Genomic DNA, 72,089 nt, shown 5'->3' with positions numbered 1-72,089 from the left:
CACTGGAATTGTGATACAGTGAATTATAAGTGAAATAATCTGTCTGTAAACAATTGTTGGAAAAATTACTTGTGTCATGCACAAAGTAGATGTCCTAACAGACTTGCCAAAACTATAGTTTGTTAACAAGAAACTTGTGGACTGGTTGAAAAATGAGTTTTAATGACTCCAACCTAAGTGTATGTAAACTTCCGACTTCAACTGTACCTTAATAGAAAATGACTTAAGTAGAGTGAAAGTCGCCCAGTAGAATACTACTTGAGTAAAAGTCTAAAAGTGTCTGGTTTTAAATGTACTTAAGTATCAAACGTAAAAGTAAATGCTATAAATCAAATTCCTTATATTAAGCAAACCAGATTGTCACACCCTGGCTCTGGGGACTCTATATGTTGAACCAGGGTGTGTAAATTCTATGTGTTTATGTTCTATGTTGTAGTTTCTAGTTGTTCTATTTCTATGTTGGCCAGTGTGGTTCTCAATCAGAGGCAACGAGTGTCAGCTGTGGCTGGTTGTCTCTGATTGGGAACCACATTTAGACAGGCTGTTTTCCCACAGTAGTTGTGGGATCTTGTTCCGTGTTGGTTGTGTTTAGACCTAGGACGTCACGTTATCGTTTATTGTTTTGTTTATCGTGTGATACTTAATAAAGTAAAGTATGTTCGCTCATCACGCTGCGCCTTGGTCCTCATCCTTCGACGTTCGTGACACAGATGGCACAATTTTCTTGTTTTGTTATTTACTCCAACACTCAACATCATTTACACACCCAGTATTTGTGTTTAGTGAGTCTGCAAGATCAGAGGCAAAATGGATGGCCGCATGAATTCGACCATTTTGCTGTCCGGCCTGAGCATTTTGGTTTTATTTATTTTCACCTAAGAAGACAAGTGAAAGACAAAACAGTACAGATTAAAAACAAGATTTTAAAAAAGTGTGCAGGTGAGGTTGGAAACCCAAAATGGCTTATATGAAAACATATAAGCCCATTTGAAATGTAACAATGATTTTGGGTGTTAGGGAAAATGTATGGAAGTAAAAAGTACATATTTTCTTTCGGAATGTAGTGGAGTAAAAGTAAAAGTAGTCAAAAATATAAATACTCAAGTAAAGTAGATATCCCAAAAAATGACTAATTAGTACTTCAAAGTATTTTTATTTAGTTAATTTACCCCACTGAAGCCACAGGAGGTTGTAGGGCTGACTGGACAGCACCACAGGCAATAACTCACACACCAACGCACATACGCATGCATGCACGTACATGCACACGTCCGAGCGCACACACACATTTGCTGAATAACCCCTGCTGTTGACATGTTGGCTGATATGGTGCTTAGATTATTTTTTTTACATCCACTTTAAGATGGAATCCATAGTTATGAAACTGCCACGTCCATTTGCAATATTACAACAAAAAATATGTTACTTCAAACAATCCTTACACATCATTGCACGCGTGATAGAACAGCAGAGTATGTACTACGATTTTAAAAAAACATGATGCTGGTGCCTCATTTCCTCAAAACAAAAACAATAACAAGTGTTTCGCCTATCTCAATTTTACAAATTCACTAGATTGCCATATTGTAACTTTCACAATAAGACCTTCATGTCTAATCTCACTTTAATAGTACAACTTCAACGGTAAAACATTTGCAAGAAGCATGATCCGAACCCGCGCCTCCATTCATTTACATTACATTTACATTTACGTCATTTAGCAGACGCTCTTATCCAGAGCGACTTACAAATTGGTGCATTCACTCGTTTGGGTGTAGGGACTGATCAGAGCCTGAAGGTACGGAGGTGCCGTTCCGCTCACAGCTCCGTAGGCAAGCATCATGGTCTTGTAGCAGATGCGAGCTTAAACTGGAAGCCAGTGGAGTGTGCGGAGGAGCGGGGTGACGTGAGAGAACTTGGGAAGGTTGAACACCAGACGGGCTGCAGCATTCTGGATGAGTTGTAGGGGTTTAATGGCACAGGCAGGGAGCCCAGCCAACAGCGAGTTGCAGTAATCCAGACGGGAGATGACAAGTGCCTGGATTAGGACCTGTGCCGCTTCCTGTGTAAGGCAGGGTCGTACTCTCCGAATGTTGTAGAGCATGAACCTACAGGATCGGGTCACCGCCTTGATGTTAGCGGAGAACGACAGGGTGTTGTCCAGGGTCACGCCAAGGCTCTTCGCACTCTGGGAGGAGGACACAACGGAGTTGTCAACCGTGATGGCGAGATCATGGAACGGGCAGTCCTTCCCCGGGAGGAAGAGCAGCTCCGTCTTGCCAAGGTTCAGCTTGAGGTGGTGATCCGTCATCCATACTGATATGTCTGCCAGACATGCAGAGATGCGATTCGCCACCTGGTTATCAGAAGGAGGAAAGGAGAAGATTAGTTGTGTGTCGTCTGCGTAGCAATGATAGGAGAGGCCATGTGAGGATATGACAGAGCCAAGTGACTTGGTGTATAGCGAGAATAGGAGAGGGCCTAGAACTGAGCCCTGGGGAACACCAGTGGTGAGAGCACGTGGTGCGGAGACAGCTTCTCGCCACGCCACTTGGTAGGAGCGACCGGTCAGGTAGGACGCAATCCAAGAGTGAGCCGCGCCGGAGATGCCCAGCTCGGAGAGGGTGGAGAGGAGGATCTGATGGTTCACAGTATCAAAGGCAGCAGACATGTCTAGAAGGACAAGAGCAGAGGAGAGAGAGTTAGCTTTAGCAGTGCGGAGAGCCTCCGTGACACAGAGAAGAGCAGTCTCAGTTGAATGACCAGTCTTGAAACCTGACTGGTTTGGATCAAGAAGGTCATTCTGAGAGAGATAGCAAGAGAGTTGGCTAAAGACGGTACGCTCAATAGTTTTGGAGAGAAAAGAAAGAAGGGATACTGGTCTGTAGTTGTTGACATCAGAGGGATCGAGTGTTGGTTTTTTGAGAAGGGGTGCAACTCTCGCTCTCTTGAAGACGGAAGGAACATAGCCAGCGGTCAAGGATGAGTTGATCAGCGAGGTGAGGTAAGGGAGAAGGTCACCGGAGATGGTCTGGAGAAGAGAGGTGGGGATAGGATCAAGCGGGCAGGTTGTTGGGCGGCCGGCCATCACAAGTCGCAAGATTTTATCTGGAGAGAGAGGGGAGAAAGAAGTCAAAGCATAGGGTAGGGCAGTGTGAGCAGGACCAGCAGTGTCATTTGACTTAACAAATGAGGATCGGATGTCGTCAACCTTCTTTTCAAAATGGTTGACGAAGTCATCCACAGAGAGGGAGGAGGGGGGAGGGGGAGGAGGATTCATCAGGGAGGAGAAGGTGGCAAAAAGCTTCCTAGAGTTAGCGGCAGATGCTTGGAATTTAGAGTGGTAGAAAGTGGTCTTACCAGCAGAAACAGATGAAGAAAATGTAGAGAGGAGGGAGTGAAAAGATGCCAGGTCCGCAGGGAGTCTAGTTTTCCTCCATTTCCGCTCGGCTGCCCGGAGCCCTGTTCTGTGAGCTCGCAATGAGTCATCAAGCCACAGAGCTGGAGGGGAGGACCGAGCCGGCCGGGAGACCAGAGACCAGGAAAGATTTTCTCCTTAAGTCTGGCACCTTAGACAGCTCGGCCATCCAGACATTTGAGCAGAGACATAAGTGTGACTTACTTGTGAGAAAGTTGTGTTGATTAGGAGATTGTACAGTCGTGGTCAAAAGTTTTGAGAATGACACAAGTATTGGTCTTCACAAAGTTCGCTGCTTCAGTGTTATGATATATTTTTCTCAGATGTTACTATGGTATACTGAAGTATAATTACAAGCATTCCATAAGTGTCAAAGGCTTTTATTGACAATTACATTAAGTTTATGCAAAGAGTCAATATTTGCAGTGTTGACCCTTCTTTTTCAAGACCTCTGCAATCCGCCCTGGCATGCTGTCAATTAACTTCTGGGCCACATCCTGACTGATGGCAGCCCATTCTTGCATAATCAATGCTTGGAGTTTGTCCGAATTTTTGGGTTTTTGTTTGTCCACCCGCCTCTTGAGGATCGACCACAAGTTCTCAATGGGATTAAGGTCTGGGGAGTTTCCTGGCCATGGACCCAACATTTCAATGTTTTGTTCCCCGAGCCACTTAGTTATCACTTTTGCCTTATGGCCAGGTGCTCCATCATGCTGGAAAAGGCATTGGTCGTCACCAAACTGTTATTGGATGGTTGGGAGAAGTTGCTTATTCATAAAGGGGTTCTTAGGCAAAATTGTGAGTGAGTCCACTCCCTTGGCTGAGAAGCAACCCCACACATGAATGGTCTCAGGATGCTTTACTGTTGGCATGACACAGAACTGATGGTAGCGCTCACCTTGTCTTCTCCGGACAAGGTGTTTTCCGGATGCCCCAAACAATCGGAAAGGGGATTCATCAGAGAAAATGACTTTACCCCAGTCCTCAGCAGTCCAATCCCTTTTGCAGAATATCAGTCTGTCCCTGATGTTTTTCCTGGAGAGAAGTGGCTTCTTTGCTGCCCTTCTTGACACCAGGCCATCCTCCAAAAGCATTCGCCTCACTGTGCATGCAGATGCACTCACACCTGCCTGCTGCCATTCCTGAGCAAGCTCTGCACTGGTGGTGCCCTGATCCCGCAGCTGAATCAACTTTAGGAGACGGTCCTGGCGCTTGCTGGACTTTCTTGGGTGCCCTGATGCCGCCTTCACAACAATTGAACCTCTCTCCTTGAAGTTCTTGATAATCCGATAAATGGTTGATTTAGGTGCAATCTTACTAGCAGCAATATCCTTGCCTGTGAAGCCCTTTTTGTGCAAAGCAATGATGACGGCACGTGTTTCCTTGCAGGTAACCATGGTTAACAGAGGAAGAACAATGATTTCAAGCACCACCCTCCTTTTAAAGCTTCCAGTCTGTTATTCTAACTCAATCAGCATGACAGAGTGATCTCCAGCCTTGTCCTCGTCAACACTCTCACCTGTGTTAACGAGAGAATCACTGACATGATGGCAGCTGGTCATTTTGTGGCAGGGCTGAAATGCAGTGAAAATGTTTTTTGGGGGGATTAAGTTCATTTTCATGGCAAAGAGGGACTTTGCAATTAATTGCAATTCATCTGATCACTCTTCATGACATTCTGGAGTATATGCAAATTGCCATCATCAAAACTGAGGCAGCAGACTTTGTGAAAATTAGTATTTGTGTCATTCTCAAAACTTTTGACCACTACTGTATATTCTGGATATGTCAAGGCTTTACTCATACTACTTGAGGAATAACTCCCCCTACTGACTGATTTAGTACCTACAACTTTAGTTCCTGTGTGGCTCAGTTGGCAAGAACATAGCACTCCCAGGATCATGGGTTAAATTCCCTCTGGGGCTGTATATTAAAATGTATCCAGTCACTGTACTGTTGTGGATAAAACCATCTGCTAAATGGCATGTATTATATACATGAACCCACTTGTTACTAATGCTACACACCCTGAATTACAGCTCACAGCCATTTCTACAGCCACACAGACAACAGATAACATTACTCCTGTCTGATGAGCCCTTGATTTATTCTCTCAATTAAGGTGTTATGTTATCTTTCAAAATGTTCAGAGAAATAAGAACCCCCTTACACATTACAAAGTAGTCACATTATTCCTTCTCCAAATGCCAGGGTTATTTCTTTACAACAAAACAACAGACTGTATGCAGAGTAGAGTTAGAAGGACTGCAGAATTAACTAAGCTATAGTCCATTTCCCCTGATCAGTGTGACAAGATCCCATCAGTATACTGACAGCTCCTACATCACTGTTGGGAATGCTTGCCACTGTGACAAACATACACGTCGATTCCCTTTCTCCCAGGACAGAGTGGGTGTTCTTTTCTTTTATGCTCTCTCTCTCTCTCGCTCCTTTCTTCCAGCTAGCCAATTAACCAGGGAGCAGTCGCCTAATGAGTTGTCTCTGGTGGTGAGACGGACTGCGGGTTGACAAGAGAAGGGGGGGATCAGATAGTGAATAGGGAGAAGAGAAGGGAGAATTGAGGGGTGGAAAAAGAGGAGAGAGGGGTGAGGCAATGGGGAAAGGGGTGAAGGAGGATGAAGGGAGAGGAGGGGCAAGAGAGGTGAGTGAAGCCATAGAAGAGGAGAGGGGTGGGGTGGGGAGAATGAGGAGAGAGGGCAGGAGAGAGAGGTGAGAGGAGAGGACACAGGGACGAGAGAGGGGTAAGTGGTGAGGGGATAGGGTGAGGGACAGAGGCAGAGGAAGGAGGAGAAGAAAAACAACCATCCCGTCCGGTCTCTCAGCACCTTTCACCAGGACATTGTCAGGCCAGACAAAGGGCTTATCAGCCTCCCATTCACTACAGTCTGATGAACTGGGAGGATGGAGGGAATGGGAGGAAGAGTGGGGGTGATGGGGTGATAGAGAATGAAAAGGAGGGGGAGGGGAAGGGCATGTCCTTCCACTGGCCCACTAAATGTCAGCAACTGGGCCAGGGGACCAGTGGTAGCCTTATAGATTACTGACATATAACAATGGGAAAATGCAAGGACTAAAACTCACTTTTGGGTTCCAAAAGGATTCTTCGGCTGTACACATAGGAGAATCCTTTTGGGTTCCATGTAGAACCCTCTGTGAAAATGATTATACATGGAACACAAAAGGGTTCTACCTGGAACCAAAAAGGGTTCTCCAAAGGGTTCTCCTATGGGGACAGCCGAATAACCGTTTTAGATAGCAACTTTTTTTCTGAGTGTAGGAGTTCACAGGAGTTGGGTACATAGGATAAAGCGACAGTAAATCATAAATACATGTTAAGAGTATCTTGCAGACCAGATTAAAAGTAAATAAATAACCAGGTAAATCATTTTAAAAACAAAAATTCCTGGCAAACTGAATCCGATACATCTCATTACTCCCGGCACATTCTCCGGCCAATTCAAAAGGAGGGTGTTTTTAAAGCAATGCTTGAGGTAACAAGTGGTAATTTTCTTCTTTCCTCCCTCCCTCATTCTTTTCTTTTCAGAAGAAAGGATGCAGTAATTAGAGGGTGGGCCTGGTGGATGGATGTAGACAACTCAAGAGCCCAACTCTACCTCACCTCCCCCCTACTGAGAGAGAGAGAGAGAGAGAGAGAGAGAGAGAGAGAGAGAGAGAGAGAGAGAGAGAGAGAGGGAGAGAGAGGGAAGGAAGGAAGGAAGGAAGGAAGGAAGGAAGGAAGGAAGGAAGGAAGGAAGGAAGGAAGGAAGGAAGGAAGGGAGGGAGGGAGGGAGGGAGGGAGGGAGGAGAGAGAGAGAGAGAGAGAGAGAGAGAGAGAGAGGGAGAGAAAAGGGGGGCCAAGGGTTACAGTAAAATAAAATGTGTTGTTTAGACAGAAACGTGGGGGGGACTGTTAAATGAGGTGAGGGTCATAGGAGGCGGGGGTGGATGCCCACTGTGAAACAAATGAGGGTCTCCAGGTGGAGGGGCCACCCACAGAACGACAAGCCCAACAAAGATGCTTCTGTCTGGGCTTCCCTTTCCCAGAGACCTCCTTGAGAGGCTGGGGGTCCATTAGCAAGCTGCAAGGCCCAGGGTCTATTCAAGCGCGCACACACACACACAGGCATGCATGTACGCACACATACAGATATGGACACACATGCACACACACATACAGCACCGTTAATTAATCCTCAGATTACCCAGCCAATTATTACCACACTTGTACTAATTAGAAATTATTTAAAGCATTTCCCAATTAGGGTTTACATGCTCATCCTGATAGGAGCCTGCCTCGTTAAACCAACTGGTTTACAGCAGAAGAGGACACAAACACACACACCTCTAGATCCAACTGAAGTAGTCAGGCAGTCTAAGAGTGTCCCTGACAGGAGTAAAGGATGAGAAAAGTAAAGAGGGAGAAAAAAAAGGAGTAGACAAGAGCAACAAAGCTGACAGTCCTCCAGTGCAGTATGGTGGGTCAGTGTTATTAGGCCAGGTAGTGGACTGGACGTTGATTAGGATAGACCATAATAAAACCAGCCTGGAAACACATGCCAATTAGGTTACCATAAGAACCAGGGGCCCTCATCGCTATGGAAACCCCCACCCTTCTTTTTGAACTCTCTATGACATGTCTCCCTCTCTTCCTATTAATTCTCTCCCTCTCCCCCTCCCCCTCTCCCCTTCCTCCCCTCCCTCTCCCTCTCCCTCTTTTCTCCCCCTCCCTCCTTCCCTCCCTCCCTCCCTCCCTCCCTCACTCACTCCCTCACTCCCTCCCTCTCTCTCTCTCTCTCTGTGTTTGTGTGCTGTCAGTGACAGGGATGAGGAGATGATGGAGTGAGTGTGAGAGAGAAGAGGTGTGTAAACAGATAGATGTTCTGTGTGATGGGCTTACGGTTAAATAAACACATCAAAGTGCCAGTATCACTTTAATGTGTGTAAGTGCTTGTATGGTTGTGATCGTTCACATGTGTGGGGGCATGTGTGTGTGAGTGAACGTGTGTGAGTGAACATGTGTGTTCATGTGTGTGTGTGTGGATGTGTGTGTGTGGGTGAATGTGTGCATGTGAGTGAACGTGTGTGTTCAGAAATGTGTTTGTGTGTGTGTGTGCGTGCATGTGAGTGAACATGTGTGTTCAGGTATGTGTTTGTGTGTGTGTGTGTTGGAGGGTTCAGACCCAGGGGAGAGTCATTAGAAGACTATTACAGGTTCATCCATGGGTGAAATGTAAGCTGTAACACTCAGCATCACAGCTATTTGCTCTCTCTCCCTGCAGCTGTTATCAGGGATAAATATATCAACATCCTCATTACTGTACTTTACAGCAACCATAACAACAACAGCAATGACAACAGACTCTGTGTAGAGGCGTTAATGCAGACACACACGTGTCAAAGTATGAATGTCATCAGAAAACGTCTTCCTCTCTCTCCTCTTGTCCCCTGGTCTCATTCAACCGCCTCTCTTACTCCCCCCTTTTTTCCTCCTCCTTCTCCTCCTCCTCCTCGAATCCCTTTACCCATCTAGCCATCCTCCTCTCCCTTCCCCTACCTACCCTTTACTCTCCCCTGTCTCTACTTCCTCCTCTCCTCTCCCCTCCCCTCTCTCTCCCCCTCCACCTCTCTCCTCCCCTTACTCTCCACCTCCTCCTCAGGGATCCATGTCATCATTTTAATTAATTTCTAATCAGGCGAGAGTAAACTAATCAGGGGAGGCTTTAAACAATGACGGCTCTGTCTGACTGCTCTGTCTGCTTCGCCAACACTGGGACACACACACACACACACACACACACAAACACACACACACACACACAATGGGAAACAAACTAACACTTTTACTGGCTTGATTCTCACAAAATGTGTCCTTGTGTGAGTCGTCTGCTTACGGTAAACACCGTGCTAATGTATATAATGTTTAAGATTGAAATGAATAAATGGGTTAGTGAATAAAGAAGCTAGCTAAATATGAGTGGATGAATGTGATGTATAGATAAACAGGTAATGAATAAATGTGGCTAACCCAGGGTGAATGGTGTGTATCAGCAGCACTAAGCGCTGTCAGAATGGAACACACAAAGGCAGTAGTTATCTGTAGGCGGCCAGATCCATTCTGCCAAGGCTAAGGCATTGTGACAAGCAGACACAGAGCGATGGAGGGAGAGAGAGAGAGAGAGGGAAGGAGAGGAATGGAGGGGGGGAAGAGAGAAGAGAGAGAGGAGTGAAATGGAGGGAGGAAGAGAAACAACATGAGTAATAACAGTAAGATGAGGTTACAAGACAGCCTTGATTAACCTTTGCTACACACACACAAACACGCACACGCACACACACACAGGGGCGTGACACAGTTAACCTGTAAGCTCCATGGGGGATATGAGGATCTGTCATTAAAGGTCAGGCCTGTGAGTGAATCAGTACTGAGAGAGAGAACAAGTGTGTGTGTGTGTAGGTTCTTTCATGTCTGTCTCTCCTCAGGTGTGTAACCGTACCTGCCTCCCTCCATGCTGGCGCCATGGTAACCAGACTCCCAGGTGTCCCCTAAAGTGACAGTTGACCTGGAGACCACAGCCTGCCACCAGATCACATGACAGCATCACACGCATGCACAAGCACACAAACACACACGCACGCACACACACACGTGTAAATACACTATACTGTATATACAAAAGTATGTGGATACCCCTTCAAATTAGTGGATTTGGCTATTTCAGCCACACCCATTGCTGACAGGTGTATTAATTTGAGCACACAGCCATGAAATCTCCATAGACAAACATTGGCAGTTGAATGGCCTTACTGAAGAGCTCAGTGACTTTCAACGTGGCACCGTCATACCTTTCCAACAAGTCAGTATGTCAAATTTCTGCCCTGCTAGAGCTTCCCCAGTCAACTGTAAGTGCTGTTATTGTGAAGTGGAAACGTCTAGGAGCAACAACGGCTCAGCCGCGAAGTGGTAGGCCACACAAGCTCACAGAACGGGACCGCCGAGTGCTGAAGTGCGTAGCTCGTAAAAATCGTCTGTCCTCGGTTGCAACACTCACTACCGAGTTCCAAACTGCCTCTAGAAGCAAAGTCAGCAATGTTTCAATATCTAGTGGAAAGACCTGCCAGAAGAGTGGAGGCTGTTATAGCAGCAAAGGGGGGATCAACTCCATATTAATGCCCATAATTCTGGAATGAGATGTTCGACAAGCAGGTGTCCACATACTTTTGGTCATATACTGTATCAGGGTTGGGGTCAATTCCATCACAATTCCAGTCAATTCAGGAAGTACACTGAATTTTCTTCAGTGTTTTTCAATGAGAAAAATATGGAAATGGAATTGGGTTTACTTTCTGGTAAATATGTGTATAGTTATGTGTAAATTAGATACAATGACATGTAATCTGCTTTGTATCAGAAAAGTGGAGGAAGTGAGAGCGGAAGAAAGAGAAACAGAAAGTAGAAGTAGACAAACTGAGCGTATGAGAGGAGCGATACAGAGAGGGAGATGGACAAATAGAGCGAGTCTTCCTTTCCTTCCTTATTGCCCTCTGTGCCAAGTATTAACAGCCCATGCCAGCCGCATCCCTGGGATGGAATTAGGAATCCGGAGGAGGGAATCTGAAACGCTTCCATAATGTGTCAAACAACACTGGGATCCAAAAAGAGAGAAGGAGAGAGCGATGGAGAGAGGGAGAGAGAGATTTTAGCAGGAGAAAGAAACTGTCACATCATCAGAATGGTTGTCTAAACGGGGAGATGTGGGTTGGAGTGGGGGGAGAGGGGGAAGATATGGTGGCGGAATCTGGCAGCTATGTTCGAGGTTGCAGTATTTCAAAAAAAATAAGCAGCCCCCAGGCAATGGAAGAGAGAGAGAGAGAAAGGTTAGATTGTAGGGGTGGGAGAGGGAGAGGGGTAGTGGGAGACAGAGGGAGGGAGAGAGAGAGACGGGGAAAACAAGAGAGAGAGAACATTTTATCTGGGAAGCTGACCAAGGATTTCCTGCTCCTCAGATATGCAGCTGTGGAATTAGAACTCGTTTTAAAAACAGGAGAACAAAAATAAACTTCACACTTCACAAGCCTATTTGTGGAGGATGGGGGTAGGAGGGTGGTCTATGCTGGCACCAAAACCTCAGGCCCAACAGGCAGACATCTATTCAGCTTGTTTCTCCTCCATCTTTAGTTGAAGGTGATCAGTGAGGGGGGCGAGTGAGCTGCCTTTGGGTTCCCAGCGGGTTACAAGGTGAGCTCACATAGAAACGTAACACAACATGCCACAATTTCTACAGTCTGTCCCCACTAGCACAGTGCTCTGAACAGAGACACATTGATTAATGATCAAACAAGCATGATCATCACTCATATTGTAAATATACAGTAGTGTGGCATCTCTCCTCTCCAGGCCAGGATTAGGTCTTTCTCTCTCCATAGGGGAGTGATGATGCACCGTGGTGGAAGTGAACAAAGTCATAAACAGCCATGACAACACCATAGTGTACAACAAATCAATTACTCCTCAATGTGGCAAATTAAATATATTAACGGCAACTTCGGTGAACACTGTGACTGGAAATGACATTGTTTTTGATGACTGTAATACGGCTGGTTTATTACTAAGTTTACAATATTTTTTGGGGGGGTGTACAGTGTGCATTGGTTGGCTCACACATGCATACACATAGGCCTAGAATACACACACACACACAATTTATAAATCATTACTCAAATATTGTCATCTTTATTTTTCAGATAAAATACCTCCTTAATTCAATATTCCCCTTAATAAAGCAGCAGATAATGGAAAACTGAATCGAAGGGAATAGCAGACGGTTTAAATAGGTCTGTGTGGTACAGAGATTGGATTAAGATCAGACCTTGGTGCAGTGTTGAAGCAACACAATGCTCACCCCTAACCCTCTACAGTGACAATCGAAGAATAGAGTGTGTTCTTGGTCATCCATTACAGTTGATGATAAGTTTAGGAGGAGAAATCAAATCAAACTATTCAATATCTGAAAAATGAAGATGACAATATTTGAATAATGATTGCAGATTGTGTGTGTGTGTTTACTCAGTTCATAACAGTTGATGCAGCAGGGAGAGAGAGAAATGGTTTCTTATCCAGTTAGCAGAGCTTGTTTGTGGCTTTCATTTCAGTTCTATAGCTAGAATTCTCTCTCTGACATCACACCTCTGGCTGAGAAGGTCTCTCCAGAAACAGAGACAGGCTACAGAGCTTACAGTCACAGACAGTTAGCAGGATTAGGGTAAGGAATATCATCCCATTTAAATGTGATCCTCTCCTCCTTTACTCCGTGGCCCACACAAGGACAGTAACAGGGAATATTATGGCAGGAGCACCCATCCGCCTGTCACTCACACAAACACAAACACAAACACGCACACAAAAACACACACACACCGCTCCTGCCGCCGCTGCCGGAGCTGCTAAATTGCAGTTTGAGAGACGACAGGGGAGGAAGGGGGGCCGTGGGCTCGAGGGACAACATACAATGGAGCGTGCGGCTGACCAGCGTTCAGGTGAAATTGAATTGGAAATCTTCCATGGCTGGTTAGCATAACAAAGGGGCCTGTGGCTTTAGACAAAGGCTGCTTCTCTAATGCCCAAAATCAATCTCTCCCTGGGCCCGCCGCCATTGTTTCCCTCCACCATACAGGTGTTCCTTCAATGGTCCTTAATCAAAAGTGTCAAAACAAAGTTAGGACTTATCTCTGCTCCTCCACAGCTGGAAAAGAGAGAGAGGGAAGAGGTAGAGTGGAGAGAGAGAGAGAGAGAGTGAGAGAGAGAGAGCGGGAGAGGGAAGAGAGAGGGAGAGAGAGAGAGAGGGAGAGAGAGAGAGAGAGAGAGAGAGCGAGAGAGGAGAGAGAGAGAGAGAGCGGGAGAGGGAAGAGAGAGGGAGAGAGAGAGAGAGGAGAGAGAGAGAGAGAGAGAGAGAGAGAGAGAGAGAGAGAGAGAGAGAGAGAGAGAGAGAGAGAGAGAGAGAGCGAGAGAGGAGAGAGAGAGAGAGAGAGAGCGGGAGAGGGAAGAGAGAGGGAGACTTGAGTGGCTTGTGGGTATTGGTTTGTGTGTGCTATACTGTTCTGTGGACCTACTGTACTGTATCTATAGTGTAAATGCCTGTGCAAATCCTTCCTTCCTTCCAAATGTGTATATATGTGTATATGTGTGTGTGTGTGTGTGTGTGTGTGTGTGACCTCTTCTTAGAGAGGCTGCTCTTAAAGGAGAAGTTTACCCAATATCCAGAAACTCCGAAGTGATTCCATACATTGAACCTAGTTCAGTGGAGTTTGCCCTCTCCCCCGCTCTCTCCCTGTAGTGCTGTACTGAAAGAGTTGCAAAAATGGGTCACGTGACTCGTGATGTTGCTGGATGCAGGCCTCGCTCTGCTCTGTTGCCAGTGAATTCATGATTCAGAAATCAGCGAAGTGTGGACAAATTCCTTGTTTTATTGAAAGCGTACGGCTGAATGAGCTATTTTTGTCAAAAGTACTATTGGCCTTGAGTCAGGAAATGTGTACTTTTCCACCTAAAACATTTGCAATTATTTGATATCATTATTTGTAGCCGACTGCCACAGTAGCAGTAGAGATGGGTAACAACTGCGCATGTGCGCTCTCGGGGGAATCCACGCAACGTAGAAACTGCACATTATGCCCTTATTCACAGATGCAAGTTGTATTCGGTGGAGAAGTGAAGACAGCGTTACACATTAGTTATACAAAGTAAACAACAACCTACAAACATGTCTGACGATGAAATACTTGCGAGTGATGAAGAGAACTACTGGAGGGGCGCCGATGGGGTTGTCGAACTGAATTCATTTGAGCCTGAGTATTCGGACGAAGAATTTAGGCAAATTGAGCTTCAGATGGCCACCGCCACTCTAGCCACGGAAGCTGCAGCAGTAGCTGGACCACAGCCCCAACCCATTCCCAGCATCAATACAGACTGGTGGTGCAGTTGTGGCAATTGCGCTCCAATGCCGCCAATGGGGAATGTTTGTGCTGCAGAGAATTTGAATACGTCATTAAAATTCTTACAGAAATGGAGGAACGTAATGATGATGAGGAGCAGTTAGTTTCCTTTTGCGACCAAGCAGATTTTTCTGCCCACATAAAGTCTGGTGTCCTGGAAATGTTTTTATTTTATTCCAAAAACTAATTGGAGACACGACCCTGTTCTAGCTGGGGTAAATTGACAGTTATCTAACAAGTAAGTAGTTAAACTTTACTTAATTGAATGATCACTTATCATAAACCTCTATGAGTGGGACCGTTAGTGGGTTTATGTTTTCACATTAGCCCAAACCACTATATAGCCTATGTTTATTTATCACAATGTTTTTGGGATATTCCATTCTGCAATGTAAGGTGACACAATGTTTATTGTCTCTCAACCCCCCTGTCATAAATACATAGGGCACATATGCTAACCTGTAGAGCACCTAGGCCATCATGTCTTCATGATATGGTGCAATGGTAATAACGCAATTAACACCTCAAACTTCTAGAATCAGGCTAGGCTACATACCTCTGCACGCTTGCTTTGTCGCTTTCTCTTCTCAAACTCACCTTTGTATTCTGGCACTGCGCCAGATCCAGTCCATGGAAATACAGTAGCAACAGCTGTATCTTTTAGTATCCTTCTGTTTTCTGTCCCCATAATTCCAGATTGCATATCTCGTTCATGTGCATCGTCGCTGAAGTGCTTGCTACACACACTCAGTGATGCAAAGTTGGCTGCAGGTCTATTTACATTGTATTTACTATTTTGAATTGCTACTAACCATCTTCTGTATCTCCGTTTCTTTTATCGGAAAACAGTGACATTTGGTGCCTTTTTTTCTTGATTTCCTGTATAAAGTGAAGCCAGGGACCAATCACCAGCTTGCTCTTACTGCCATCTCTTTTTCCACTGTGTAACTAACTTTACCTGCAAAATACCTACATCTATTAACTTTCGCTCAGCTCCCCCACCCCCCAAAAAAAACTTGAATCTGTGACATCAAGCTTCATATAAGGGCATATCGTGACATTTCTACGTAGCATGGTCTCCCCCCACGAGGGTGCAAATGCGCAGTTGTTACACATCTCCGCTGTTGTGGCAGTCAGCTACATAAAATAACTATATAAAATAATCGCAAATGTTTTAGGTGGAAAAGTACACATTTCCTGACTCAATACCGATAGTACTTTTGACAAAAATAGCTCATTCGGCTGTACGCTTTCAATAAAACAACACATTGGCCACACATCGCGGATTTGTGAATCATGAATTGACTGGCATCGGAGCAGAGCGAGGCCTGCATCCAGCAACGTCACGAGTCACGTGACCCGTTTTTGCAGCTGTTTCAGTACAGCACTACAGGGAGAGAGAGGGGGAGGGCAAACTCCACTGAACTAGGTTCAATGTACGGAATCACTTGGGAGTTTCTGGATATTGGATCAACTTCTCCTTAAAGGTGTTTGTTTTGATACGGTGGCCCTATTCTATCTGTGCTCACCCAGCCTCAGGGATTACCATAATAATAATCTCAGCCTGCTAATCCCAAACACTAATGAACAGCTCCATATTCCACCAGCCCTGACATTACCAACCAGCTGACAACTATCCAGCAGCACATACACAGACACACACACATATACTGTGTATGTGTATATATGTGTGTGTGTGTATATATATATATATATACATACATACGTACAGTGAGGGAAAAAAGTATTTGATCCCCTGCTGATTTTGTACGTTTGCCCACCGACAAATAAATTATCAGTCTATAATTTTAATGGTAGGTTTATTTGAACAGTGAGAGACAGAATAACAACAAAAAAATCCAGAAAAACGCATGTCAAAAATGTTATAAATTGATTTGCATTTTAATGAGGGAAATAAGTATTTCACCCCCTCCCAATCAGAAAGATTTCTGGCTCCCAGGTGTCTTTTATACAGGTAACAAACTGAGATTAGGAGCACACTCTTAAAGGGAGTGCTCCTAATCTCAGCTCGTTACCTGTATAAAAGACACCTGTCCACAGAAGCAATCAATCAATCAGATTCCAAACTCTCCACCATAGCCAAGACCAAAGAGCTCTCCAAGGATGTCAAGGACAAGATTGTAGACCTACACAAGGCTGGAATGGGCTACAAGACCATCGCCAAGCAGCTTGGTGAGAAGGTGACAACAGTTGGTGCGATTATTCGCAAATGGAAGAAACACAAAAGAACTGTCAATCTCCCTCGGCCTGGGGCTCCATGCAAGATCTCACCTCGTGGGGTTGCAATGATCATGAGAACGGTGAGGAATCAGCCCAGAACTACACTGGAGGATCTTGTCAATGATCTCAAGGCAGCTGGGACCATAGTCACCAAGAAAACAATTGGTAACACACTACCCCGTGAAGGACTGAAATCCTGCAGCACCCGCAAGGTCCCCCTGCTCAAGAAAGCACATTTATATGCCCGTCCGAAGTTTGCCAATGAACATCTGAATGATTCAGAGGAGAACTGGGTGAAAGTGTTGTGGTCAGATGAGACCAAAATCGAGCTCTTTGGCATCAACTCAACTCGCCGTGTTTGGAGGAGGAGGAATGCTGCCTATGACCCCAAGAACACCCTCCCCACCGTCAAACATGGAGGTGGAAACATTATGCTTTGGGGGTGTTTTTCTACTAAGGGGACAGGACAACTTCACAGCATCAAAGGGACGATGAACGGGGCCATGTACCGTCAAATCTTGGGTGAGAACCTCCTTCCCTCAGCCAGGGCATTGAAAATGGGTCGTGGATGGGTATTCCAGCATGACAATGACCCAAAACACACGGCCAAGGCAACAAAGGAGTGGCTCAAGAAGAAGCACATTAAGGTCCTGGAGTGGCCTAGCCAGTCTCCAGACCTTAATCCCATAGAAAATGTGTGGAGGGAGCTGAAGGTTCGAGTTGCCAAACGTCAGGCTCGAAACCTTAATGACTTGGAGAAGATCTGCAAAGAGGAGTGGGACAAAATCCCTCCTGAGATGTGTGCAAACCTGGTGGCCAACTACAAGAAACGACTGACCTATGTGATTGCCAACAAGGGTTTTGCCACCATGTACTAAGTCATGTTTTGCAGAGGGGTCAAATACTTATTTCCCTAATTAAAATGCAAATCAATTTATAACATTTTTGACATGCGTCTTTCTGGATTTTTTTGTTGTTATTCTGTCTCTCACTGTTCAAATAAACCTACCATTAAAATTATAGACTGATAATTTCTTTGTCAGTGGGCAAACGTACAAAATCAGCAGGGGATCAAATACTTTTTTCCCTCACTGTATACACACAAACACACACAGAAAAACATAATATACACACTCTTTTCTCTGCTCTGTTTTCCTTGTCTCTAATGACTGTGATTATATAAATGACCAGTCATAGCTCAGCCAGGTCGCTCAAGAGCCACTTCGTCCAGGTCAGAAGATGCCTTCAAAACCTACCACTAGGGGCAACGATGAGCCCTATTACCATCAAATAGGCTCTAGGGCAAGGCACTTGTTTACATTTTTTGTTGTTCTAACCCTATTCCAAATGTTAACCCTTAAGCTGCGAGCTCAGGCTCCGAGGGTCGCGGATTAAATCCCAGTGTTAGCCACTCATTTTTTTGTTTTGTTTTAACCCTATCCCAAACCTTAATCCCTTAACTTAACCATTCGAAATGAATGCCTAAACTTAACCGTGGAGTTGCTTTTGTTTTAACCCTATCCCAAACCTTAACCCTTAATTGAACCATTCGGAATTAATGGCTAAACTTAATCTTCGTAATTTAATGTTTATGGACAAATGTCGGATTCTGCAGTTAGTCTGTGAGAGCTTGTTGCTAGGACCAGCAGATTTTCCTGGTTAGGTCACATGGTCAGGAAAAACTCCCGGGCCTAGCTATTAATAGTTTGTGGTCAGGAAAGACTGCTAGATTCATAGTGTATGAGACAACCCCTCACCCCATCTTTCTGATCCCCTCCCCACACCAGCCCAAGGGAAGACTCCCATACAAAGCAGTTGATTAAAAATCACTTAGTGAGACAGACATATAAAGCTGTCAGTCATGGCTTGCCCAGGGGACAAGAGAGAGGAGAATAAGAAGAGGAGAGGAGGAGAGGAGGAAAGAAAGAGAGGAGGGGAGGAGGAGAGGAGGTGAGGAGAGGAGGGGAAGAGAGGAGGGGAGGAAGAGAGGAGGGGAGGAAAGGAGGGGAGGAGGGGAAGAGAGGTGTCAATGTTCACCACTAGCTGTAGCTGTCAAACCCACTTGCTCCTGACTAATCATATAACATGGACTTGACTTCATACACATGGAGCCATTTATAAACCTTTACTTAACCTAAATTAAATAAGAGGGGGGGGGGGGTAGAAATCAATTTGTTTTAAATTACGTGTCACCACATGATGGCAGTTACACGTCTGAGCATGGCCCACTGAGACCTCTGACACACACGCACACACTCGGCAGCTGCCAGTGGCAGAGGTGATACAGCATCCCTCTAACGGTCTCCTGCCCATCACAAACAGATGGTGGCCCACGCACACAGACACACAGACATACACACTTTAAATACTTGATTTGACTCCACCAATCAAATGTACAAAAAAAGGATCCAAACATTTCAAAGGTCCCTGTATGCATGGCACTAATGGGTACACACACACACACACACACACACACAACAAATCCCTCACCAACTTGTCAAATCTACCATAAAGCCTAACTACCTAAAATGTATATTACTCCCAGCCCCCTAATTAGAAAAACTTCTGGCCCTCGATTCAATAGAAGTCAGACAGGGTCTATAATATGACAGAGACATCAGAAGGCACATAACAGAGATATCAGCTTCAAGTAGACTTTACCAGTGGTGTAAAGTACTTAAGTAAAAATACTTTACTGTACTACTGAAGTAGTTTTTTGGGGTATATGTGCTTTACTTTAGTATTTATATTTTTGACAACTTTTACTTTTACTCCACTACATTCCTAAAGAAAATAATGTACTTTTTACAGCTTACATTTTCCCTGACACCCAAAAGTACTAGTTACAGTACCATGTAAAAGTATTCATCCCCCTTGGCGTTTTTCCTATTTTGTTGCATTACAACATGTAATTTAAATGGATTTTTATTTGGATTTCATGTAATGGACATACAAAAAATAGTCAAAATTGGTGAAGTGAAATGAAAAAAATAACTTGTTTAAAAAAATTCTAAAAATAAATAACGGAAAAGTGGTGCGTGCATATGTATTCACCCCCTTTGCTATGAAACCCCTAAATAAGATCTGGTGCAACCAATTACCTTCAGAAGTCACATAATTAGTTAAATAAAGTCCACCTGTGTGCAATCTAAGTGTCACATGATTTGTCACTTGATCTCAGTATATATACACCTGTTCTGAAAGGCCCCAGAGTCTGCAACACCACTAAGCAAGGGCCACCACCAAGCAAGCGGCACCATGAAGACCAAGGAGCTCTCCAAACAGGTCAGGGACAAAGTTGTGGAGAAGTACAGATCAGGGTTGGGTTATAAAAAAATATCAGAAACTTTGAACATCCCACGGAGCACCATTAAATCCATATTAATAAATGGAAAGAATATGGCACCACAACAAACCTGCCAAGAGAGGGCCGCCCACCAAAATTCACAGACCAGGCAAGGAGGGCATTAATCAGAGAGGCAACAAAGAGACCAAATATAACCCTGAAGGAGCTGCAAAGCTCCACAGCGGAGATTGGAGTATCTGTCCATAGGACCACTTTGAGCCGTACACTCCACACAGCTGGGCTTTACGGAAGAGTGGCCAGAAAAATTCCATTGCTTACAGAAAGAAATAAGCAAACACGTTTGGTGTTCGCCAAAAGGCATGTGGGAGATTCCCCAAACATATGGAAGAACGTACTCTGGTCAGATGAGACTAAAATTGAGCTTTTTGTCCATCAAGGAAAACGCTATGTCTGGCGCAAACCCAACACCTCTCATCACTCCGAGAACAGCATCCCCACAGTGAAGCATGGTGGTGGCAGCATCATGCTGGGGGGATGTTTTTAATCGTCAGGGACTGGGAAACTGGTCAGAATTGAAGGAATGATGGATGGCGCTAAACACAGGGAAATTCTGGAGGGAAACCTGTTTCAGTCTTCTAGAGATTTGAGACTGGGACAGAGGTTCACCTTCCAGCAGGACAATGACCCTAAGCATACTGCTAAAGCAACACTCGAGTGGTTTAAGGGGAAACATTTAAATGTCTTGGAATGGCCTACTGAAAGCCCAGACCTCAATCCATTTGGGAATCTGTGGTATGACTTAAAGATTGTTGTACACCAGCGGAACCCATCCAACTTGAAGGAGCTGGAGCAGTTTTGCCTTGAAGAATGGGCAAAAATCCCAGTGGCTAGATGTGCCAAGCTTATAGACACATACCCCAAGAGACTTGCAGCTGTAATTGCTGTAAAAGGTGGCTCTACAAAGTATTGACTTTGGGGGGGGTGAATAGTTATGCACGCTCAAGTGTTCTATTTTTTGTCTTATTTCTTGTTTGTTTCACAATAAAAAATATTTTGCATCTTCAAAGTGGTAGGCATGTTGTGTAAATCAAATGATACAAACCCCCCCAAAAATCCATTTTAATTCCAGGTTGTAAGGCAACAAAATAGGAAAAATGCCACGGGGGTGAATACTTTCGCAAGCCACTGTATATTTTGAATGCTTAGCAGGACAGGAAAATTGTCTAATTCACACACTTATCAAGAGAACATCCCCAGTCATCCCTACTGCCTCTGATCTGGCAGACTCACTAAACACAAATGCTTCATTTGTAAATGATGTCGGAGTGTTGAAGTGTGCCCCTGGCTGTCAGTAAATTAAAGAAACAAGAAAATCGTGCCGCCTGGTTTGCTTAATATAAGGAATTTTAAATAATTTACACTTTTACTTTTACTTTTGATTCTTAAGTATATTTTAGTGATTACATTTACTTTTGATACTTAAGTAAATTTTAAACCAACTACTTTTAGACTTTTACTCAAGTAGTATTTTACTGGGTGACTTTCACTTTTACTTCAGTCATTTTCTTTAAGGTATTTTACTTTTACTCAAGTATGACAATTGGGTATTTTTTCCACCACTGGACTTTACCCTTAGGCAAATACAGAACTGACCTTAGTACAGTGTCTGGGGGCAACCACACATCAACTTCCTCTGAGATATCACTGGGTTATATAACCCACAGGGCAGGCGGTCATATTGTGTGTCTGATAATCTGCTATTTGAAGATGAAGGGTCTACAGACACTCAGTCAGACAGATCACACCTTAAAGACCCAATCTCCTTCTGTGCCTTTAACCTTTGATACTTGAGACCCCCCCACCCCACCCCCCCCCCCACCTACCTTCTCAGTCTACACCAGTTTCATTACCTTGCCTTTAACTTCTAATGCTACTCTCACTCTGAAGTGGCAGAGTGCTCTCACATCCCAGTAGGACAAGACAAGCTATGAAGAGAATGACAAACAATCAATGGCAATTTTAGCAGGTAAGTCTTGGTGGGGCAAACTCCCCAAAATATTTTTAGATGCATGCCAACAAAGCCACTACACAACACAACACAAAACTAAACAATACATTAATTGCACTTTAACGGTGACAAACAATGCCCACAAACTGTTAGGGCCTACATAAAGCTGTCCCAACAGCAGAGTCCCAACAGCAGTCCCAACACCCTACCACTGCTACACCTGGCTATCAGCGGAGCCTTGCCTGGCAGCGAAACAGTTCATTCGGCCTCATTTACTGCCTTAAAAAACATAGCTGATATGGCTGACTTGCTTAAACAAATGTGGTTTCTACTGACAATTGAGATGTACAAACTATGGCATATGGGGACGACGAGCGGATAAGAGGCGATTAGTATTACTTTCTTAGCTACAGTATACATATCTCCCTGGCATATTACATAATTAATGCAGCAGCATACAATACATTTTTTCACTCACCTTGTTGTGCTCACTTGAACAGGAAGCTGGCGCGGCGGTCCTTCGTCTGGCAAATTTTGTCATCAAACTTCGTCATCAAAGTCTGGCATTCTCTGGATTTATGATGCTTTCAAGACAACTGGGAACTCGGACAAAAACAAGGTCGAATCATGATGTCAGTGATCTTCAGGTCAGAGCTCGAGAAAGAGGCCCGAATTCCCGACTTGGAATTCCGAGTTGGATGACCGTTCAGTCGTTTTTTAAGAGTTCCCAGTTGTCTTGAACTCACTGTGGTCTGAAATGTCCCAGTTCCGAGTTTCTAGTTGTTTTGAACAAGGCAGAAGTCATGCTGGATTGACAGCATGGCCAATGTTGAATGTTTATCCTTTTAAGCTTGGAAAAGAGACCCTTAAATCCAGACTTGGACCACAAACCCACTCCACTGAATAGCAGGCTAGTGATTGCTTTGCAATGCTTGCGGTTAGCCACTGATTCCTTCCAAACCACTCATTGTTGAATTTGCGATTTCCAACTTGTTGTGTAATGTTTATGTCCAATGGCCGATGAGCACAGATGCGTTTTATGTATAATTTATCTTCATATGACAAGGATTGAAAAGGATTTGCCAGTAGATTGTCGACGTGATTCATGATGATGACTGCTTGTCTAGCTTGCTAGCTTAGATTATGAAAGTATGATGTTGACATGATCAGTCCAATCAAAGCTACGGTAGATATAACGTGATTTGACGTCATTTTATCTGTGGCCAATGACCTTGAGCCTTCTTGGATGGGCACTTCTAATGTAACTATGGCAGCACCCAAGGGGCTTGAATTTTCGAGCTCTCCCGTAGATTTTGCAGTGATGTAGTGTCCCCATGAGTGACAGAACACTGAGCCAATCACGGCGCAACTAGAGAACATTACCAACCCCTACACTGTGTATTTTCCGCTGGCTGCCCCACCACCACAGAAAGCACTGAGCTAGGCTGAAACACCTGCATTTTGGAGCTGTCTTACTCAAGAAAGTAAAAAAGAGACCATGTTTGTATACGGCTTTATTAAAACCTCTTAAGAATCTGACCCTTTTTTTCAATTTTCGCCTAAAATGACATACCCAAATCTAACTGCCTGTAGCTCAGGACCTGAAGCAAGGATATGCATATTCTTGATATCATTTGAAAGGAAACACTTTGAAATTTGTGGAAATGTGAAATTAATGTAGGAGAATATAATACATTAGATCTGGTAAAAGATAATACAAACAAAAAAACATGTGTTTTTAAAATGGATTTTTATCATCTTTGAAATGCAAGAGAAAGGCCAGACAGTGATGTAGGATTCTAGGTGTAATTTAGATGTTGTCCACAAGATGGCAGCAGTGTGTGTGCAACGTTTCAGTGATCCAGTGAAGAATTACAGAACTACACAATATTTTGTATCAAGTCTGCCAGGAGTATTCCCACATGTGCCGAATTGGTAAATGTATGCATTTTCATGTACATAACTATAGAGAACATACAAAAATGCTATGGTAATAAAGAATTCAAGTTTACACACTCCCAGGAATGTCATACATGATGGATCATTAACTTCCCTACAGAAAAAACACTAACCTTCACACCTCTAAATGGCCTGGCGGGGGTGGGTGTGGAGCCAGAGACAGCAGTGGGGTCAAACTGTAGAACCCAGTTCGTACACTACACTACATTTTATCTCTGGGACCCTCAGGATGACAAATCAGAGCAAGATTACTGAATGTAAGTACATTATTTACCTTCAGAGGTGAATGTATCAAACTAGTTGTAGTGATAAAAGTTTTTGTTGTTGTGCACTATCCTCAAACAATAGCATGGTCTTTTTTTGCCTTAATAGCTAGTGTAAATTGGACACTGCAGTTAGATTAACAATCATTTAAGTTTTCTGTCCATATAAGACATGTCTATGTCCCGGAAAGTTGGCTGTTGTTTACAACGCCATTCTTGTCACATATCGCATATTGAGCAGCAACTGTTCCAGTATAGGGACACCGATCCAGTAGATTAACTCAATGTTGTTGTTGTTTTTTTACATTGTTTGCAAACTGTTATGTGACACATATTAATGCCAAAATAATATGCAAAACAGGCAGCCAAAAAAACATATAATATTTTAATTTTTTTGCTCTGCCCCACCTGCCCTGAATGATGGGTCGCCACTGCAAACAATCACTATGTAAGCCACCTATAGACATAAGCTGTGTTCGAATACTCATACCATACTAACCGCACTAATTGTCACATAAATGTAGTATGTAGTATGCTTATTGGTCATAGTATGGATATAGTTAGCATGCCAAAAGATCCCAGATGTTGTACTACATTCGCCAAAATACGACGTATACAAGCAGTGGACATTATTTCCGTGCTTTTAGGGCCCATAATGCAATTCTTCCGAAAATGGGCGTGGCTTCATAACATTTTCAGATTTGAAGAAAATGGCGGAAAATATGCAGCCGAAGTCCAACGATAGCAGATACAAATTCATTGCTTTAACAAATTATCACAAATGTTAAGAAAATGTTGAGCAATGTAATAAAGTAATAACTTTTCAAATAAGTTACGTTACACGTTATGTTGGCTGACAATTTGTTACCTACGCTAGCCTTACGAACCACATAGCATATAATTACAGCAGTTGCTTGTATGTACCGGTATGTTAGCTAGCTACCTAATGTTAGTTGGCTACTAATACATTGAACTTGCCAGTATAGTAACTATATGCTATCTAACTAACTACCCAATGTTTATTAACTTGATAATTCACGTCATTCTTAGCTAAGTGGTTTTAGTCGTTGTGTGTTCTCAATGGACATTGTTAATGAAGTTGTAAGACGTCTAGCCAGTAATTTGTTAGGCTAACAAGCTAGCAACAGGTTGCATAGCAACAGCATCAACTTCCGGTAGACAGTCGAAGCGCTAGTACACTCAACTGAAAGGATACCGTTAGTTTACAGTATACTAAAATGAACTAATAGTATATAGTATGTAGTATATACTCATTAAGTATGTAGTATACAGTATGTTAGTATGGGTATTCGAACACAGCTATGGTCTTAAGGTGAACCTTGCCCCTGAGGGAACTTTGTTTGGATGTTCAGAGAGAAAGACAGAGAGAGACAGAGCGAGAGAGAGAGAGAGAGAGAGAGAGGGATAGAGCGCGCGAGAGAGAGTAGAGAAATTAAAAATGAGAGGGAGAGAAGAGAGTGGGAGAGAGAGACAGATAGATAGAGGAGAGAGGGAGAGAGAAAGAACAAGCAGAAGCAGGAGAGCATGCACTGCAGTCACCTTGGTAACATTACCCCTACCCACAACCACCCTGATATAAACCACAAACAAATAGACAAACTATATAGGCAGTAAAAGTGATTGACAGATGGAGACAAAGTGAAGGAGGGGGGTGAGGAAAGAGAAAGAATGAGACAAAGGCAGAAAGAGAGAGTGAAAGAGAGAGAGATAGCACATTCTATTGTGAAACAAAAAGCAATGAACATGGAGCTCCCATGGGTCAGCTAGCAATGTCACCTCCCACAGGGTCCTTCAGGGTCAGCAGAGACGCACGGCTGGCCAACACACTGCCTGTCTACAAACCACACACAACAAGGTCACACCTGACCACAGAAAGGGAGAGAGAGGGGGAGAGAGTGAGAAAGGGAGAGAGAGAGAGAAAGTGGAGCTGTGTCAGAGAGGAAGTAGAGAAAAGCTAGAGGTAGAAAGGACAAGGAAGTTAGAGGAGATGCTGAAAGTGAATTGGATGAAGGAGAGACTACACACAACAACAAACCCCAAAACGTATTCCAAAATGTATTCTATTTCCAAGAACACACACACACTCACCCCTCCCCCACAAACACCAACTACCAGTGTATTTGTCCCACTGTTATTTGTCCCACTGCATGGTATTGTGCTGACTTGTGTATGGCGAGGGTTCAGGAGAACGTCAAGACAATCTCACAGCACCCAAACACACACAATCTCCCAGCACCCCCCCCCCCACAGATTTGTACAGGCGTCTGTAGTTATTTCTGGCCCTCTGTGTGGCCTTATCACATGTAAAATATATGAAATAATTAAATAAGATGATTTTCAAATAAATACAAATATGACAAAATGTAAAACATTATCCTAAATATAAACCATCAACTTAGTGAATACCATTGGTGTTTAACATGAGGGTTTCAACATGAAATATGCTTTATATTTTTTTACTTACTTATTTTACTATGTCAGTCTGTATTTGTTGCCAATGCTTCAGCATCAAACTGGTGGCAGTTGTGACATATTGATATAGTAAAATAAATACACAGTGGGGAGAACAAGTATTTGATACACTGCCGATTTTGCAGGTTTTCTTACTTACAAAGCATGTAGGGGTCTATAATTTTTATCATAGGTACACTTCAAATGTGAGAGACAGAATCTAAAACAAAAATCCAGAAAATCACATTGTATGATTTTTAAGTAATTAATTTGCACTTTATTGCATGACATAAGTATTTGATCACCTACCAACCAGTAAGAATTCCGGCTCTCACAGACCTGTTAGTTTTTCTTTAAGAAGCGCTCCTGTTCTCTACTCATTACCTGTATTAACTGCACCTGTTTGAACTCGTTACCTGTATAAAAGTCACCTGTCCACACACTCAATCAAACAGACTCCAACCTCTCCACAATGTCCAAGACCAGAGAGATGTGTAAGGACATCAGGGATAAAATTGTAGACCTGCACAAGGCTGGGATGGGCTACAGGACAATAGGCAAGCAGCTTGGTGAGAAGGCAACAACTGTTGGCGCAATTATTAGAAAATGGAAGAAGTTCAAGATGACGGTCAATCACCCTCGGTCTGGGGCTCCATGCAAGATCTCACCTCGTGGGACATCAATTATCACGAGGAAGGTGAGGGATCAGCCCAGAACTACACGGCAGGACCTGGTCAATGACCTGAAGAGAGCTGGGACCACAGTCTCAAAGAAAACCATTAGTAACACACTACGCCGTCATGGATTAAAATCCTGCAGCGCATGCAAGGTCCCCCTGCTCAAGCCAGTGCATGTCCAGGCCCGTCTGAAGTTTGCCAATGACCATCTGGATGATCCAGAGGAGGAATGGGAGAAGGTAATGTGGTCTGATGAGACAAAAATATAGCTTTTTGGTCTAAACTCCACTCGCCGTGTTTGGAGGAAGAAGAAGGATGAGTACAACCCCAAGAACACCATCCGAAACCTGGTCAAGACCTACAGGAAACGTATGATCTCTGTAATTGCAAACAAAGGTTCCTGTACCAAATATTAAGTTCTGCTTTTCTGATGTATCAAATACTTATGTCATGCAATAAAATGCAAATTAATTACTTAAAAATCATACAATGTGATTTTCTGGATTTTTGTTTTAGATTCCGTCTCTCACAGTTGAAGTGTACCTATCATAAAAATTACAGACCTCTACATGCTTTGTAAGTAGGAAAACCTGCAAAATCGGCAGTGTATCAAATACTTGTTCTCCCCACTGTATATATGTCATGCTGAAACCCTCATATTAAACACACAAGGTATTAACTAAGTTGGTGGTTTATATTTAGGATAATGTTTTACATCTTTGTCATTCTATTTTTTTTTTTTATCATCTTATTTAATAATGTAATATATTTTACACATGATAAGGCCACACAAAGGGACAGAGATAATTACAGACACCTGTGATAATCTGAAGTACTCAAAAAGGCCACTAGATGTCTTGTGATAGATTACATAAAATCCTTGAAAGATACAGTACCAAAATTCTGGTAGTTTACTGGTAAAATTAGAACGTTTCCAGTAATATATCCTCCCTTTGTAACTCTATTTGCAACCCTACACACAGAACGTTAACACATTACCACAGTCACACATGGACCTCTGTAGCTCAGCTGGTAGAGCACGGCGCTTGTAACGCCAAGGTAGTGGGTTCGATCCCCGGGACCACCCATACACAAAAATGTATGCACGCATGACTGTAAGTCGCTTTGGATAAAAGCGTCTGCTAAATGGCATATTATATTATTATATTATTATTATAAACACACACTTCCCTTTTCTCATTAACAAGCTAATTATACAAAACAACTTTCTCTAATCATAAACTAATCTGACGCAGAACAACACAAACACAGCTGATTGGTTGAGGATTACAGGTGATGATTGTAATTACTCATATTTATTTCATCCGCTTTAGTAAAGTTGATTAAGAACCAACAATATTCTAAGACAACAACATTGTCAAAGGTTCTGATAATTTTGTTACTTTTGTCCATTCTAGAATAGCCATTAAAGTTCTGCGATACCCACGCGGATATAATTTAAGATTGGGGCCCTAGAGACCACCTTCCAACTAAGCCTTCACACCAGTGGGGACCCGTCAATGTGTTGCCTGTTTTGATCCCCACCTGTTCAGCTAAAAATAAAATAAATATATTTTTAAAAATGTGTTGCCTGTTTTGCATGTTATTTTGGCATTAATACGTGTCACATATCAGTTTGCAAACAATGTAAAAACAATAATTATTGAGTTAATAAATACGCATACAAAAATTGTCTTATTTTGCTTTCTTGAGTAAGGCAGCTCCAAAATGCAGGTGTTTCAGCCTAGCTCAGTGCTTTCTGTGGTGGTGGAGCAGCCAGCGGAAAATACACAGTGTAGGGGTTGGTAATGTTATCTAGTTGCGCCGTGATTGGCTCAGTGTTCTGTCACTCATGGGGACACTAAATTACTGCAAAATCTACGGGAGAGCTCGAAAATTCAAGCCCCTTGGGTGCTGCCATAGAGTTACATTAGAAGTGCCCATCCAAGAAGGCTCAAGGTCATTGGCCACAGATAAAATGACGTCAAATCACGTTAAATCTACCGTAGCTTTGATTGGACTGATCATGTCAACATCATACTTTCAAAATCTAAGCTAGCAAGCTAGACAAGCAGTCATCATCATGAATCACGTCGACAATCTACTGGCAAATCCTTTTCAAACCTTGTCATATGAAGAGAAATTATACATAAAACGCATCAGTGCTCATTGGCCATTGGACATAAACATTACACAACAAGTTGGAAATCGCAAATTCAACAATGCAAGCGTTGCAAAGCAATCACTAGCCTGTTATTCAGTGGAGTGGGTGTGTGGTCCAAGTATGGGTTTAAGGGTCTCTTTTCCAAGCTTAAAAGGATAAACATTTCTGCTGTCAATCCAGCATGACTTCTGCCGCGTTCAAAACAACTGGAAACTCAGAACTGGGAGATCTCAGACTTCAGTGAGTTCAAGACAACTGGGAACTCAGAAAAAAAACTAGCTTTGACTGGGAAAATACGTTTTGAACGGTCATCCAACTCGGAATTCCAAATCGGGAACTCGGGCCTCTTTCTCGAGCTCCGACCTGAAGATCACTGACATCATGATTCAACCTTGTTTTTGTCCGAGTTCCCAGTTGTCATGAAAGCACCATCAATCCAGAGAATGCCAGACTTTGATGACAAAGTCTGATGACAAAATTTGCCCACAAGGACCGCAGCGACACCTTCCTGTTCAAGTGAGCACAGCACAACAAGGTGAGTCCAAAAATGTATTGTATGCTGCTGCATTAATTATGTAATTTGGCAGGGAGATATGCATACTGTAGCTAAGAAAGTAATACTAAGTGTATGTTGTGTAGTATGCTGTTAGTAGCCCATGTGCCTCACCCTAATAATTTGGTCCCTTTCCCCCTCATAATTTAGCCTACAGTTCTGACTTGGTGATGCACATGTAGCCTATAGCCTGTTTTAGAGAAATGTCATCATCGAATATTGTAAGAGCTTTCATTGTCTGCTTATATGCCCCCTTTATTTATCCTACGGTTCTGACTTGGTGTACAGGGAGAATACTGTAAGAATGGCCCATGTTCTGAATTCTGTCGCTGTACATTTCAAAAGTGCTGAACAAAGTTATATTGACTACGTCCGTCCTAGCTCGCTCATTAATGTCTTAATCGAAATTACGGATTGCCCCTTATCTGCTCGTCGTCCCCATATGCCATAGTTTGTACATCTCAATTGTCAGTAGAAACCACATTTGTTTAAGCAAGTCAGCCATATCAGCTATGTTTTTTTTAAAGGCAGTAAATGAGGCCGAATGAACTGTTTTGCTGCCAGACAAGGCTCCGCTGATAGCCAGGTGTAGCAGTGGTAGGGTGTTGGGACTGCTGTTGGGACTCTGCTGTTGGGACAGCTTTATGTAGGCCCTAACAGTTTGTGGGCATTGTTTGTCACCGTTAAAGTGCAATTAATGTATTGTTTAGTTTTGTGTTGTTTAGTGGCTTTGTTGGCATGTATCTAAAAATATTTTGGGGAGTTTGCCCCACCAAGATTTACCTGCTAAAATTGCCACTGATTGTTTGTCATTCTCTTCATAGCTTGTCTTGTCCTACTGGGATGTGAGAGCACTCTGCCACTTCAGGCTCCGCTGATAGCCAGGAGTAGAAGTGCTAAGGATTCACTCCACGTTGCTGAAAAGAAAGCTCTGCTGTTGGGATAGCTTTATGTAGGCCCTAACAGTTTGTGGGCACCATTTGTCATCGTTATAGTGCAACTAATGTATTGTTTAGTGTTGTGTTGTGTTGTGTAGTGGCTTTGCTGGCATGCATCTAAACATTGTTTTTTGAGTTTGCCCCACCAAGATTTACATGCTAAAATCACTGCTTCACACTATAGCCCTATCTCAGAACGCTAACCAGGGTTATGTTGAGTTCATTATATAGCAAGTAGCCCTACCTCAGAACGCTAACCAGGGTTATGTTGAGTTCATTATATAGCAAGTAGCCCTACCTCAGAACGCTAACCAGGGTTATGTTGAGTTCATTATATAGCAAGTAGCCCTACCTCAGAACGCTAACCAGGGTTATGTTGAGTTCATTATATAGCAAGTAGCCCTACCTCAGAACGCTAACCAGGGTTATGTTGAGTTCATTATATAGCAAGTAGCCCTACCTCAGAACGCTAACCAGGGTTATGTTGAGTTCATTATATAGCAAGTAGCCCTACCTCAGAACGCTAACCAGGGTTATGTTGAGTTCATTATATAGCAAGTAGCCCTACCTCAGAACGCTAACCAGGGTTATGTTGAGTTCATTATATAGCAAGTAGCCCTACCTCAGAACGCTAACCAGGGTTATGTTGAGTTCATTATATAGCAAGTAGCCCTACCTCAGAACGCTAACCAGGGTTATGTTGAGTTCATTATATAGCAAGTAGCCCTACCTCAGAACGCTAACCAGGGTTATGTTGAGTTCATTATATAGCAAGTAGCCCTACCTCAGAACGCTAACCAGGGTAGTGTTGAGTTCATTATATAGCAAGTAGCCCTACCTCAGAACGCTAACCAGGGTTATGTTGAGTTCATTATATAGCAAGTAGCCCTACCTCAGAACGCTAACCAGGGTTATGTTGAGTTCATTATATAGCAAGTAGCCCTACCTCAGAACGCTAACCAGGGTTATGTTGAGTTCATTATATAGCAAGTAGCCCTACCTCAGAACGCTAACCAGGGTTATGTTGAGTTCATTATATAGCAAGTAGCCCTACCTCAGAACGCTAACCAGGGTTATGTTGAGTTCATTATATAGCAAGTAGCCTTACATTTTTACATTTACATTTTAGTCATTTAGCAGACGCTCTTATCCAGAGCGACTTACAGTTAGTGAGTGCATACATTATTATTTTTTATTATTTTTTATTTATTTTTTCCATACTGGCCCCCCGTGGGAATCGAACCCACAACCCTGGCGTTGCAAACGCCATGCTCTACCAACTGAGCTACATCCCTGCCGGCCATTCCCTCCCCTACCCTGGACGACGCTGGGCCAATTGTGCGCCGCCCCATTGGTCTCCCGGTCGCGGCCGGCTACGACAGAGCCTCAGAACGCTAACCAGGGTAGTGTTGAGTTCAGTATATAGCAAGTAGCCCTATCTCAGAACGCTAACCAGGGTAGTGTTGAGTTCATTATATAGCAAGTAGCCCTACCTCAGAATGCTAACCAGGTTAGTGTTGAGTTCATTATATAGCAAGTAGCCCTACCTCAGAATGCTAACCAGGTTAGTGTTGAGTTCATTATATAGCAAGTAGCCCTACCTCAGAATGCTAACTAGGGTTGAGTTCAGTATATAGCAAGTCTGACAGATTCAGTCTGATCACACGCACCTCTTTATACTGCAGTCTGTCTATTGCGCCTTGCTCACGCCTTGCCCACGACAGACACACACACACACAACCCAGACAAAAAGGATGCCCCGCTGAGAGAGAAAGAGCCCCAGTTCTCCATCAACAGCAGACTAGATAAACACAATGGATTGAGCACACCACAAAAGACTGAGCACATCCAAATAACCCTCCACCTCAACCATCACTACTGCATTTATCTGCTCATAAACATAGAGATCAATAAATTCTCTGGGAACACACATATTTTCTCATGAAATTACAGCTCTGGGGACGAGAGACAGCATTACAGGATAGGTCAAATACACTAACCTCTCCTCTCCATGGCAACAGTTTTTCGCAACAACAAAAAAACACTCTCCCTGTGTTTGTTTGGTTGGCTGTGTGTATGTGTGTGTGTGTCCTTAACAGTGTGTGTGACAACCCCGCTATCTCAGCATCTGTATTAGCATAGCAGAGGCACAGCTTTGTTTTACCATGACCTGTATAATCAGTGTCACATTAGCAACACAACAAATCAAATACTGGTGTGTCTGCCCCGTAACTCCCCTCACCTCTTGCTCTCTCTCTCTCTCACACACACACACACACACACACACACACACACACACACACACACACACACACACACACGTGCCCCCAGCTGTCTGCCATGCTGTGTCAATCTGATGCTAATTAATATGATAACTAATACCTATTACACCACAGAGAGGTTCAGGCTCACTAATTTGATTTGCCTTTAAAAAGGGAGGAGAGGGAGAAGGATAAATAAATTACCAATGAGGAGGTGCCATGAGCCAATACTCAGCTGTAGGGTAGCTACTCTGTTCCATCACTCTGGTCGTACCATCATGGCTTCTATCACAGCTGTTTATGATGAGGACTTATTATGAGTGAAGCAAGAATGAAGAATATGCACACTACAATATATGATAAACATGAACTTCCACAAACATAAATACACACACGCACACACACACGCGCACACACACACACTTTCTCTCCCTCTCCTTTCTGATACTCCTTCAATGCGGCATTGCTAACTACTTTAATGTAACGGAGGAAGTCTTCATCATGGGCTTGTGTTTCCCTCTACTGCTGCATCTCAACTCATCATAGAAGACGAAAGAGAGAGACGACGAAAGGAAGGAAGAAATAGAGAAAAGGGGATCGAAATAAAAAGAAAGAAAGGAAGGAAGAGAGAGAAGACTGAGGAGACAGATGGGAAAATAACAGAAATGAATGAATGGAGAGAGAGAGAGAGAGAGAGAGTAAAAAATGAGAGGTGTGTAGTGTAGAAGGCCCAGCTGACATTATAAAGCTGGTGAGTGTATGAGTCGTGGTGATTAGCCAGATCTTACTAATCAATGACACATTCACATGGCTGCCTGCTCCGTTGCTAACCCCAATACACACTAATTGGTCTATTCCTGGCTTAACATGGAGACGCTGCCTTCCACTTCAAAGCAAGCTCTCTCTCTCTCTCACACACACACACACACAATCTGCATGCATACACTCATACATATCTGGTGAAGAGCATGCTGCATATATTTTCTTAAAAGGTCAAATTGATTCTGATTCAATTTGTGAGTGGATGAGGACCAATGGATACCGCCGCGTCTGTACTAACAATAAGGAGAGAATGGGATCCCACTATGGACCAATCACACGACAGAATCTGGACGGGGAAAAACTCACAGATTTAATTTAAGTTTGTTGAGTGTTTAGATAATGCAGGCTAATGTAATGCTGTGCTGTGTGGGTCCAACAGGCTGCACCACATAGCAACAGCGCCACCAACCTCTCAGACCAGAAACGTCATGCTTTAACACACGTATGGTTCAAATCTGCATTACATTAGACCTACACTATTATTATTAGATTATAAATATTATACCTTTGAAATATGAACTTAAACATACAGATGTGTCAATATTTGCAGAATGTAAACAAATATTTAGGTATTTTGGGGATAAAAATAAAAAACTAATCAAATGGTCACACTTTATTTGGATTTGACATCTGTAGATGCTTTACAGATGGTCATACTATCAACAATCTATATGTTGATAAGCAACTGCTTGTTAAGGTTACGGTTAGGTTTAAGTGTAGAATAAGGGTTAGGATAAGGGTTAGGGTAAGTAGATAGTTAGTTGAAATGTTACTGGTAGTCTGTAGCATCTGCAGATGAACTATCCAAATAAAGTGTTACCACTACTACTACCATACAACAGTTGGAACAGGGATGTGAAATATTACATAAGTGTGAGAGTTTCTCATTGGAGAGGGCGTTTTAGTCATCACACACATACACTAGGGTCACACATAGGGTACATTTCTCTCTCAGTGAGTGCTGGGAGCGAGCAGCACTTCTAGCTGAGAGGAGGACAAGAGGAGAGCTCACTTAAACACATGACCAGTACTACCCAAATATGATTGTGTGTAGGGGTGTGTGTGTCTGTGTGTGTGCGCACATGTGTTTACTGTGAAGCCATTTGTAGTAAACAACAATGCAATTACTCTTTTAACCAGAGTGAGTGAGTGAGTGAGTGAGTGAGTGAGAGAGAGAGAGAGTACTTGACACATTAGAAAGAACTAACAAAAAAACAGAGCAAAATGGCAGAATACCTGACCACTGTGACTGACCCTAAATTAAGGAACACTTTGACTATGTGAGCATAGCCTTGTGAGCATAGTCTTGCTATTGAGAGAGGCCGCCGTAGGCAGAACTGTCTCTCAAGAGAAGACAGGCTATGTGCACACTGCCCACAAAATGAGGTGGAAACTGAGCTGCACTTCCTAACCTCCTGCCAAATGTATGACCATATTAGAGACACATATTTCAGATTACACAGACCCACAAAGAATTTGATCAACTCATCTATCTATTAGGTGAAGTACCACAGTGTGCCATCACAGCAACAACATTTGTGACCTTCTGCCACAAGAAAAGGGCAACCAGTGAAGCACAAACAACATTGTAAATATAAACTATATTTATCTGTCTATTTATTTTCCCTTTCATACTTCAACTATTTGCATATCATTACAACACTATATAGCCATAATATAACGTTTGAAATGTCTCTTTTATTTTGAAACCTTTGTGAGTGTAATGTTTACTGTTCATTATTTATTTAAGTTTTGTTTATTATCTATTGCACTTGCTTTGGCAATGTAAACATGTTTCCCAAGCCAATAAAGCCCTTTGAATTGAATTAAGAGGCAGAGAGTGAGATCCTCACCCACTGTCTCTCCAGCCACTCTTAACACATATTTACTACTGAGTGTACAAACATCCCTGACAAACACAACCTGACTATCATTCAAATGTCAACGCAAATTGCAGGGTCTGTTTTTCTGAATGGCTGGCGTTATCTGCCCGTAATGGTGGCAAGGAGTGGGTGTTCAAGAAGAACCGTTTATGTACAGTAAATTTCAATGTCATATTTATTGTACATAATGTTATCTACAAAAAATCTACATACAAAATGTTGGGGAAAAAAGAGGAGTTAGCGCTTTAGTAAAACACACACACACGCACACACAGAGGCTAACAATATTATCGTTCCGTATCACTAACTCAGCAGATCTCACTCACGTCACCCCCGATAACACACACACACCTCTATGTGTGTCCTGTCAATAGGACGTGAAGGGGTTTGGCACTAATAGAGATAAGAGAGAGAAGGGTGAGGATGGGAAAAGATAAAGGGGGGGGGGGGACACACACACGACATAAAGGAGCACACACACACACACACACACAGGCCTGTCTGTTGTGCCACTGCCAATACCTCACAAGATTAATACTGTCCTGGGTCAATTCTAGTTGGAATTGGAATGTAGGGTTAAATTAAATTCTGATTCTATTCTGCTGCCCTTTCCTACTCTATTAGCCTAATCCATAAAAAATGGAATGTTCGTGTGTGTGTAGGTGCAGGGGTCTCCACTATGTTGAATGACTATAATTATTGTACTGTAATTTAACTTCACGGCCTCACTGATTTCCATGCAGCAAGATGGTTCACAATAAGGTAGAAGACTTTTAAACATGCAAACACACGCACACACATGCTCGCACAGTCACCCATCCACACACACACACACACCTAGTGAGTGTATGTGTAGAATATAATGGCTGGACCCCGGTCTGTCTGTGTGTCTGTATCTGGATAGGTCGGCTGACATTTGGACACCTGTCAATCAAGTCTTTCAATGAGCCAGCAGCGGGAAACGAGGTGCTGGGGGTCAGAGACTCACGACGTTGCCATGGCAACGGCTTCAAGGAAGTTCATAGCCCGCTGGGACGTTGCCATAACCCTGCCGCAGTGTGTGTGTGTATCTCTGTGTGTGTGTGTGTGTATCTGTGTGGGTGTGTGTGTGTGTGTGTGTGTGTGTGTATCTGTGTGGGTGTGTGTGTGGTGTCTTGCCTCCATTGTGTTCAGTAAGTCAGGGGTCTTAGGTGAGCTATCCTCTTCCCCTCGTCCCCTCTCTCACTTTGACCCAGGCAGTTTAGCCTCTCCTTCCCTCCCTCCCAACCTTACTCCCCTTACGAAGAGCTGGCCAAGGAAGAGGAAGGACCTGCAGGACGTCACAGCACCCAGAAAGGTCCACTTAACCCTCTGCGCCCTCCCTCCCTCCCTCTCTCCCTCCATCTCCATCCATCACTCTCGCTAGACAATCTTTTTCTGTCTCTAATTGTCATACAGTTCTCACAGGTTTGTCATTCTTCCCCTCCACTGTTTTATCCTCTCTCCCTCTACTCCCCCCCCTCACTAAAATTGTGCTGCAAGCATAGTTGTTAGGAGGATGTTGTAGGCATGAAAATTGGACTGTGTACTGAAAGGTGGGATGTGTGTGGAAGAGGGTGTGGGTGGTAGAACCATAGGGGTACAAATGCCTGAATTATCCCACACTGGGGTTCACATGGACAGCATGCACTCAACCACACACAGAAGAGATGAACACACACACACACCATAACCCGGTAACTACAGCTTACACTGTTGGAGGGCCGTTTATGACATGAATAGAGAATACATGTAGTATTCTCAGGCAGGGTGTGTGTGTGTGTGTGTGTGTCACAGGAGGTTGGTGGCACCTTCGTTGGGGAGGACGGCTCGTGGTAATGGCTGGAGCAGAATAAGTGGAATGGTATCAAATGCACCAAACACATGGTTTCCATGTGTTTGATGCCATTCCATTGGTGCCGTTCCAGCCATTATTATGAGCCGTCCTCTCCTCAGCAGCCTCCTGTGGTGTGTGTGTGTGTTGGAGGCCTTCATGGAGGGATAAGTGGAATAGAACAACTCTGTGATAAGTGTTCAGTAAACAGGTCAGTGTTTGTGGCTCACATATTATGTTCAACACACACACACAAACACACACAACCAAACACACACACACACACACACATACACACACAGGTAGCTCGGGTACTCTGTCCCTTTATGAGAGTCTTACTGTATCTCCAGTGTTAGTCAAATCTGCTGCTAATGGCTGTTTGATTTGGATTAACATGGTTCATTACTCCAATGTACGAACACTGCCAGACTCATTACACACACACACACACTCCTCGGTCCAACTTTCCCTCTCTCCCCCACTCCTCCCTCCATCCCCATCCGTGGACAAGGCCTCTCTCTCCGGCTGGATTGGAGTAATTCTGGGGATAATTTTTTTATAATCTCCCACAAAGGTTTCGGAGTGCTGCCACCCCGTTTGCCCAGTGCCTGATTATCAGCCTCGCTGTGCCAACCACTTCTGCTGACCGCTGTCACGCACACATGCTTCCAGGCACAAACACACAAACACATTTCAAGCCTGCCAACCATTCCTACTGACTGCTTCTAAGCAGTCAGCTGCATACAAATAAACACACACACACTATGTCGTGAGGAGTCGCTAACAGGATGTTTATGGGGTTTGATTGCCACCTAGTGGTTGAATTTACAAAATTCTCATTCTACACTCCTAGAAGGTTTTAAATTGAATGCTATGGATTTCATTTATTGACCAACACTGCCATCTAGTGCCAAGATAGTGTTACTACATGAATGGCTTCAGATACAAATCTAGGATCAGCGTACACTCCTCAAGTCCTAATCATAACCATTAGGGTGTGACATGTACATACATAGATAAGATAAAGTTTGATCTAACTTCAACTCACACACACACACTGGCTGTTTAAAGACATACTCAGATGTCACATGTCACTCACACGTAGAACCCTTAGATTCTTTATTCTGGACCGCAATATGTTGCTCTCTTCTCCTCTCCTCCAGTAATGAAAGGTACAGTCACTGGGGTCTCTCTATTTCTTTCAGCTGCATACCACTTTCAAAAACACTCTTCTCCTCTCTGCATCCAGGGAGAAAAGGTAGAGTGAAAATTATCTCTGTAACTAAAGTACGCAGATCTAATAAACTGAAGAAACTGAAAGCACATCCACAGTTGCAGGGAACACTAAATACCATGGGGAAAGAAGAGACATACCTGCAGAATTTGGATGCTCCGCTCCCATTGCTCCGTTCCCATTTCAATCAAAGAGTTCTTTTCAGATTGAATTCCACCTGATATTCTTAGTGAGAGAAGTATCCCGTCAGTGATTGAGTCACTGAAGATTCTTGAATTGAGTGAGTCACATTCCAAAGCAAGGAGAAACAGGTCCAGTTAAAAGCACCTCATCAGCTCTCCTGCCTCTCCCTTTTACCCTCTCAGTTTGCGCTGACAGACTACACTCAGCCACAGAGCTCACTCTGCCATAAAGTTGTGCAGAGAGAGAGAGAGAGTGAAGTGGAGAGAGAGACAGAGAGAGAAAGAAAGAAAGAGAGTGGCAGAGAGAGAATATAACACTGCCAGCAAGTACTGACCAACCACCAGCTCACAAATCTGTAATCTATTGAGCTTTCTGAGTCAAATCTGTCCTTCTGTTCTGACTCCTCCACCCTCCTCCTCTAATCCAGCCACACACCATCTTCCCCACTCCCCCTCTCTGCTCTACACTCTATATCATCTAGTACTGCACCATTATCCTATTGCATCTTTCAGTCCTCTCTCCCCTCAACTCCTGACTGAGTCAATGTCTGCTGTTGCCTACAGGCACTCTCTGCCCATCCCTCTCTCTGTCCCCATCTTCATCTGTCACTCCTTTCCCCATATTTCCTATAATTCCTATAATTTCTCTGCCATCTCTTTCCCATCGCTCTTCTCTTCCTATCCTTATATACTCTCCACCAGTGTTCTGCTGCCTTCTCTGCGTCTCCAGCAGACTGCATGTATTATTATCCCCACAATGGCCTCAGCTTATTGTTTATGAATTACCAGCGCTGCAGGCCAAACAAAGGCTATTTTCATAAAGAAACCTCCATTTCATTTCAGCTCCAATTAGATAGGAGGCTAAAGAATGGAAGTGGACCGGCCACGGCCTCTAAGGATGGCAGGCCCCATTCAGAGCCATTCAATGGGGCCTTATTGCTTTCCTTGACAAAGGGAGCACGTGGATGGGCTTTCAGACTAAAACACACAGAGTAGAAATGACTGAGAAGAGAAGACAGTCTCCTGTACAAAAACAAACCTTTAAAGGGAAGGACAGCATCTTCGCTTATCCTTCCATCCATCAATTTATCCTTCCGTTTTTTCTCTTTCTTCTTTTTGGTGTGTGTATACTGGCCTGGAATTGAATGACAGACAGTTGAAAGAGCGAGGGAGAGAAAGGAGGAGAGAAAAAGAAAGCGCAGCTCAGGTCTTCACAATACATGTCAACTCTAAATGATCACTGGCCGTTGAATAGACAGAGAGGAGAGGAAAGTGTGCGTGTGTGTAAGTGTGTGTGTGTGCTCCCACAGCTGATTGACTTACAGCTTTGAAAACAGAGAGAGAGAGAGAGAGAAAGAAAGAAAGAAGGCACGAGCGAGCGAGAGACACCTTGATGCTTTTACAGAACTCTACAATAGTCAAGGGCACATTGTGGAGCTGTCAGTGACAAGCTGTCACTTTTTCTCTAAGTAAACAGAGGGAGACAGAAAGAAAGAAAGAAAGAAAGGGAGACAGAAAGAAAGAAAGAAAGGGAGACAGAAAGAAAGAAAGAAAGAAAGAAAGAAAGAAAGAAAGAAAGAAAGAAAGAAAGAAAGAAAGAAAGAAAGAAAGAAAGAAAGAAAGAAAGAAAGAAAGAAAGAAAGAAAGAAAGAAAGAAAGAAAGAAAGAAAGAAAGAAAGAAAGAAAGAAAGAAAGAAAGAAAGAAAGAAAGAAAGAAAGAAAGAAAGAAAGAAAGAAAGAAAGAAAGAAAGAAAGAAAGAAAGAAAGAAAGAAAGAAAGAAAGAAAGAAAGAAAGGGAGCGTGCAATTGGCATGCTGACTGCAGGAATGTCCACCAGAACTGTTGCCAGATAATGTAATGTTCATTTCTCTACTATAAACTGCCTCTGGCCTCACAAACGCAGACCACGTGTGACCATGCCAGCCCAGGACCTCCACATCCGGCTTCTTCACCTGCGGGATCGTCTGAGACCAGCCACTGGACAGCTGATGAAACTGGGTTTGCGCAACCAAAGAATTTCTGCACAATCTGTCAGAAACCGTCTCAGGGAAGCTCATCTGCGTGCTAGTCGTCCTCACCAGGGTCTTGACCTGACTGCAGTTCGGCATCGTAACCGACGTTAGTGGGCAAATACTCACCTTCGATGGCCACTGGCACACTGGAGAAGTGTTCTCTTCAAGGATGAATCCCGGTTTCAAATGTACTGGGCAGATAGATGGCAGACAGCGTGTATGGCGCCGTGTGGGAGAGCGGTTTGCTGATGTCAATGTTGTGAATCGAGTGTCCCATGGTGGCGGTGGGGTTATGGTATGGGCAGGCATAAGCTACAGACAACGAAAACATTTTATCAACGGCAATATGAATGCACAGAGATACCATGACAAGATCCTGAGGCCCATTGTCATGCCATTCATCCGCCGCCATCAACCCCTGGTTTCAGCATGATGATGCACGGCCCCATGTCACAAGGATCTTTACAGAATTCCTGGAAGCTGAAAATGTCCCAGTTCTTCCATGGCCTGCATACTCACCAAACATGTCACCCATTGAGCATGTTTGGGATGCTCTGGATCAATGTGTACGACAGCGTGTTTCAGTTCCCGCCAATATCCAGCAACTTCACACAGCCATTGAAGAGGAGTGGGACAACATTCCACAGGCCACAATCAACAGCCTGATCAACTCTATGTGAAGGAGATGTGTTGTGCTGCCATAGGCAAATTGTGGTCACACCAGATACTGACTGGTTTTCTTTTTTAAAGGTATCTGTGACCAACAGATGCATATCTGTATTCCCAGTCATGTGAAATTCATAGATTAGGGCCTAATTTATTTATTTCAATTGACTGATTTCCTTATATGAACTGTAACTCAGTAAAATCTTTGAAATTGTTGCATGTTGCGTTTATATTTTTGTCCAGTGTAGAATAGAAAGTGAACCTGTATGTCTAGCATCAATCTGAGTGTTAGATCTGGGTGTTAGAGGATAAATCAGGGTTTTATGTTCCTTTGTATTTATGCAGGAATATTTCAACAGAAGACAAAGGGTGACTTTAGCCAGTACCAATCAGGGAACAAGGTGATGGCGGTACGTTGATAAAGGATGACATTTGAGCCTTTGAGGCGACACCAGCAGAATTAGAGCCTTTCCTTTAGAAAGCTTGTCACTTCGATAAGGTGGGATCTAATCACACACGCATACACACACACAAAAACACACAAACCTTCCTTGCCAAATGAGTGAGAGAGAAAGATGAAAATATTTTAATCACCCTATGCTTGTGGGCAGTGTGTGTGTGAGAGAGAACCAACCTTCCTTCCTTTGGATCATCATCATGGTTGTTGTAATTATCTTGCTCCCAAGCCTTCATATCACGTTACCTCATAAATACCTGTAGAATGTCATGTCCTGATCTCCCCCTTCAAATGTCATTCTTACCTTTCAACCAGACAGACTACAGCCTACCCTACACAACATGACCAGCTCTCCTAGAGGCCCCTAGCACCCAGCCTGTACTCAGACATGTTAGCTTGTGTTTATCAGAGAAGATTACGTCTCTGTGCCAAATGGCACCCTATTCCTTTTATAGTGCACTACTTTTGACTAGAGCCCAGAGTGCCATTTGGGACGCATGCATACTACATGTGGTCCTGTAGCATCACCCTGGTTCATTACCTGCTTGGTGACTCCAGATAAGCTGGGTGACAGAGAGGCTATGAGACACTGATACTAGTTTGAGATACAGAGAGATACACAGACATAGTAGCGGATGTGTGGTGAGCTTCCTGCTGCAAAGCGGCTAGCGTGGCATCACCTAGGTGGGTGTTGCACATTGGTGGTAGATTAGGTGTAAATGTAAAGCGCTTTGAGCACCTGGAAAAGTGCTACGTAAATCCAATTCCTCATCATCATCATCATCATCATCGTCTTCCTGCAGTACAAGGACGAGGGTTGGAGTCAACCTCCTAAAAACACATTTTATTTCATACCTCAGCAGTGTTCATATTTACATCAAAGCGTACCAATACCATTCAGTACCAATACCAGTCAGTACCAATATCATTACCAGTCAGTACTAATACCAGTCAGTACCAATATCAATACCAAATCAGTACTAATACCAGTCATTACCAATATCAATACCAGTCAGTACCAATATCAATACCAATCAGTACCAATACCAGTCAGTACCAATATCAATACTAGTCAGTACTAATACCAGTCAGTACCAATATCAATACCAGTCAGTACCAATATCAATACCAATCAGTACCAATACCAGTCATTACCAATATCAATACCAGTCAGTACCAATATCAATACCAATCAGTACCAATACCAGTCAGTACCAATATCAATACTAGTCAGTACTAATACCAGTCAGTACCAATATCAATACCAGTCAGTACCAATATCAATACCAATCAGTACCAATACCAGTCAGTACCAATATCAATACCAGTCAGTACCAATATCAATACCAATCAGTACCAATACCAGTCAGTACCAATATCAATACCAGTCAGTACCAATACCAGTCAGTACCAATATCAATACCAATCAGTACCAATACCAGTCAGTACCAATATCAATACCAGTCAGTACCAATATCAATACCAGTCAGTACCAATATCAATACCAGTCAGTACTAATACCAGTCAGTACCAATATCAATACCAATCAGTACCAATACCAGTCAGTACCAATATCAATACCAATCAGTACCAATACCAGTCAGTACCAATATCATTACCAGTCAGTACCAATACCAATATCAATACCAGCCAGTACCAATACCAGTCAGTACCAATATTAGTACCAGCCAGTACCAATACCAGTCAGTACCAATATCAATACCAGCCAGTACCAATACCAGTCAGTACCAATATCAATACCAGCCAGTACCAATGCCAGAAGGTATCAATACCAGTCAGTACCAATACCATTATCAATACCAGCAAGTACCAATACCAGTCAGTACCAATATCAATACCAGCCAGTACCAATCCCAGAAGGTACCAATTACAGTCAGTACCAATACCAGCCAGTCCATTTCTGTACAAATCCCTTCTGACCCACCAATCAATGACCACACAAGGCCCAACCACAAGGCAGGCCGCCACAAGTCCAGGCCTTACACAGAAGACCACAAGACAATGGAAATATAAGACATCAAAATGGATAGATTTCATAGTAATTAAATAACAGTAGAGAAGAGGTGAATGAGGAGTTGTTTTTGTACAGTACCATTAGAGCTGTAATGCTTTGCTGAGTATCATTTGTAAACAGAGACGGAGGGAGGGAGAGGGAAGACTCCAGGTCCATGTTGGTTTAGGGATGGATCCACAGACATTCCTCATTGTTATAGGTGGAGCCACAAGTTTTTCCTAGACATATGACCTGACCGGGAAAACCTCAGGGTCCTAGTTCAACACACACACACACAACCACGTATCTGCACGCAATCACTCATTCACACTCACAAACGTTTCTCCATCGCACACTAGCACACACCCACACACACACAATTCACTCTGACATGCACACACACACACACCTCATAAGTTAGTCTCGTCCCAGGTGGGGTCGTTCATACTCTTTAACACCCTCCTGACCACTTTCTCCAGATCTTTCCGTGCCCTCTGCTCCTCCTCCAGTGACCTCTTCATCTTCTTATTGTCCTGTTGAGGGGTCAAAGGTCAGTTTGAATATGCCACAAGCGTTCAGTTGTAGTTTGACTACTTCATCCGTCATACCAGTGTAATGTCAGGTGTCGTAAGCGGTCATGAGCTGTCATAGGCCTGTTATAAGCCAGTGTGATGGTGACACAGAGCAGACATTCACCTGTTTGAGCTCCTGTACCTCGTCCCTCAGGGCGTACACTACATCCTCCAGGCTCCTTCAACGCAACACACATGGTTAATACCATCCTAGAAGCAAATACATGACTATATATGGATGCGCACAGTACTGCACTAGTCTACATACTAACTAATACTTAATCGTTCAGAAACAGAAGCATTCTTATGAGAACACCATCTTCATTTGGGAATTTCCTCCAGCACATGATGACAGAAACTGTCAGGGGTTACCAAGATACTCATTCCTGACCAAAATTAAGAGGGGAGGAAGTGTGGGGAGGAAGGAAGAGGGGAGGAAGTGTGGGAGAGGAAGTGGGGATTAGGAGGAGGAGGATGAAGCAGAGGAAGGAGAAGAGAATGAGGACGGAAGGTGGAGGTCTTACTTCTCTCCGACCACAGTCTGTCCGTTGCTCATGGTCTCCTCCACGATGATCTTCTCCTCTCCAGGGATGATGACCTGCAGCCCTGTGTCCCTCCGCATCGCCCCTGTTCCAAACACAACACAACACGCTAGATACGCTGATCCAAGGTCAGTTTGGACTTCCAACCCCTAATGGCTGAGGTTAGAATAGTGGGAGGGTAACCTGATCCTAGATCTGTGCCTAAGCCAAGGGCAACTTCTACCCACAGCAGTTTAGCTAACATAAGTGAATGAGTTTCTGATTGGTGCTGATGTGTGATTGGCTACGTGGTAACGGAAGCAAAATGGACACAAAAAAGGACACAAACACAGGAGACCGTGGAGAGGCTGTGGGTTAGTTAGGCATGCACAGAACCAAGAGACACAACGACAGAGGAGACAGAGGAGCCATGTTGGTGAGGAAGAACAGAAGGAAGAAAAGAGAGGCTACATCCAGATCATCCTTATCCGTTCACCCCTCATTGGTTTTACCTCACCACACCACTGCCTGTTGCAGACCCAAAACAACAAGGATACAGCGTATATTCATGAGAGAAAAGACACCATTTTGTTTTCACATTTCCTGTTCCAATGGTTCAGCCTGGAGCCTTGTTGACAGTGACATCCAACACAGTGAAATAAGTTGTGCTTTTGACAAAACACCCAAAATACCAACAGCTAACAAATGACAGATTTATTCAAAACTCAATGATACAGTGTTTGGGAACTCTTGTCATATACGTCAATCTGTATATATATAACAAATACTCTGTAGGTGCTGTTTGTAGGTAGGTCAATCTGTATATATATAACAAATACTCTGTAGGTGCTGTTTGTAGGTAGGTCAATAGGTAAGACATTTTGATCACAGGTGTGGGACAGGTCATATACAGCATTGGAGCGCACAGAGGACACAGTTGGACATCGCAGTCACTTCACCCTGCCTCTCTGTTTTAGTTTTTTTCAACCCCAGAATACACTGCAGTCACAAAGTAGAACACAAAACATGAGGACAGTCATATTCTTAGCTCAAATACTCATATAACCACTGTTTGGCTTCTTATTTTGTTCCATTTACATCCACTATGTACAAAAAGGACACTATTTTTAGTTCATGTCCATCTGTCTTGATGAATAAGTATCGCACATGACTGCTCCTGCAAGACTAGGTTTCTCTTTCTGTTGACACTATCTGAACACTGAAATGGTAGATTTACACTATGGATGAGCTGTACTGTACAGGCACACTTCATATCTATGGCAAGCATAATAACTATGCTACATCGTACAGTATGACGTCATACACACACACACTGGGGTTAGTAGACCTGTAAGGGGGGTACAGTAACAGAACTGTTCATATTGAACACATTTCAATGCTCTGCCACAGAGATTGTGCAAAAATGTATCCCAAAAACCCATGCTCAATATCCAGTGTAAACTAAACTTTAGTGATACCATTTCATCAAATGTAGAGAGAGAGAGACCGACTAAGTTCACCAAATCAGTTGTAAACATTTACATACACAGTGAAATTAAATAATAAAAATCACATACCTCATACAAAATAATTTATAAACAATAAACAAATAATCTTTATAAATATATAAATAACATAAACCAGTATATTCCATATATTGTTACAATAACGGTGGGGAGAGAGGACTGATTTGAAGTGGACAGTAAAATAGGGGTTTGTAATGTGATACTAGGAAATACTTTGTCACAAAAATAGTTCTTATTAGCGCATGGAAGAGCAAGGTAGGAAATGTGGTGAAGGATATTGGTGTTGTTTGAAACAAAGGTTTCCTACTTGGGATATAGAGACTGGACCTGCCAGGTTTGATGACACTGGCATTGAAGACAGTTAGCCTCTGCTTAGGGCCTAGAGTTTTTACTGGTCATGTGATGTAATCAGGAATAGCCTGGTCCTACATGATGCTGCCTGCAGTTGAGTTTTAAACATAGATTTGTGTCCTAGAATACAGAGGCTTGACTGTTTAATTTAAACCACAGAACTATAATTTCATGGTCCTTTCTTTGAGTAGTATGAGCAGTGATTACCTTATCTAATTAATTGATGTTTCTTAAAAACTGACTTCTATGTAGGCTTGTAAGCAGTAGATTTACTGATACAAACTCTAAATACTAAATATTCAAGTCTGACACTCGGTCTTAGTGAGGTCCAGCATGCATGCTAAAGACAACTCTCTGGCTTTTGAGAATATATATATTTTTAGCTGTCTGAAGGAATATTGTCCTGTATCTTGGAATGGGGTACAATCTGATGCTAAGAGTTTAAATCGTCACCCTGGGAATGAACCATACATGCTGTTTAGAAATAGTGGAACAGGAATCTCATATCCTATATAATACCTATATACCTATACCTATATACCTATATACTAGAAATACTACTGATGATGCTGTATTTGCTTGGCATGCTGTGTCCTGTGTGTAAAATACAGCAGGGGGTACTGCAACAGTGGTGAGAGCCATAAGACAGTCATAGTAATACCAAAAAGATATAATTAATTAATTATGTCATAAGGAAATGTCAAAGGTCACCATGACATTTGCATGCTGTTATATATGTGGGAACAGGAGCTAAGATAGAGAATATGGTCAATAGAATACACTCCTTCCTGAATCATATCTGAATATCAGACATAGAGTCCCCATCGCTCCCTACCTGCACCCCCCGCCCCACCAACAACCACCACTAACTCTCTCTGACATAACCCCAAACCCCCCTTCACAGGGTTCCCAACACGTCAGGGCTAAACATAGGGAGGGGGTATATTCAAGGAAAAATGAACAGACACTACCCAACACAAGCTACCTGATAACTACGGAAAGAGAGGAGGCACAAAAAACAGGGGAGATTGGTCAAGGCAACAGGGAGATTTTCATACAAACAGAGGACAATCAAAAAAAGGAAAAAACAAAAATAAAAAAGACAATACAATTAAATAATTAAAATAAATAAAATAAATAAATAAAACCCTTAAAAATCGTTTTGTTTTCTTGTAGACCACAGGTTAAGAGGTAAGCGCGCTGTACTGTGTTGTTTAGCACGGTACGGTATGGTACGGTACGACCACGGTAGTTTTGGGGGTTTAGTTCTGGTGAGAGATGCAGCTCTTACGCGACACTGAGCCCATCCTGTAACTGTGGGCCGTCCACACAGAGTCGTAGTCAGAGTCTTCCGACAGGTCTGAGCCAGTCACGTCAGGCCGTGACACGCTGCTACGGCGGCCTGGAGAGTCCACACAGGACCGGTCCAAGTCCCCCAGCACGTGGTTGTGCATCAGGTCAGTGCCCTGCCAGGCTGATGGTGGGGGTGGGGGGGGGGGGTGGGGGGGTAGGTGGCGCAATGTTGATGACGAGGGCAAACCATAATCAATGAGAGGTGAATGGAGAGGGATGAGCGATGGAAGAAATCATAACAATAAGACGTAATACAATGGTAGTGAGGGGAACAAACAAACCCAACAAACAAATGGTAAAATTAAAATAAAACGAGGAACGAACGTCAACGGAAGATTGAAGGAGCGGTGAGGAGTGAAGAGAGAGACAGACAGAAAAGAGAAAGAAACTGTTAGAAAGAGAAGTAAGTACTAATGGCAGGGTTAAGGATAGCATTGGACTACTGTGATCCAAGAATGACAAGAGACAACAAGACCTGACAGTAACGATGAGTGTGTGAGTGTGTGTGCGTGTTCTTACTCGAGTTGAGGGTCTGTCTGGTCTTGGCGCTGGTACAGTAAGCTTCGATCACCTTTAGGATCTGAGCATCTTCCTCTAGAGCAGCTGTACCTGGGGACGAGAGGAGAGCAGGGGGTTAGAACACACACACTCACACGTACACACACAGAGCAAACTTACTCTTCCTCAGGGCAAACTCCTCGTCTGACTGTTTTCTCTCTGGTTTACGTTTAGGAAGAAGCTTCTTCACACTCTTAGGACTTTTATTGAGGTCCTGGAGACAGAGAGCAGAGAGAGAGAGAGAGAGAGAGAGGGGAGAGAGAGAGAGAGAGAGAGAGAGAGAGAGAGAGGGCAAGGAGAAAGGGTAACAGCGAGTGAGGGACAGGAATGAATGACACAAATAAGCAATGACACCCAACCTCACCATACACATAACACAATTGCTATCAATGCCATCACACACACACACATCCTCCCTCCCCATCCACACACACTCTTCCTCACCTCCTTGTAGGAGAGTGCAGCAGAGGGCCTGAGAGGGGGTGCGGGGCGCAGGCAGCTGAGGCTCCAGGGCTTGGGGGTGTTGGGGGGTTCCAGGGGCCCCCACATCATGCTGCTGTGTGGGGCCCCGTGGGAGGAAGGGTGGGGCAGGGTGTGGTAGGCAGGGGCCACCGTCATCGCTCGGCCCTCCGCGTGACGGGACGGAGTCAGAGGGTGGGAGGGCAACTGATGGAGGGAGGGAGAGAGAGGGAGGGGGAGAGAGAGGGAGGAGAAGGAGAGAGAGGGGGGATGGAGGGGGGAGAGAGGAAAGGAGTGGGGAAGAGCAAGCGAGAGGTGAGGGGGGGAGAGGGAAGGGAGAGACAGAGATTAGTTGTAATTGTTACATTTACAGTGCATTCGGAAAGTATTCAGACCCCTTGACTTTTTCCACTTTGTTACGTTACAGCCTTATTCTAAAATGGATTAAATTGTTTTTTTCCCTCATCAATCTACACACAATACCCCATAATGACGAAGCAAAAGCAGGTTTCTTGACATTTTTGCAAATGTATTACAAATAAAAAACTGAAATATCACCTTTACATAAGTATTCAGACCCTTTACTCAGTTCTCTGTTGAAGCACCTTTGGCAGCGATTACAGACTCAAGTCTTCTTGGGTATGACGCTACAAGCTTGGCACACCTGTATTTGGGGAGTTTCTCCCATTAGTCTCTGCAGATTCTCTCAAGCTTTGTTAGGTTGGATGGGGAGCGTCGCTGCACAGCTATTTTCAGGTCTCTCCAGAAATGTTTGATCGGGTTCAAGCCTGTGCTCTGGACATTCAGAGACTTGTCCCGAAGCCACTCCTGCGTTGTCTTGGCTGTGTGCTTAGGGTCGTTGTCCTGTTGGAAGGTGAACCTTCACCCCAGTCTGAGGTCCTTAGCGCTCTGGCACAGGTTTTCATCAAGGATCATTTTGCTCCATTTATCTTTCCCTCCATCCTGACTAGTCTCCCAGTCCCTGCCGCTGAAAAACCTGATGCTGCCACCACCATGCTTCACCGTAGGGATGGTGCCAGGTTTCCTCCAGATGTGATGTTTGGCATTCAGGCCAAAGAGTTCAATCTTGGTTTCATCAGATCAGAGAATCTTGTTTCTCATGGTCTGAGAGTCTTTAGGTGCCTTTTGGCAAACTCCAAGCGGGCTGTCATGTGCCTTTTACTGAGGAATGGCTTCCGTCTGGCCACTCTACCATAAAGGCCTGTGGGTGGAGTGGTGCAAAGATGGTTGTCCTTCTGGAAGGTTCTCCCATCTCCACAGAGGAACTCTGGAGCTCTGTCAGAGTGACCATCGGGTTTTTAGTCACCTCTCTGACAAAGGCCCTTCTCCCCCGATTGCTCAGTTTGGCCAGGCGGCCAGCTCTAGGAAGAGTCTTGTGTTGTTGGGGAGGCCACTGTGTTCTTGGGGACCTTCAATGCTGCAGACTTGTTTTGGTACCCTTCCCCAGATCTGTGCCTCGACACAATCTTGTCTCGGAGCTCTACGGACAATTCCTTCGACCTCATGGCGTGGTTCTTCCTCTGACATGCACTGTCATCTGTGGGACCTTATATAGACAGGTGTGTGCCTTTCCAAATCATGTCCAATCAATTGAATTTACCATAGGTGGACTCCAATCAAGTTGTAGAAACATCTCAAGGATGATCAATGGATACAGGATGCACCTGAGCTCAATTTTGAGTCTCATAGCAAAGGGTCTGAATACTTATGTAAATAAGGAATTTCTGTTGGTTATTTTTCATAAATTTGCAAACATTTCTAAAAACTTGTTTTCGTTTTGTGTGTCGATTGATGAGGAACATTTTTTATTGAATCCATTTTGGAATAAGGATGTGACGTAACAAAATGTGGAAAAAGTAAAAGGGTCTGAATACTTTCCGAATGCACTGTACAGTGTTTTCCCATATAGCTTAGTTTGTCTGTGTGAGCGTGTGTGTGTGTGCTTATGTACAATGCATATGTGTGTTACTGACCGTGTGGCAGGGGACAGTGAGGGGTTTGTGGCTTGGGGGAGTGGTGTGTTTGGTCTGACGGGTCAGGTGGTCTACCCAGTCCTGCAGGTCCTGCTGATTGTTACACACAACCTGGAGACGCTCAAATAGACTGCCTGGAGGACACAATACACACATTATACACATTTACATTTACATTTTAGTCATTTAGCAGACGCTCTTATCCAGAGCGACTTACAGTTAGTGAGTGCATACATTATTTTTATATTTTTCATACTGGCCCCCCGTGGGCTACATCCCTGCCGGCCAATCCCTCCCCTACCCTGGACGACGCTGGGCCAATTGTGCGCCGCCCCATGGGTCTCCCGGTCGCGGCCGGCTACGACAGAGCCTGGATTCTAACCAGGATCTCTAGTGGCACAGCTAGCACTGCAATGCAGTGCCTTAGACCACTGTGCCACTCGGGACACATGTACGTTCTGAATAAACCACAGTAGTCTTACCAGAAAGCTCAAAGGAGTATTTGTGGGCCTCACTGTCCTCTACCGTGGTCACAGTCATACCAGTCAATGGCAGCTTCCCCTGTAGACAAGAAACCATCATCAACATCTGAACCCACACTAAACACAGTGGTTAATCACAACTGGGTCCTATTCATTAGGGAACACCGTAGAAAACATTTTGACACTGAAAAATAAAATGAGCATGTTCATGTAGTCCCTCGCTCTTTCAGTCCATTTTCTTCCATTTGGCACCAAATCAATATGACTCTGGTATAGTAGACTAAGGGGTCAGGGGTTATACCTGGAATATGAAGCCACTCATCCTTGGACTGGCAGACAGCATGAGGAGGACATGAGGGAAGAGCATGAGGTAGCGCTCACACTTCTCCTAGAGAGAGAGCGAGATGGAGAGAGAGCGAGAGAGAGAGACAGAGAGACAGTGTGTTAATAGTATTTTACTCATGTACATCAGTTATTATAATGTTATTGTGAGGTTGTTCTAAGGTTTTCCTCTGACCTCTGCTCCAGGGCTGTTAACCAGAGCCTGACTCATGTAGAGGACAGAGCCCAGTGTTCTAATGTCGTCTCCCTCCCACAGCCTGATGGACTCAGTCACAATCTGCAGCTCCAGCTCCTTCCTCTTCCTCACCTCCTGGCACTGGACCTGTCGCCACGGAAATACCATCAGCACCACTTTATAGGTTATCATGGGAACAGCATCAGTACCACAGACTTTTATTACCACAGAAACAATGTAAAATTGTGTGTCCATAGATACACTATATATACAAAAGTATGGGGACACCCCTTCAAATTAGTGGATTTGGCTATTTCAGCAACCCCTGTTGCTGGCAGGTGTATAAAATTGAGCACACAGCCATGCAATCTCCATAGACAAACATTGGCAGTAGAATGGCCTTACTGAAGAGCTCAGTGACTTTCAACGTGGCACCGTCAATAGGATGCCACCTTTCCAACAAGTCAGTTCGTCAAATTTCTGCCCTGCTAGAGCTTCCCCAGTCAACTGTAAGTGCTGTTATTGTGAAGTGGAAGCGTCTAGGAGCAACAACGGCTCAGCTGCGAAGTGGTAGGCCACACAAGCTCACAGAACGGGACCGCCGAGTGCTGAAGTGTGTAGCGCGTAAAAATCATCTGTCCTCAGTTGCAACACTCACTACCGAGTTCCAAACTGCCTCTGGAAGCAACGTCATCACAATAACTGTTGGTCGGGAGCTTCATTAAATAGGTTTCCATGGCCAAGCAGGCGCACACAAGCCTAAGATCACCATGCACAATGCCAAGCATCGCCTGGAGTGATGTAAAGCTCGCCGCCATTGGACTCTGAAGCAGTGGAAACATGTTCTCTGGAGTGATGAATCACGCTTCACCATCTGCCAGTCCGACGGACAAATCTGGGTTTGGCAGAAGCAAGGAGAACGCTACCTGCCCGAATGCATAGTGCCAAATGTAAAGTTTGGTGGAGGATAAATAATGGTATATGTACAGTATGTGTATATATACATATATGTATGTGTATATACATACACATACATCTACACATACATACATATATATACATATCTGTTACAGGAGTGGATCGCAGTTCCGGAGCAACCCACTAGGTGTCATCCTCCGACAACCTTAGGCACCTGTGTATTTATGCCCTCACTTCCCTGTGTTCCCTTGCTCAGTTTTCTCTGCTAGTTTCACTATGCCAAGCAGTACTAATCAGTGTCTGATCGCGGGACATATGGACAGGTACGTGAGAAGTGTTCTCCCTGTTTATTCATTATTTCAGTCATAGTTAGTATTTCGTATTTTTGGCTGTCTGCCTGTTTTTTGGAGTCTTATTTGCTCCACCTTTTTCATGTAAAGTCCGTTATTTTGTATCCTGGCTTCGGGACCATCAGTAAAGTTCCTTGTTTCACCATCTCTGCCGACTGCCTACTGTCTAACCTGCACCGCACCAGGGTCACACCTCACACCAACCCTTACACATATCCTTTTAAAAAATATATTTCCCTTTATTACTTTCCAACCCCACCACCCCTCCCCTAATTGGAGTAAACTAGTGAACAACAACGCTTAGGCCTCTACTTCCAGCTTATACATACTATATACATTTTATGGACACAGTCAATTTTACAATAATTATATTTTGTTTGTTTTTACTACAGAACTTCCTCTACCCTCAACCTCTCCGATCATTTTCATGATGTCCATCCGGTTTGCTTCTATATGCCATATCTTTCTAACTGTGCTCTTTCACAAAAGCTCTCAACCTATAACCTATATACTTATTATGGACACAGTATGCTTTACATTAGTTATCTTGTTGTTATTAGTTGTTGTTAGTTGTTATTAGTCCCATCCTTCAGCTCCATTCAACCCTCTTAACACCATCCATATTGGATTTCTATTTGTCATATATTTTTCAACTGTACTGTGATGTTTCACAAAAGTTCTGAACCCTTCTATTCTCATTGTTTCTACAGATTGTAAATTGAAAATAATCATTTTTGCTAAAAGTATTATTATTATATTATTGATTGATTGACTATTACTTTTCAGATCACCCAGTACTGCTATCTGCAGGGTTAGCTCCAGGTAAATATTGCAATCCTTCAGCCATTCCTGGACCTGTGACCAAAAACAAGCTACAAAACAAATGAAAACAGTACCAAAACAAATGATCTCATGATTCTGTCTCTTCGCAGCAAAATCTGCAGAGCTGGGAAGATTGTATCCCCCATATAAATAACTAACTTTAAGCATCAGTTGTCAGAGCACCTTACTGATCACTGCACCTGTACACAGCCCATCTGAAATTAGCCCACCCAACTACCTCATCCCCATATTGTTATATATTTAGCTCATTTGCACCCCAGTATCGCTATTTGCACATCATCTCTTGCACATCTATCATTCCAGTGTTAATACTAATTGTAATTATTTTGCACTATAGCCTATTTATTACATTACCTCCATAACTTGCTACATTTGCACAGACTGTATATATATTTTCTGTTGTATTTTTGACTTTATGTTTTGTTTTACCCCATATGTAACTCTGTGTTGTTGTTTTTATCGCACTGCTTTGCTTTATCTTGGCCAGGTCGCAGTTGTAAATGAGAACCTGTTCTCAACTGGCTTACCTGGTTAAATAAAGGTTAAATAAAATAAAATACAATAAAAATAAAACATTCAATTGGTAGCAAGAATTTTGTATAATAATTTAAATTGAAAAATTTGTAGTTTTGAATCCGGCGTCGTTTTGCATATCAGTTCATAAACAATTTGACATGGAATCGGTACGTCAGAAATCTCTTCCCAACTATTTTGCAATCTATATGGGACGGCTGTCAATCCTTTGGTCCTTAAATGAAACTGGTATACTTTTTTATTTATCACAATTTTCTTTAACCAATTATGGTCTTTAATGCAGGGCTGACAGACAAGTTCCTTACTTTTTCCCCCTTCCACTTTCCTCTTCCATTTTTGTTTTTGTTAGCTGCATGTGCGACATAACTCCACCAGTCCTACCTGTGATATAATTTATGAAGATAATATCATTTAAAAACATTTTTTCAAAAGATAATGGTTTTTTATCAATTAGTATATTTGAGTATAACCACAATATTTGTTGCATTATTTGTTCTGCCGTTTCTGGCGGATAAAATTCAAATTGCAACCAACTTTCTATGGCTTGTTTTAGAAATAGTGATATTTGGGAGATGATTTCCTTTTCAAATAACTGAAAGTGAGAGGTTGTAATCTGAATACAGGGAAAAAGGCCATTCTTGAACATGGGGTGAGACAATCTTACTAATTTGCTAGAGAACCAGTTCGGATTTAAGTATAACTTTTGTATGACTGAAGCTTTTAGTGATAGGTCTAATGCTTTAATATTTAATAATTTCTGTCCTCCGAATTCATATTCATTGTATAAATAGGCCCATTTAATTTTGTCTGGCTTGCCGTTCCAAATAAAATTTTATATTTTTTTCTCATATAATTTTAAAAACTGTTCACTAGGCGTACGTAGGCAATACCATAAGCAAATAGGTAAACTGGGATAATACTAAAGAGGTAATCAGGGTAATTTTTCCACAAATAGACAGGTATTTACCTTTCCATGGTAGCAAGATCTTATCTATATCTTTGCTAACTTTCTATTAAAATGTATTGGAGTGAGATCATTTATTTCATTTGGGATATGTATTCCGAGTATATCCACATCACCATCAGACCATTTTATTGGTAAACTACACGGTAATGTAACATTTTTATTTTTTAGTGATCCAATACGTAATATAGTACATTTATCATAATTTGGTTGTAATCCAGAGAGGTTAGAAAATGTATCTAGATCCTCTATGAGGCTGTGGAGGGATTCAAGTTGAGGATTTAAAAGAAAACATGAATCATCAGCGTACAATGACACCTTTGTTTTTAAACCCTGGATTTCTAATCCCTTGATATTATTGTTGGATCTGTTGGAGCTAACATTTCGATGGCCATAATAAATAGATATGCCAATACTGGACAACCTTATTTTACTCCTCTTGACGGTTTAAAACTTTCTGAGAAATAGCCATTATTTACTATTTTACACCTAGGGTTACTATACATGATTTTAACCCATTTTATAACAGATTCTCCTAAATTGAAAGGCTCCAGGCATTTATATATAAACTCCAGTCGTACTTTATCGAATGCCTTTTCAAAGTCAGCTATGAATAGCAGGCCTGGTTTCCCAGATTTTTCATAGTGTTCTATTGTTTCCAGTACCTGCCATATATTATCTCCAATGTATCGTCCATGTAAAAAACCTGTCTGATTAGAATGAATAATGTACGACAATACCTTTTTAATTATATTCTAGAATTTTTGCATCACACTGAAGTGTAAGGGGCCTCAAAAATGTTTTAATGGACTGGATCTTTATATTTCCCACTTGTATCCTGTTTCAGTAATAATGAAATCAGACCTTCTTCTTGAGTGTCTGATAATCTACCATTTACATAGGAGTGGTTAAAACATGCTAACAACGGTCCTCTGAGTATATCAAAAAAGGTTTGGTATACCTCAACTGGCCATCCAACCCTGGAGTTTTCCCAGACTTAAAGTCTTTAATTGCATCCAGAAGTTCCTCCTCTGTAATTTCACCTTCACATGAGTCTTTCTGTATGGCTGTTAATTTTACATTATCAATAGAAAAAAATCCCTACAATTAGCTTCAGTTAAATTAAATTATTTTTGGTAGCATTTCTATGTTGAAGATTAAAAAATAATTTGGTGCATTTTCCCCATATTCCATCCAGTTTGCTTTATTTTTATAATATATTACACTTGATCTTTCTTGACTAAGTTTCTCCATTTCTTTTTGTTTTTCCTCTAATTTATTCTGAGCATCTATGTTATAGTTTTTATTGCTATCTATCTGTTCTGTTAGACCTTCTATTTCCTTTGTTAGTATGGACTCTTTTGACATACAGTGGGGAAAAAAAGTATTTAGTCAGCCATCAATTGTGCAAGTTCTCCCACTTAAAAAGATGAGAGAGGCCTGTAATTTTCACCATAGGTACACGTCAACTATGACAGACAACATGAGAAAAGAAATCCAGAAAATCACATTGTAGGATTTTTTATGAATTTATTTGCAAATTATGGTGGAAAATAAGTATTTGGTCAATAACAAAAGTTTCTCAATACTTTGTTATATACCCTTTGTTGGCAATGACACAGGTCAAACGTTTTCTGTAAGTCTTCACAAGGTTTTCACACACTGTTGCTGGTATTTTGGCCCATTCCTCCATGCAGATCTCCTCTAGAGCAGTGATGTTTTGGGGCTGTCGCTGGGCAACACGGACTTTCAACTCCCTCCAAAGATTTTCTATGGGGTTGAGATCTGGAGACTGGCTAGGCCACTCCAGGACCTTGAAATGCTTCTTACGAAGCCACTCCTTCGTTGCCCGGGCGGTGTGTTTGGGATCATTGTCATGCTGAAAGACCCAGCCACGTTTCATCTTCAATGCCCTTGCTGATGGAAGGAGGTTTTCACTCAAAATCTCACGATACATGGCCCCATTCATTCTTTCCTTTACACGGATCAGTCGTCCTGGTCCCTTTGCAGAAAAACAGCCCCAAAGCATGATGTTTCCACCCCCATGCTTCACAGTAGGTATGGTGTTCTTTGGATGCAACTCAGCATTCTTTGTCCTCCAAACACGACGAGTTGAGTTTTTACCAAAAAGTTATATTTTGTTTTCATCTGACCATATGACATTCTCCCAATCCTCTTCTGGATCATCCAAATGCACTCTAGCAAACTTCAGACGGGGCTGGACATGTACTGGCTTAAGCAGGGGGACACGTCTGGCACTGCAGGATTTGAGTCCCTGGCGGCGTAGTGTGTTACTGATGGTAGGCTTTGTTACTTTGGTCCCAGCTCTCTGCAGGTCATTCACTAGGTCCCCCTGTGTGGTTCTGGGATTTTTGCTCACCGTTCTTGTGATAATTTTGACCCCACGGGGTGAGATCTTGCGTGGAGCCCCAGATCGAGGGAGATTATCAGTGGTCTTGTATGTCTTCCATTTCCTAATAATTGCTCCCACAGTTGATTTCTTCAAACCAAGCTGCTTACCTATTGCAGATTCAGTCTTCCCAGCCTGGTGCAGGTCTACAATTTTGTTTCTGGTGTCCTTTGACAGCTCTTTGGTCTTGGCCATAGTGGAGTTTGGAGTGTGACTGTCTGAGGTTGTGGACAGGTGTTCAGTTATAAATTCCTCTGTCCTAGTTAAAAACAAGTTATCATCCAATAGGCTTTGATTAAATTTCCAATATCCTCGCCCAGGTGGAAATTCAGTAAGAGTAATGTATATGTTAATTATATGATGGTCCGACTTCATTCTGTCCCCTATCAACACTTTTTAAACTTTTGGTGCCAACGAGAATGACATAAGAAAGAAGTCAAGACGACTAGCTTGATTGAGTCTCCACCATGTATATCTCACTAGGTCAGGATATTTAAGCCTCCATATATCCACTAGTTCTAATGTATCCATGACAGTTTGTAGTGTGATTTCCTTTACGGTCCATTCAGATATTTAAAACAGTATTATAATCTCCCACCATAATAATAGTATTGTATTGCTTGCAGGGTTGATAATTTATTATATATATATTGTCAAAGAAGTGTGGATCATCATTATTTGGTCCGTAAAGGTTAATGAGCCATATCTGTTTATGGTCCAATAACATATTTAAAATCATCCATCTACCTTGCGGAGCTGTTTGGACAATTTGCACATTCGGATCAAAATTACTGTTAATTAATATCATCACCCCTTTTGAGTTTCTTTGCTCAAACATTGTCATGTTTCAGGATGAATTAGAATGCTGACAGCGAGCCAGGCCTAATCGCCCAACATCAGTGCCCAACCTCACTAACGCTCGTGGCTGAACAGAAGCAAGTCCCCGCAGCAATGTTCCAACATCTAGTGGAAAGCCTTCCCAGAAGAGTGGAGGCTGTTATAGCAGCAAAGGAGGGACCAACTCTATATTTATGCCCATGATTTTGGAATGAGATGTTTGACAAGCAGGTGTCCACATACTGTTGGTCATGTAGTGTTTATAATGACTTAATAATTATGTGTGCACAAGTGATGCATGCTCATATCATTCAAGTGTACCATAACATGTCGACTCATGACTCACACGTCACAGCTTGACGCACACCATGCGCTGCTAATGAGGTAACTATGGAAACAAGAGGCGATATGTGTATTGGTGTGACTCACCGAGAGGCTCTTGAATGTTGTCATACACTTCTGGATGTCTGGCCAGTCGGAGTGACTCTCCTACAGGGAGCACAGCAGAGAGCAGTTATACAGCTGTACACACACACACACACACATCCATCATCAGTGAATGAGGACACTCTTACACACATACCTGCACATGACACACACAAACACACACACACAAACAATCGCACACCAACATCTTAGAGTAAACACACCTATACGTGACACACACACACAGCCCTACCTCCATGTGTCTCTCCAGTTCCTTCAGTAGAGTGGGGTATTTGTCCAGCCTCATGAAGGGTTTACTGAGGCCTGTGGTCAGGGTCAGGATACCTGGACTACTGGCTCCCTTCCCCTCCATAAACTCCCCCAGCTCCTCACTGGGGAGGGAGGGAGAGAGAGAGAGAGAGAGAGAGAGAGAGAGAGAGAGAGAGAGAGAGAGAGAGAGAGAGAGAGAGAGAGAGAGAGAGAGAGAGAGAGAGAGAGAGAGAGAGAGAGAGAGAGAGAGAGAGAGAGAGAGAGAGAGAGAGAGAGAGAGAGAGAGAGAGAGAGAGAGAGAGAGAGAGAGAGAGAGAGAGAGAGAGAGAGAGGGATATTCAATTGTCAAGTCTAATTGTAGCCTTTACACTACCTGCCTGTGTAAAAATAAATCATTGTTGTACAGTAAGAATGTTAGAACATCAGTTTCATGCTGCATAGGGTCTAGATTTACCTGTGCTGTGTGAGCACGTTGACTGCCGAGGGGTGGTTGGAGCAGTAACCCACGTAGAGAGCCTTCATCTGGGGCATCAGGTTCATGAAAAAGCCCCCTACCCTCTGCTGGCTCTCTGGAAGTCTGCACATGTTGGGAAAAAAACACACACAAGCTGAGTGAAATCAAGGATTGCTGTATTACCACAGCCAACCACTAGATGTTCCTATACCCTTTATTTACCTCGAAGGAAAACTGCTGTAAAATATCGCAAGTAGCAGCAGGACAGATCTGATTGGATTAGAACAGCAGTGACAAGCCCTTTCTCTGATCCCTGTGTGCTGATTGGTGGAAAGTCTGTGAGGGGCCGGACTTACTTGGTGCACTCCTCCAGTGATTGGACGAGCATCTGCTGGAAGGTGCTGATCTCCTCCAGGTTCCCCAGGATCACATACACATCTGTACTGCTCAGTCTGGAGAGAGGGAGGAGAAGAGAAGAGGAGGGAGGAGAGCGGGGAGAGGAGAAGAGAAGGAGAGGTGGAGGAGGAGGAGGAGGAGGAGGAGAGGGGGAGAGGAGAAGAGAAGGAGAGATGGAGGAGGAGGAGGAGGAGGAGGAGAGGGGGGAGAGGAGAAGAGAAGAGAGAGGGGTGGAGGAGGAGGAGGAGGAGGAGGAGGAGGAGGAAGAGGGGGGAGAGGAGAAGAGAAGGAGAGGTGGAGGAGGAGGAGGAGGAGGAGGAGGAGGAGGAGAGAGGGGGAGAGGAGAAGAGAAGGAGAGGTGGAGAAGGAGGAGGAGAGGGAAGAGGGGGAGGGAGAGAGAAAGAGAGAGAGAAAGAGAGAGAGAGAAAGAGAAAGAGAGAGAAAGAGAGAGGAGAGAGAAAGAGAGAGGAGAGAGCATGAGTTTTGGAATGAGTCCAGTAGATCCAATCCAATCAGTGGCCATACAGTATGTCATCATACAGACAGTACAACAGACAGACAGACAGACAGACAGACAGACAGACAGACAGACAGACAGAGACAGAGGGAGGGAGGGAGGTTTACAACAGTACAACAAGTGGATCTTACTTCTCTGTGCTCTGGAGTGATCGCAGGTAGTTGGTCAGAAGGCTCTGGAGGTCCTTGGAATATTCTGTCTCTGTTTCTAGAATGTTCTGCAGCACCTGGGGAGAGTGTGTGTGAGGGAGAGTTTTTACAAGTTTCATGTTGGTTATTGAGGAGTATCACTCTATGGTTCAAGTTGTAATTTCATGTCTTTGTAACTCTGAATACTTTCACTCCCTCTGACCCCTCACCCTTGACCTCCCATTGGCCCTGGACCTCCAGCCTAACCCTCTAATCACAGTCTCTTTTACTACAGGACTAGACAGTTTATGGTACATAGAGCTTCTCCTCTCTGAGTTACAGCTCTGGGTGGGAGTGGAGGACCATATAAATAATGAAGGAAGTAGGAGAGATGGGGAGTGGGGAGAGGTGAAATAGAGAGGTGTAGATCAGGGTTTCCCAAACTCGGTCTTCAGGACCCCAAGGGGTGCACGTATTGGTTTTTGCCCTAGCACTACACAGATGCTTTGATAATTTGAATCAGCTGTGTAGTGTTAGGGCAAATACTAAAACGTGCACCCCTTGGGGTCCCTAGGACCGAGTTTGGGACACGCTGGTGTAGAGGGAGTAAGTCTTGTGTCCAGGCAGGTAGACAGACACTCTCTCTCTCAATTTTCAATTCAATTCAAAGGGGCTGTATTGGCATGGGAAACATATGTTTACATTGCCAAAGCAAGTGCAATAAACTATCACAAATTAACATGAAACATTACACACAAACGTTCCAAAAGAATAAAGAGGTTTGAAATGTCTCTCTCTCTCAAATTCAAATTCAAATTCAAGCTGCTTTATTAGCATGAAAAGCGTCAATATTGCCAAAGCAACAATGTATACAATATACATTGTAATAAAATAATCTCTCTCTCGCTCCTTGTCTCTCTCTCTCTCTCTCTATCCGTGTCTCTCTCTCTCTCCTTGTGTCTCTCTCTCTCCTTGTGTCTCTCTCTCTCCTTGTGTCTCTCTCTCTCTCCTTGTCTCTCTCTCTCTCCTTGTCTCTCTCCCTCCTTGTCTCTCTCTCTCACTCCTTGTCTCTCCTCTCTCTCTCTCTCCCTCTCTCTCTCCCTCTCCCTCCCTCTCTCTCTCCCTCTCTCTCCCTGTCGCTATCTCTCCTTGTCTCTCTCTCTCACTCCTTGTCTCTCCCTCTCTCTCTCTCTCCCTCTCTCTCTCCCCCTCTCTCCCTCTCCATGTCCTTTTGTTTCTCCTTCTCTCTCTAGTACAGCATGTATTTACTTGTTCTCTCATGTCAGTAACCCAGAGCACTGAGAGACATTAAAATGTCAGGAACACAAGCAGAACTAGGTTAAGCTATCTGGAGCGGCCATGGCACCTCAGGCCTACAGCTTTAAGAGTCATTTATTTTATTGAGGATTGTAACAGCAGTATTGAGAGAGACACACACACATAGAAAGAGAGAGAGAGAAAGAGACAGAGCCAGAGAAAGGGAGAGGAAGACAGACAGTGAGAGCAGTAAATTGGATGACCAGGTCTTACCAGGTTGTAGTAGGTCTTGCTAATGGCCGTAGTGTCAACGCCTTTTGGGGGGCTCTTGAGGGTCCCAGATTTGGGGGACACTTGTTTGTCTGAGAGGGAGAGGGGGAGAGAGAGAGAAATTAGATATTTCTCTCCATCAGACACCATCCATTTCCTTCATGTCCTTTCTGATATTCCTGGGTTATGTGATGTTCAGTAGCAAGAATAATTAAGCAATAAGGCACGAGGGGGTGTGGTATATGGACAATATACCACGGCTAAGGGCTGTTCTTATGCACGACGCAACGCGGAGTGCCTGGATACAGCCCTTAGCCGTGGTATACTGGCCATATATCACAAACCCCAGAGGTGCCTTATTGCTATTATAAACTGGTTACCAACGTAATTAGAGCAGTAAAAATAAATGCTTTGTCATACCCGTGGTTTACCACGGCTGTCAGCCAATCAGCATTCAGGGCTCGAACCACACAGTTTATAATAAGGGATACATACCACAGCCTTTGATCTCACGGACATAGTTGCTAGGGAACCAGCCGGTCTTGCCGTTGAGGTTCCCCTCCCACCAGCCGCCCTCCTCCTGGCGTGTCACGTTGATGACATCACCCTTGTTGAAGGACAGCTCGTCCTCATTGGTCTGTTCAAAGTTGAAGCGAGCCTTGACCAATAGCTGCGTCCCGCTGCCCTCAGACATGTCCTATAAGAGAGGTAGAGAGGTGAGGAGGGAGGTACAGAGGGGGAGGTAGGGAGGCAGAGAGGGGGAGGTAGGGAGGTAGAGAGGGGGAGGTAGGGAGGCAGAGGGGGGGAGGTAGGGAGGTAGAGGTAGGTAGGGAGGTAGAGAGGGGGAGGTAGGGGAGTAGAGAGTGGGAGGTAGGGAGGTAGAGAGGGGAGGTAGGGAGGCCGAGGGGGGGGGGGGGGGGGGGGGTAGGGAGGCAGAGAGGGGGAGGTAGGGAGGTAGAGAGGGGGAGGTAGGGAGGCCGAGGGGGGGGGGGGTAGGGAGGCAGAGAGGGGGAGGTAGGGAGGTAGAGAGGGGGAGGTAGGGAGGTAGAGAGGGGGAGGTAGGGAGGCAGAGAGGGGGTAGGGAGGGCGGTAGAGGGGGTGGTAGGGAGGCAGAGTGGGGGAGGTAGGTAGGCAGAGAGGGGGAGGTAGGGAGGTAGAGAGGGGGAGGTAGGGAGGCAGAGAGGTAGATAGAGAGGGAGAGGTAGGGAGGTAGGGAGGTAGAGAGGGGAGGTGGGGGTAGAGAGGGGGAGGTAGAGAGGGGGAGGTAGGGAGGTAGAGAGGGGGAGGTAGAGAGGTAGAGGGGGGAGGTAGAGTGGTATAGGGGGGAGGTAGAGAGGGGGAGATAGAGAGGCGGAGGTAGGGAGGTAGAGAGGGGAGGTAGAGCGGTAGAGAGGGGGAGGTAGAGAGGGGGAGGAGGGAGGTAAAGAGGGGAGGCAGAGAGGTAGAGAGGGGCAGGAAAGGAAGGTAGAGGGAGAGAGGGGGTGGTAGGGAGCAAGAGAGGTGAAGGGGGTAGCGAGAGGGAGATAGGGAGGGTAGGTGAAGGAAAGGACAAGGGGAGAGGGGGAGGTAGAGAAGGGAGGAGAGGAATGGTAGTGGGATAGGGAGTTAGAAAGGGTAGGCCGATGGCTCAGTAATGGACAAATAAGGGCTTGAATACTGACTATACGATAAGCCCACACAAATCTCCATTTGACATAGATGCACTTTGAGATAGACATTTCAGAAGTTGGGCTTCAGCACTAAGGCTGGTGTGTGTGTGTATGTGTGTGTCTCACCAGGCTGCGGTACTGGTTCTGAAGCAGCTTGGAGGATCGACCCAGTGATGACTGGGAGGCCAGAGACTCAAACGACTTGATCCGATGGGCCGACGAGTGACGGGCACACACACTGTCACTGCCCACTCCAATGTCTAGAGATAACGAATAGAGCAGTTACTGTATATATACACACACACACACACATAAAATAGAATGGTTATACTGCACACACATACTCACACGGGCTGCGCACATGCACACAAACACACACTTCAGACTAACCTGCAGTCACTTTGTTGAGAGCCACCAGACTGCTGAGTATCTTGGAGAAGTTCAGTCCTAGGAGCAGATCACTGGGCTCAAACGGCTGTGGGAGACGAGAGAAAGACGGGTCAGTGTGTGTCAGTGGAGGCTGGTGAGCGGAGCTATAGGAGGATGGGCTCATTGTAATGCTGGAATGGAATTAATGGAACGGAGTCAAATATGTGGTTTCCATATGTTTTATGTATTTGATACCGTTCCATTTATTCCATTCCAGCTATTACAATGAGCCCATCCTCCTATAGCTCCTCCCACCAGCCGCCACTGGTGTGTGTGTGTGTGTGTGTGTGTGTGTGTGTGTGTGTGTGTGTGTGTGTGTGTGTGTGTGTGTGCGCGCACATCATTCCTGTGTGTGACATGGTGTTAGTGCCAAAACTAAAATACGTGGAGACATGCCCAAAAGTACTCGGGGAAAAAATATTTACTCAATTGGACAGCACTGGAGCTGGGTCATCACAAGGCCTGCCAATGCCAATCAATAGAACCCATATTCACTAGCACAGAAGCTATCAAAATAAGACAGTAGCATACAGACAGCTTCACAAACTACTGTAAACTAAAGGGGTTGAGTAGATAGAGTGGAGTTTAATGTGCCTGTGGAGTGAATTGGATTATTGTTGTTTCATTCTCTCCCTGTAAAATGTCTGTTCATGTACATCACTCTCTCCCCCTCTCACCATCTCTCAATCTCCCCCTCCATCTCCATTTCTCCCTCCCTCGCTTCATCTCTCCCTCCCTGTGCAGTGGTTACTGTCGGGCCACTGAAGGTGAGTGACTGAGCTGTGGCTTCCTTTTGTCTTCCGCTCTGATTACAGACAGGCTATGCCCTGAGAGAATGTGTGTGTGTGTGCATGGCATGCATACACTGTGCTCCTTCCAGAGTTACAGTCCAGTCTTATATTCCTCCACTGTCCCATAGAGGTAGTGATCTGAAAGCAGCCAACCCTCCTCTCATACAGAACTTCAACAATATGAAGCTTTTATTCCCAGCAAAGGAAAATATTACATACACACATTCAATGATTGTGAGAAGGTTTTGGGTGTCAAATAATGTGTGCAGAAAAACGTGAAAGTGACCTCAAACTATGCTCCACTGTGGTTTATTGACACAATGTTTCCACCATTATGGCCTAATCAGAGCTGAACGCATAAAGACTGGTTTCACTGTGGCCCTTAAGGCAACCCCAGACCTGACATGATAGAACCAGTAGGTGAAATCAGGAGTTCCACTATATGGCTTTTACTTCTCCAGAATAGCAGATCAGTGGCCACTCCAAGGAAGGGAGGAAGGGTGCATTTCAAAAGTACTCTAACTGGATCGATGACTACAGGGGGTGTGGAAACTCTTAGGGTCACTTCCTGTGGTCAACAGGTCAGGAGTGAAGGGTCAGCTAACGGCTGCACAGCGTGTGTGTGACATGGCTCCAAACAGTCTGAAGACATAAAGACACATGTACTTGAAGAAGAGTGCAGATGCAAAGTTTGGTAACAGAATGACTGTTTGTGCTGCTGGTCATTCTGTTAATGAACTTTGCATCTGCACTGTTCTTCAAGTAAAAGTGTTTTTGTACAATGTTCTGTGGATATTATTCAAAGTAGTCCAAACCATAGTTGTGTGGTTTGTTTAGCAATCAGTGTTTTTTGTTGGGCATGCATTTTAAAGTGAATAATCTGAGTCTCAGCATCACCGTTACCATGGAATTGCCCATAGAATAATTCCAAGAAAACAACATTAACACGCACACACACAGTACCCACACACACACCAAACAGTATACAATCATCTGCCAAACACACTCATCGGAAGCTGGTACCCACATATGGGCCAAAACATACACACATGCGCAAAGTGGATTCTCCGCCAAACACACAGCATACACACACCCATCAGAAGCAGGTCAGGGCTTAAAAAGCGCTGGCACACCCACATGTGGGTACGTACACACACACACACCCCTAATCTGCTGCCCCATGCAGCAACCTGTACTGTGAGCCAGCAGTCATTTGGTGTCTGGAGAGGGTCCATGATGTCTGGCCATGTAGTACACTGTTATAATCCATCTCCCTGCATGTTACACAAACACACACGCCACGCTCTCCTCTCCCCTCTAAAGCAGCTTATAGGGAAACAGGGTTACAGTATGAGGGGCATGGAGGGCTGCTGTGAGGATTTCAAGGTCTGTCTGTCTGCACACCTGGGAGGCTTAGTTATCCCAAAAACACCCCATGACTCAGAGAGAGGGAGATGAGCAGTCCACTTCTCAGAGATTGGAATCAGTCCAACCTCAAACATGAATGTTAACTTACTACACCAGTGTTTTCCAAGCCTGGTCCTGGGGATCCAAATGGGTGCACATTTTAGTTTTTGCTCCAGCTCTCAGACACCTGATTCAACTAAGCAACTCATCAAGCCTTTGATTAATGGAATCATAGTGCTAGGGCAAAAACAAAACTGTGCACCACTTTGGGTCCCCAGGACCAGGATTGAGAAACACTGTACTAGACGCATAGCATCTCTATTACATTGTTATTCTGTGTCAACATATGTGTTGTCATAAAGCGTCAGTGATATGCCTATTCAAATAAAGGCTTTTTAAAATCAATAATACCTACTCAGCACTAGTAGGTACTGGTACACCGACTTGGTACTGGTACCCGTTCGTTGCCCCCCCAAATTGTAAAGTGGTTATCCCACTGGCTATAGGGTGAACGCACCAATTTGCGAGTCGCTCTGGCTAAGAGCGTCTGCTAAATGACGTTAATGTGCCCTTGAGCAAGGCACTTAACCCTAATTGCTCCTGTAAGTCGCTCTGGATAAGAGCGTCTGCTAAATGACTAAAATGTAAATGTAAATGTATATAGCCAATCATTGTGTATTTATTCCTTGTGTTATCATTTTTATATTTTTCTCTCTGCATTGTTGGGAAGGGCCCAAAAGTAAGAATTTCACTTTTAGTCTACACTTGTTGTTTACTAAGCATGTGACAAATAACATTTTATTTGATTTAGAAAATTATTATCCAAGAAGAGAAGGCTTTGTGTTGACATTCAACACCAAGCACAAGTAAGCCTTTAACAAAATAATATTCAGACCCCTTTATTCTACAGTGCCCTCCCTCTCTCTATTTCTTTCCCTCTCCCCTCTCCTTCTCCCCTGCTGCAGTCTCAGTGGGGAAAGTCAATGGTGAAGATGGAACAGTGAGCTGTATTGTCCAGACTGGGTGGGTTCAATGACTCCTCTATGCACTGACACAGTACCAAACTCTCTGTGTATGTGTGTGCGCGTGTGTGTGTGTGTGTGTGTGTGTGTTAGCCATTTCCCTCTGACCACAGATCTAAAATCAGACCGTTCACCCTAATCATTATTGTCAGTGTGTGATATAACAGTCGACACAGACAGCATTGGCTGCTGCTGTAGGAGAAAATACCAAAGCATCCCAATAAAAACTCATGAGTGAAGACTTCCTATATGGGTCAACTATGTAGTGAGTTTGAAGACCACACCTTCTGTCATCTCTGGATGGATTCATTGACCAAGTGTAGCCTAATTCTCGCTTGCTGGTATCTGGATAACTAGCTGGTGTTTCCAAATCTAGAAATGGGGGACACAAGCGCAACGCCATGCACGTAGGCTATGTGGGCCAGGGAAGAAAGACAACGACGTACATAATGGAAAAGCATCAGTCTGATAGTCAGGGCCAGACAGTTTAACAAAATGTATAAATTAACTAGCTATCTGCACTTGGAGCCTACAAGAGAATGTTACATTGTTACAGTTTTAAACGAAGGCACCAAATAATTGCAACATGCCTGTTACAATGTTGCGATTGTGGATTGGCCATTTCAGTGCAGGCGACGAACAAGGCAGTCTCACACCCGGCGATGGGTGATTGTTCTCGGCTCGGAGTCCAGCCTCCTCCCACTGTCAGTAGGCCTATCCCTCCGTCCACTTCGTGGCCCCATTGTTTATTGTGTCACATTGGAAATGGGTAATATTTTATGTAAGTTCTTTATCTTTCGTATTAAATGTTGGATGCATGTTTGGAGTGTTTGTAGGGTTATGTTATGGAGAATTTACCTCTACGCGAAACGAAGTGCAGCCTTTGAGAAACTCCTTTATGTTGCTCAAGCACTCGACGTCGTTCTTCGGTTCTTGGTAGATCTGGGACAACAAAAATGCATATGAGAAACACGAATTTCGATCAAAATAAACTTGTTTTTCATAGCCTAGCTACTTTGAAGCAGTCGTATGCGCGTTTTGATTCAGAGTAGAAGCCAACATTCCCTCTTCTTGGCTTGCTTATACAATACAGCTACAAATTCTCTAGCAGGGAAGTAGGCATTGGATTGAGGGAAATGACGTTGGCGAATGGGAGCTGTGAGCAATAACACAGAAGCAGTGAGGGAGGACGCTGGCGACTCCTCTGAACAGAGGCGGGATGGATAAAATTGATCAAAACAGAATAATTATCAAAGAACGGGTGGGAAATAAATAAGTAACACTAACCACAATGTCAATGTGAATGGATGTAATACAGCCTATGAATCTAGAAGGACAGATCTGACACCTTTTATTACCAGTCTATAACCATAGGCTACATGAACTGCCAGTGAGATATACAACAAAAGTGAAACATTGGACGCTGGCTGAGGCTGGACATATAGATCTTTTACCAGAGTAATTACCAGTTAAATGACCTGTAGCCTATCAGTCTATGCAGTTAGAATATAATACGCTATAGAACAGAATATAATAATAACTGCATTTTTCATAGAGGGAAGACTCTTTCTCCTCCTTTGCACTTGTGGCCAATAGCTCATCATCAGGTGGTCATCATGGGCAGATTTCAATAGCCTACTCTATCAGACCATAAGAACAGAATCAACGGTTGGTCAGAACCCTGGTTAGATTAGGCTATAGGTGATGTTCTCCTATAAGGTGATGGAAGAGTCTCTCTCTTCCAGCTGTGGCCACTCTCCAGACAGCACTAGGCTATTCTGTTGTCAGAGAGGCATTTAAGATTAAGAACGCCAGGGAACGCCCAATCTGTCTAAAACCACACAAGATTTGTCGTACACAATATAGAACAAGGCTAAAGTGAGTGGGGCTTTTGGTGTTGACAGACATACATTACAAATACCGCACTGTTGCTTTAAATGTGGCGAGGGTCTCTATCTGTCTGTGAGCTTTTGCAGTCAATGGCGGCCAGCTCTTGTGGTGTACCCACATACACCACTAGCTGGTGATCCGGATAATGTGTCAAACATAGGCTACATATAAACCATAGGCTAGAGGCCTACAGATCCTGTGCATTAACGTAATACCGCGTAATGCGCTTTGGGTTCCAATCTCACAACGCATCTGTAGGCTATCTGTGGCCTTTTCTGTTGCCTGTCTCCAGAAGAAAAAACTAAAATCCATATAGGCTACACAATTCCCAAACCATAGAGCTCATACATTTAAGAGTTTGTTTGACAACAAAAAAATGCGCCTCATCGTTTGTCTTGGTTTAAGAATCTACAAAGGCTACTAATAATTGCGCACAGAATAGATCGTCGTGACTCGCATCTGCCACAGCGAACGGTGTGGTCTGTCTGTCTGTATAAACCTATCACACGCGTGAGTGTAGGCCTACTGACATATGTGCAACCATTTGGTGCTGTTTTTAGGAACAATAACCCACGCGCTCGTGACCTACAAACGAATCTCTTCATGGGCCAGAGGGCAAAGAGAAGCGAGATAAACCGCGTTATGTCACGGTTCTTGCCGCATTGAGGAGCCGATGAAGCGGGCGGCAAGAGGGGAAGACAAGCGGCAGCTCTGTCCTTACTTTGTCCGTGGATCCCGGGCTCAGCCGCTCCAGCAGTCTGCACAAGACCACCCCATCTTTGAGGGAGGACTGTAAAAATGCCTCGGGATCCGATATAGTCTTTTTCGGCGACTCCAGCACCCCGAGTGTGATCAGCCAAGTGACCGTCTGCTCCGCGGAATTCATGGCCTCAGTCTCGGAGGAATATCCAACGAAGCGGCAGGTTTTTGCGTATTTCAATAGCTACCCCGGTACACAATCATCTGGTGCGTTAAAACAAAAACATTATCCTTTCATACATGCGAGCTTTGAGGGGGGGCGGCAAACGCGAAAGATCCCTCCTTCCTTTTCTTTATTTTCTCTACCGGGTGGATATAGATGATGCTCGGTTTGTGAAAATACAGAGGGTCTGTTCCACGGGTCGGGTCTGTTCCACGGGTCGGCTTTGCTCTCTTGTGTGTGGTGATTTTTTTCTGCTCCAACCTGGCGAGCTGTCAGATGCAGTTCACTGTGATGCGTTCGATGACATCACAGCAACAAGGACAGAAGCTAGTCCAACGAGTTGTTGGCGGGGAATTTTTTGTCGGAATACAGTGGGGGAAAAAAGTATTTAGTCAGCCACCAATTGTGCAAGTTCTCCCACTTAAAAGATGAGAGAGGCCTGTAATTTTCATTATAGGTACACGTCAACTATGACAGACAAATTGAGGGGGAAAATCCAGAAAATCACATTGTAGGATTTTTTATGAATTTATTTGCAAATTATGGTGGAAAATAAGTATTTGGTCACCTACAAACAAGCAAGATTTCTGGCTCTCACAGACCTGTAACTTCTTCTTTAAGAGGCTCCTCTGTCCTCCACTTGTTACCTGTATTAATGGCACCTGTTTGAACTTGTTAT

At 43.8% G+C, this 72,089-nt stretch overlaps 1 protein-coding gene across 1 annotated transcript; it reads right to left on the bottom strand.

The window, feature by feature from the left end:
• Positions 1–43,208: 43,208 nt before the first annotated feature.
• On the bottom strand, positions 43,209–71,374 carry LOC311130135 (rho guanine nucleotide exchange factor 7-like; the record flags this gene model as incomplete). Its single annotated transcript, XM_084162819.1, has 21 exons — positions 43,209–44,926; positions 45,090–45,144; positions 45,490–45,592; positions 49,236–49,325; positions 49,395–49,488; positions 49,719–49,940; positions 51,728–51,861; positions 52,210–52,288; positions 52,511–52,597; positions 52,727–52,873; positions 60,012–60,071; positions 60,262–60,400; positions 60,733–60,855; positions 61,089–61,184; positions 61,777–61,871; positions 63,304–63,392; positions 63,796–63,997; positions 65,076–65,209; positions 65,340–65,424; positions 69,457–69,540; positions 71,210–71,374. The coding sequence occupies 21 exons, from the start codon at positions 71,372–71,374 to the stop codon at positions 44,804–44,806; spliced, it is 2,406 nt and encodes an 801-aa protein (XP_084018945.1). The 3' UTR covers positions 43,209–44,803.
• Between the last annotated feature and the right edge of the window lie 715 nt (positions 71,375–72,089).

This window comes from Coregonus lavaretus (assembly GCF_964263955.1).
Source record: "Coregonus lavaretus genome assembly, chromosome: 5".
In the NCBI taxonomy this organism is placed as follows: domain Eukaryota; kingdom Metazoa; phylum Chordata; class Actinopteri; order Salmoniformes; family Salmonidae; genus Coregonus; species Coregonus lavaretus.
Note: the sequence above shows the minus strand (reverse complement) of the source record. Positions and strands in the feature narration are given on the sequence as shown.